Source organism: Suncus etruscus, chromosome 4 (genome assembly GCF_024139225.1).
Source record: "Suncus etruscus isolate mSunEtr1 chromosome 4, mSunEtr1.pri.cur, whole genome shotgun sequence".
Lineage (NCBI taxonomy): Eukaryota > Metazoa > Chordata > Mammalia > Eulipotyphla > Soricidae > Suncus > Suncus etruscus.
In genome coordinates, this window is record NC_064851.1 from 80,344,466 (window position 1) to 80,416,554 (window position 72,089).

The 72,089-nt window shown below is 41.1% G+C and overlaps 1 protein-coding gene and 1 pseudogene across 4 annotated transcripts; one reads left to right on the forward strand and one right to left on the reverse strand.

Annotated features, from left to right (window-relative positions):
* Nucleotides 1-14,664: 14,664 nt before the first annotated feature.
* On the reverse strand, nt 14,665-40,980 carry DDO (D-aspartate oxidase). 4 transcript variants are annotated; one of them, XM_049771211.1, is made up of 5 exons: nt 40,875-40,980; nt 36,170-36,345; nt 32,361-32,469; nt 25,553-25,729; nt 14,665-15,515 (listed from the first exon to the last, which is right to left on the reverse strand). In XM_049771211.1, exons 2-5 carry the CDS (start codon nt 36,339-36,341, stop codon nt 14,948-14,950), a joined length of 1,026 nt encoding a protein of 341 aa, XP_049627168.1. In that variant the 5' UTR covers nt 36,342-36,345; nt 40,875-40,980; the 3' UTR covers nt 14,665-14,947. The 4 variants fall into 4 exon arrangements, with proteins under 4 accessions (XP_049627168.1, XP_049627166.1, XP_049627165.1 ...); XM_049771209.1 differs by having other exon boundaries at nt 40,811-40,892; XM_049771208.1 differs by lacking the exon at nt 40,875-40,980 and adding an exon at nt 40,593-40,761.
* A 4,167-nt stretch (nt 40,981-45,147) lies between these two features.
* LOC126007982 (uncharacterized) lies at nt 45,148-45,272 on the forward strand (annotated as a pseudogene).
* The last annotated feature ends 26,817 nt before the right edge of the window (nt 45,273-72,089 follow it).

Here is a 72,089-nt window from a genome sequence, read left to right on the forward strand (position 1 = left end):
CAACCACCTTAGGTCCTGGGTCAGCTGCTTGCAAGGTAAATGCTGCTGTGCTATCTCTTTGGCCCCAAATCTTGATGAGGTATTGGTTCCTGTTTGCCAGGATTTTGTTGAGGATCATCAGGGATGATTATCAGGGATATTGGTTTGTAGTTTTCCTTTTTTGTATCATCTCTGTCTGATTTTGGTATCAGGGTGAAGTTAGCTTCCTAAAAACTATTTGGGAGTATTCCTGTTTTTTTCAGTTTCCTGAAAGAGCTTGAAAAGGATTGGTAGTACTTCCTCTTGAAAGGTTTGAAAGAATTCATTCGTGAATCCATCTGAGTCTGGGCTTTTGTTTTTGGGAAGACTTTTGATTACCATTTTCATTTCCTCAGTAGTGTTAGGTCTGTTTAGATATGCTAGATCATCCTTGTTTAACCGTGGATGATTATAAGAGTTCAAGAATTTATCCATTTCTTCCAGGTTCTCATGTTTTGTGGCATAGAGTTTCTCAAAGTAGTCTCTGATTACCCTTTGAATCTCTGCAGTATTTGTAGTGACCTTCCCCCTTTCATTTCTAATCCAGTTTATTAAATTTCTTTCTCTCCTTTTCTTTGTGAGTTTTTCTAGTAGTTTAACAATCTTGTTTATTTTTTCAGAAAACCAACTTTTGCTTTAATTGGTCTTTGGGTCGTTTCTTGGATTTCCATTTTATTGATTTCTGCTCTTAGCTTTGTTATTTACTTCTGCCTACATATTTTTGGTTCCTTTTGTTGATCATCTTCTAATTTTATAAGCTGTGTCATTAAGCTATTTATATAGAACCTGTCTTCCCTCTCTTTTTCTTCTGAACTTTCTTTCTGGCTGCCTTCTTCATCTAGGAATCTCACTTTGATTTAAACATTCTTTCTCAGAGCTGAAGAGGTAACACAGTGGGTAAGGTGTTTGCCTTGCAAGTGGCAAACGGGGCACTGACCCAGTTTCAAACGCTGATATCTCATATGGTCCTCTGAGCCTGCCAGGAGTGATTTCTGAACAAAGAACCAAGAGTAACCCCTGAGTGCTGCTGGGTGTGGTTCCAAAACAAAACACCAAAAAATTATTTTTAGAATGCAATGTGGATTGAGACAGTAACCACTTTACTTTGAGTGTGGATCATCAAATTCTTCTCTCTGAACTCAGAGCCCAATCACTCTGGTTCTATTATTTCTTTCCTCTCAAGGATTATGCTTTAACCTCCCCAGCCCTAGTGGCCTCACATTGCCAGCTCTAAGCCATACCATGGATGGGTTAGCCTCCAGCCCTCATATTATACCTCTAACCCTAAAATGCTCTCCTCACCTTCTCCCACACCCTACATAGATGAGCACTGCTAGGAACAGCACTGCAGCCCCTCCCTGTAACAGTCCTTTCTCCTCTGCAGAACTCCTTAAAGGAGATGATGTCACATAGTTCTACATATATGCTGCTACACAGTCCTGTATCCTCTCTTGATCTCTGTCTCAAATCTACTCCATCCTACTCTCCCTCTGCTCCACATCATTCAGAGGTACTGCTTTCCGCAAAGCTCCCCCTGATTTCTGCATCTGATTTATGACCCCTTATAAATCCAAGTCAATCCCCAAGTCTCACTGTTGTTTAGTTCTCAGTAAATATGAGAGATATTTATTATAAGGAATTGTCTTGAATGGTTATGGAAGATAAGAATTTCTAAGAACTATAGCAAAAGAACTGATGGTGCACTTCCAGTCGAGTCTAATTCTGAAGGTGGAAGAAGACCAATAGCTCAGCCAGAAAATGGGGAGAATGAATCTCCCTTATGTTTTGTTTGATGCAAGGTCTCCTATGGAGTGAGTATATGAGGCCCACCCTCTACTTTACTTTGTCTATCCATTTCAGATACTAATCCTATTCAGACACATCCTCACAGACACACCCAGAATAATATTTAATCAAAGAACAGGCATTTATGGTTCAGTCTTATTGATTACCTTACTAATCAGTTGATTAATTTGATTTATTAATTTTATTAATCATAAAATTAATTATCACAAGTCTCTTGGTTGTCAGTTTGGTACCAATTATATATATATATATATGTATATATATATATACTTTTTTTGTTTTGTTTTTTTGGGGTGGCCATATTCGTTTGATGCTCAGGGGTTACTCCTGGCTAAGCACTCAGAAATTGCCCCTGGCTTGGGGGGACCATATGGGACGCTGGGGGATCCAACCACGGTCTTTCCTTGGCTAGCGCTTGCAAGGCAGACTCCTTACCCTAGTGCCACCTCACCGGCCCCTATATATACATTTTTTAAGCAGCGTTTTTTAACTGGAGGTCATATGCCATCAAATGAGCCTCCAACATATTCCAAAGGGGTCATAATTAAAAGTTACATAAATGAGAAGATGACAGCACAAGAACAGGAAGCCAACAGTAGGACAGAGTAGTGAGGGGAACACAGGAAAAAGCAGGGTTGGAAGAGGGCCATGGTTAGTAAGAGCTTAGGAAATACTGTTTAAATTATGTAGAATTTCTAAATGAAAATAAAAACAAAGATAATTCTATGTAACATGATCCAATTAGAGGCTGGAGCAATAGCACAGTGGTAGGGCATTTGCCTTGATGCAGCTGACTCGGGATGGACCTGGGTTTGATCCACGGCGTCCCATATGGTCCCATGGTCCCCCAAGCCAGGAGCGATTTCTGAGCATCACCAGGTGTGGCCCAACCCCCCCCCCAATTCCAGTCAATCCCCAAGTCTCACTATCGTTTAGTTCCCAGTAATATTAGATACAGGTGACTATCAACACCCTCCTTAACATACTTTATTCATTTCAAAGGCATCATATTTTTAGATTTTCTTCGCTAATTCCTCTCTCCTCTCTCCTCTGCCACTTTTTCAAAGCTATTCTCATATTCTTAGTCCTCAGAAAGAAGGAAAAAGTTTTCTGTTAGCAACCTGCTGAGAGATCTTACTGAATTCTGTAACAGCTCACATGCACGCATCAGGGATTGAACTCAGGAACTCATAGTATAAGGAAGGCACTTTTAGCCATAGAGTCATCTCCCAGGTTCCTAATTTATCTTTTTCTTTAGGAAGTGGGGTTTTAAGCCACATCCAAGAGTTCTTAAGAGCTATTCCTAGTTTTATGCTCAGAAGTCATCTCTGAAAGTGGTCACGGGACTGCCATGGCCAGAGCCACCTTAGCCACATGCAAGGCAAGTATCCTACTGCTGTTTTATCTCTCTGGCCCCTAATTTATTTATCTTTTATAGGATAAGCTACTAAAAGAGAAATCAAGATCAAAGGAAATTAAAAAAAAAGACTATGAATTTTTTTTCTAAAAAGCCATTTATAACTTCACTTGCCATTTATAAAAACCTATTTCTCTATATTCTTGCCAAGATTGAATATCCCCCTTAATCTTTGCTGCCTTGGTAAGTAAAAAATTAAGCATCACTACAAGCTGTAATGATTTAAAGCAAACAGAACTGAATGGATTTTCATAGGTTTCTCAGCCATTTCGCCAGTTTCCTGAAATTTACATTGCAATTGCCTTTCTTTCCCCTTCTTTTTTCTTTTGATTTTAAGACACACCAAGCAATGCTCAGGGGTTACTCCTGGAAGTTCTTGGGGAACCACATGGGATACCAGGGATTAAACCCGGATCAGCCACATGTAAGGCAAATGTGCTACCCACAGTACTATTGCTCTAGTCCTTGCTTTTTTGTTTTATTTTTAGCTGTATTACCCATTTCTTTTCTTGTTGACTTGTGTGGGGTTCTCTAAATCTCGGGGATATTTATCTGTTGGTCAGTATTTTTGTTGTTGTTGTTGTTGCTTTTAGGCCACATCTGGCAGTGTTTAGGGGTTACTTCTGGCTCTGTGCTCAGAAATCACTCCTGGCAGCCTTGGGGGACTATATGGGATGCCAGGGATTGAATGTGGGTCTGTCCTGGGTCAGCCACATGCAAGGTAAAAGCCCTACTGTTGTGCTATTGCTCTGGCCTCCCTGTTTGTCAATATAGACCAAACAATTATTGAGCTACCTTCCATGCACCAGCCTTAAGCCAGACATTGCAGTGACATGGATGAGCGTGTCAGGAACAAATGGATAAGCTGACTTCTAGCTGACTTCTAGCATCAGCTGATCATCATGGCTTAGAGAGTAAATGGTACAATTTATGGAGCAATGCTCTTGCAGAATTAAAGAGCTTGTTTTATTTCTAGATCTGGAACTTAAGATGGCTTCATTCTTTAAATGACTGTTTATATAATAAGTTAGTGGCCTTCTAAGGTTGAATTCAGATTTCAATGTCCAGAGAGGTTTACAGAGAAGAGTTTGAATTCCATAGAAAAGTGGTTGGAAATGTGGTCTGACTGAAGTCGGCAAGAGCTCAGAATGAGAGTCTCTCTGAGTGTGGTAAATCTATCTGCTGAGAAAGATGTACAGTTATACCTGAATACCTACTGATTCTAAACATTACTACTAGAAATAGCAAGTGGGAGAAAACTTGAAAAGATAGACACAATCTGCAAGACAGCAGCAATGAGAAAGAGGTGCTTGAAGTTACATCAACCTAAGATTTTTCTAGAAAATGGGGAAGGTAACTCTATACTATCAATATGCACAAATAATATTTTAAATATCTACTACACAATGGGAAGGGGAAGGAAAGAGAAAGGAAGGGAAAGAAAAGAGCCAAGACAACATTCTAACTAGTAGAAATGAAATGCAAGAACACTTGATCAATTTGAGAAGATAGGAATAGTAGAGGAAGTAAAAACAAACCACCCCATAGCACCACAGCCAGGGAACTCTGGGTGAAGCACAGTATGGGAGCACAATAATCCAACTGTGCCCTCTACTAAACTGACTTTTTAGGCCAGCATAACTGGTGAGCTGCATGACAAAGGGAAGCCTGATCTACGGTCTTTTCAGTGAGTTGAGGAGAAGTAAGGCTAGAAGAGAGAGGTCTATAGGATGAACAATATAAAAAGATGTTACTTAAATAACACAAGGTTTAGTTTAACCTAACGATGCATTGTAACACTAATAAAGGACATGGGAATATAAAGATTCAGAAATATGTCCCTCCTGGTGATTGAAGGAGATTGTGAAGCAAAAACTAGAAGGTTTTTTTTTTTGTATTAATCATATTTATTGACAAACATTTATTTTTATAATGGAAGCAAAACCCAATGTCAAAGCCGATTCTCAAAAGTGCAGTTACTGGGGCCAGAGAGATAGCACAGTGGTAGGGCATTTGAATTGCATGCACCCTATTCAGGATGGACAGTGGTTTGAATCCCAGCATCCCATATGGTCTCCCGAGCCAAGCCTGCCAGGAGCAACCCCTGAGCACAGTGGGGTGTGACCCCCCCAAAAAAGTGCCCTCCAATACCATTTGTCCAAACACTTTTAATGCAGCAAACCATCAAACTATCGCATACATTTAAGAAAGGGTTTGTTTAAAACAGCAACAACAACAATAAAACCTCTTTTCCATTATTTTCAGGTTCTTATAGTATTAAAATTAGTATTTTCTCTGGTTTCTTTGTTAATAGTAATAAATCCATCAATGGGGAGTATGAATTTTTGATTATCATCAATATGGCATTTAAGTAAATGAATTCTTGTCAAGCACAGGATGAGTTGGGCTTTGTCTTGGCATGTCACTTGGCAAATGAAGATCCCATCTTCGGGATGCTCTGTGTCATCCATCCCATACATGTATGATGATGATGCTATTGTGAGCATCATTCCATCATTACTGAAGGCCAGTGAGGCGATGCTGTGGGGTACCAGTAAAACTGACACAGCCACTTTTTTTTTTTAAAAGGATAACAGATAATCACAAAGCCATCAGAACCACCAATGGCAAATGTACTGTATTGTGAAAGGAAATAGCATTGACTGGGTAAATCTGGTGCATTTGCTTTTTGATATTTAGATTTTTCTCTGATTGCTATAAAAATCATTTTTTGTTGTTTGGGGGCCATGCCTAGTGATGTCCAGAAATTACTCAGGGATCTCTCCTTGCAGACTTAGGGGATGCCAGGAATTGAACCTCGGTTGATTGCATGCAAGGCAATTTCCTTACTCACAATACTATTGCTTATGGTTTTTATAGTTTTTGTCCTTTCTGTCTTTTGTTCTTTTGCAGGGATGTTGGGACTATACCCAGCTCAGAGGACCATATGGGGTGCCAGGTATTGAACCTGGACCAACTGTGTGCTCTCTCTGGCCAGCATTCTTGTTATTGAAATTATCACAAGTAAAATGTGACTTATTTGGGGATAATCTCCAGCTCCCATCTCTTTCTTTCTTACTTTATAATGTTTATATTTCAAGTGACTTCTAGAAAGTGGGGAGGAAAGAAGTGGCAGCCTCAGGAGAGGAGTGCACTCCTTTCTTCTCTCCCTATCTCACTTATCCCAGAAATTACTTGGGAGGTCTACAACTGATGAGTGTCTGCCAGGGGTTCTTGTACAGGAATAGACCTTCTGACTGACTAGGTGCATATAGTAGTTGTCAAAATCTGCCTGAGTCCCACTTGATTTCCATGGTGTGAAAACCATGCATCCTTGCCCTATGCCAGGATTCTTACAAAACCATCACTTTCCCTCAGAGAAAAGACATTCAGATGAATTGTGAAGTAAAATAATTTTACGTAGAGACTGAGGAAGGAAAGAAAGAGAATAACACATTTAGGATAGAACAGAGGAGCTAGGAGTAACCCCTGAGCATCGCTGATTGTGGCCTACTGAGTAGGTGGGAAGGAGAGAGAGACAGAGACAGAGAGACAGAGAGAGACAGACAGAGACAGACAGTGGGGGGCAATGGCTCTTTCAGAGGGAGAGAGCTGAGGAGGTTGCAATCCTCTGGTAGAGATGCAAGGTCAAGCCTGCTTCCAGAATAGGGAAACAACCCACTTGCCTTTACAAAATTGATTTTATTGGCTTTCTCCCAATTTTTTCCACATGAGTGATCATAAAGAAGAAGCTGCTGCTTGACCATTATCAAGGGAAAAAGCTTGACATTCTCCAGATCTACCTTCCTGTTCTTATTCACAGCTTTTTGTTTCTGCTGGAATCTCTCTCAGGAGGGGGCTCAGCCTTCCTTGGGACAGAGCTGGTACCAATCAGCATTTATGGATCTCAGTTCTAAAACTTGTGTTTACAAAGCCTTTTAGGAGGTTTCTATAGGCGTATGATTGATAGATTAACTTCTTTGAGTCACATCTTGGTTTTATTATTTCCTGAGGACTTGTTCCGCCTTCCCCACTTCAATGCATTCACTTTATTTATTTATTTTTTTTTTGGGCCACACCCGGCGGTGCTCAGGGGTCACTCCTGGCTGTCTGCTCAGAAATAGCTCCTGGCAGGCACGGGGGACCATATGGGACACCGGGATTTGAACCAACCACCTTTGGTCCTGGATCGGCTGCTTGCAAGGCAAACGCCGCTGTGCTATCTCTCCGGGCCCATTCACTTTATTTTTAAAGCTGGATTTGTTTGTTTATTTGTTTGTTTAAATTAGGCCATCCTCAAAGATACTGTGTAGTGCTAGAGATGGAACTCAGACTTATGAACTAAGCAGGTACTCTATCATTGGAGCAATCACTCTGACCCTATAAAGAAGTAATATTTTAAATAGTTTTAATTATTTTTTTGGTGTTTTGGGGCCACACCTGGCTCTGCGCTCAGAAATCGCGCTTGGCAGGCACGGGGGACTATATGGGATGCTGGGATTCAGACCACTATCAATCCAACCGCTGTGCTATCTCTCTGGCCCCTTAAATGCTTTTGTTTGTTTGTTTTTTTTTTGTTTGTTTGTTTGTTTGTTTTTGGGTCACACCCGGCGGTGCTCAGGGGTTACTCCTGGCTGTCTGCACAAAAATAGCTCCTGGCAGGCACGGGGGACCATATGGGACACCGGGGATTCGAACCAACCACCTTTGGTCCTGGATCGGCTGCTTGCAAGGCAAACGCCGCTGTGCTATCTCTCCGGGCCCTGTTTGTTTGTTTTAAGGCCACACCTGGTGATATTCAGGGGTTACTTCTGGCTCTGTGTTCAGGAATTATTCCTGGTGGTGTTTAGGGAACCATATGGGGTGCTTGGAGATCAAACCTGGGTTGGCAGTGTGCAAGGCAAATGCCCTCCTTGCTGTACTATCTCTTTGGCCTCTATTAAATTCTTTTCAAGTGAGGTTTCTGGGGTTGGGGTGATGGCTCATAGAACTAGAGTATACTTGTTACATACAAAAGCTCTCTGAGTCCCAGCTCTGGTACCACATAGTCCCAGGGTAGCACAAGAATGGCCCCTGAACATTGCACCACTGCCAAGCAGCCCCTGCTACGATGAGGTTTCTAAGACATGACTGAGCAGTCAGACTTCATCAGCAGAGGAACAGGATCAGGACTTAAATCATTCCCAGAGAAGCCCCAGAAGCCCCTGGTGTCTGGACTTCCTTCTCTGCATGTTTCATTCTCCTCTCTTACGAGACTTCCTCTGTGTAAATCGGAACCACCTGGATGGTTAGCCAGGCCCACGTCAGTTTTCAGAGTCTGCCATTCATTACCATAAGACAGTTTTAGCTTCCCAAAGTACAAATTCTTAGGAATGTGTCTGACTTAACACAATGAATACTTTGATACTTTTAGTGGGGCCAGCTCAAATTTGCACCTTTACGTTTCCCTCAAGCCAAAAATATCTGTCTGTGTCCCCCCTCCACACACACACACACACACATGCACCACCATAAGTAAGCTTGAGGCTAAATTCTGTGCAACATTGTAAGAGCAAAAACCGTGTGTGCATATGTGCGTAATTTGGGATGTTTCCTCCAAGGAGAATGTTATGACAGGATGGCTGCAACTGTAGCTGCAATCCCAGAACCTGAGAACAAGTAATTGCCTCTAACCCAAGTCTCAGGCATGCTAGGATATTACCTCTGGGCCATTTCCTGATTTATCATGCCTTGTTTAAGTAACTATTGGGAGATTTGTTACTTGTAACAGATCTTAAACCTACCCTATTGTTTCTTCTAGGCTAGTAGTTTATGGCCAATAATCAGGGCAGAAGGTCAGTGTTCTTGTGGTGAAGCTCACGGACTAAGCAGAATTCCCAGGCAAGCCCCCACCCCTACCCAGCTCCCATGACTGAGCATACATGCAAGGCACCTGAACTAATCTCTGCAATGGCAGAGCACTATTGCCAGGGTCCTACCAGGATGCATGAAGAATTTGGGAGGGGCCTGATAGTCTATAAATACCAAGGTCAAGATCAAAATTCTAGAGAAATAGGTTCTGATCTAACCATGGATAAATTACGAGGCTCAGACCTGGTCAATTGAGTATCTTCAATAGAAAAGACTTGATTTTTCTGCTCAAGCTGAAGAAATTGCTGGTTACACTTCCTTTTCACAGACCTGGTTAACTCATTTCCTTTGGCTACTTAGTGATTTATAGGTGGCAAAGTCACTTACCATAATAAAGCACACCCTCCTAGCCCCCAGGGCCTGGTAGCAAACTGCTGAGATTTTTCAAGAAGGGAACCACTTAAACATCTCAATAGTGAGTGATCCCTTGGGAAAAGGGTTTCCAAAGAGTCTCCATCATTCACACCCTGGAGAAGAAAGATGAAAGGTAGCAAGAGGAATGAACTGTGAATGCCACACACTTTATCTCTCTGACAAGGTGTGGAGTCCTGGAGCTAATTTCTCAAAATTCTGACTTTCTGGAGACACATGTTCCCCTCACCCTTCCTTTCCTCTGAAAGCTCTTAATGGGTAGAGAATAATTGGTTCAAATTCCAACTGGTTTGAATGCATCTGGGCAACAAAAGGAAGAATATTATATAGGTCACTTTTAAAATAGCCTTTCTTTTCTACACAAAGGTGGCCTACTGGGTTATACAGCCTTTCTGTTTCACTTTTTTCCCCAGGCGAATAAAATACCCCAGATCTGTGTAATGAAGATGCTATGGTCTGCCATTCCAGACCCCACACAGCCACAGCGGCTGTGCCCTCAAGGTTACAGGTATATCAGGCCCCAATTCAGCCTCAAATGTCAGACACCTGAAAGCAGAGATTTCAGAGAAAAAAAATATCAGCATTTCTCCAGGTTCAGAAGCAAGATTTTTGCTTTTGTTTTATGGAGGTTGAGAAGGAGAAATTGGAGCCATACCTAGTGCCACTAGGGGCTTAAGCCTGCTCTGTGCTCAGGGGTCACCTTCCACCATATATGGTTCTGGAGATTGAATCAGGGTCAGTCACATACAGAACAAGTGCCCATTCCCAGTACTTTTGCTGGTTTTGAAAAGCGTTTGTTTGTTTGTTTGTTTATTGTGAGACACATCCAGTGGAGTTCAGGGGCTACTTCTGGCTCTGCACTCAAGAGTCACTCCTGGCAGGCTTTGAAAGTACCATATGAGATTCTGGGGATCAAACCCAAGTTGGCTACATGCAAGTCCCACCCCAAAACAATTTTTAAATGACCTATAGTAGATACAACAAAGAAAAAGGCCTATCTTGGACTTTTTTTTTTTAAATCTTGTACTTTTAAATGGATCCCCAAAGAAGTCCTTGACATATAGGAACAGAAAATCTTAGAAACAAAGACCAGACAAGTAAGAAGGGAAACTCCATTTCTTACTCCTAGCTTGCTACAGCTGTGGTAGCAACTGAAGTAGGAAAAGTGAGAGCACTCTGTAGGGAGCAAACAACTTTGGGTATGGAGACTGTTGGCCACAGAGAAATTGGAAACAGGTCAGAGAGAGTGGTGATATCAGAGTGAGGGGTGCATGTTTGGCTTTTTCTCATCTGAAGATAGAAATGGGACAAAAATTAAAGGAAATGTCAGCTATCAATCAAACTGTGGCCATTTGGGGTCAACCTTCACAGAAAGAATCACTGTACTTTCTGAACATTTCTAGAAATAGACTCATTGCATGTTTGGCCTACAGCTGGTTGTCTCCTGAGCAGGTTGCTGCAAGTTCCAGGTCATAGTTCTATTTTTATATATGGTCCAGCCATTGTCTGCTTGTAGAGGCAGTATCTCATCTTTCAGACAAAGACAGCTGAGTGGGCAGCTGACCCGCTCCCAGCATTTCTAGAGTGCCCTTTAGGAGGCAGTAGATTCATTTTGGACCACCTGATGTGGAAGGACATACATTGTCATGGATATATTTCTTCTGTTCTGTGCTCCAAAGCCGAGGAAGGAAGGGTAGGCCAGAGACTATAGCTGGAGAGAGTATGGCCCTAACAGAGGGGAAAACAATTCTCAGGAGTACTCAACTCCAGTTTCTCTTCAGAAGCCTGTGAGTTCCATGGAACAAATACTAATACTACCTTTGAAAAAGAATTCTAATTTCAGAGACCAAGATAGAACCTCAGTTTTATTTGGCTGGTTGGTCCAGCCTGGGGCACATGCTCAGTGATGCCTTGGGATACTTCCAGCTCAGTGTAATTGGGACTAAGTGGTGCTGAGGATTGAACATGGAGCTCCCAGATGGAAAGCAAGTACTAGACTGCTCTCTTCTGGACCCTTTGCTTTAGCATTTTTCTCAGAACTTTCCAAATCAAAGTATAGAGCAATAGTACAGTGGGTAGGGTGTTTACCTTTCAAGTGGCCAACCTGGGTTGAATTTCTCAGTACCACATATGGTTCCCTGAGCCTTGCCAGCAGTTATCTCTGAGCACAGAGCTGGGATTACAGCCTTAGCACTGCTCAATGTGGTCCCCAAACCAAATCAAACACTTTCGAAATTATTCTTATGAGCAACCAGTCTGGCAACTGCTAATCAAATGAGTAAGACTTTGAGAGATAAAGGGAGCAAATCAACCAACAAGGATGAACAAAAGGCATGTGGTCATGACCGTGTTCTCAGATAGTGCCCCCATCTTTCAGGCTCACCACATTATACATCAGAGACAAAAGGTATGTTCAAAGAGATGCCAAGTTGCCGAATCATCCCAGGAAGATCAGTCTTTTAGGCTGAGAACTCTGAGACCTTCCAGCAAAAGGGGTGTGCAGATTCTCCTCCCTCCTGGAATGCCCAGCAACTCCCACCCACATCTAACATCCTCTGGAATATAAATAAGTGGGCTAGATCTACAACTGAACCACATCAAGCCACTATGCCACCAAATCACAGCTCCACAGTTCCTGGAGCACGTAGCTATGTCCCACAGTATTTAATGCCCAGTAGGAACACAATAAATGTGATGGGAAAGTTAAGCAGAAGCCCACCAATTCCACTAGGCAGAAGAAGAAGAAGAAGAAGAAGAAGAAGAAGAAGAAGAAGAAGAAGAAGAAGAAGAAGAAGAAGAAGAAGAAGAAGAAGAAGAAGAAGAAGAAGAAGAAGGAGAAAAAGAAGAAGAAGAGAAGGAGGAGAAGACGAAGAAGAGAAGGAGGAGAAGGAGAAGGAGGAGGAAGAGGAAGAGGAAGAAAAGGAGAAGGAGAAGAAGAAGAAAGAGAAGGAGGAGAAGGAGAAGAAATAAGGCTCAACTATAATATATATAACTATATATAGTTTTAGCCTTCAACACAAGGCTCAACTAGCACCAATCACCTCAGTAAAACCTTAGATGACTTTAATAACATTGTGAGATATAACAATGATCACAAATTGACTTTTATTGACAGTTTCATTTGCTATTTTTCATAACAAGTAATATAAATCAGATTTGTACCTGACAAGGGGGCAATTTTGGTGGAGGAGAGTTGGTGGGAAACTGGGGACATTGGTGGAGGGAAGGCCATATTGGTGGTGGGATTGGTATGGAAACATTCAGTGCATAAAGCAGTTGCATTATGAACAGTTTTGTAAATCATTGTTTGAATGCTTTTTATTCATGAAAGGAGATATGAAGTGCAGAATGAAACGAGGAGCAAAGGGACCATGATCACAGAATGTGGGCCAAAGCTACATAGGAATTAACTGCTGAATCTCTAAGGGAGCAAAAGGAACAATGAAGACAGTTAAAGCTATTCTACAGATAACACCAGAACAATTGGGAAGTAGCATTCTTCATTTTCATGTTGAACCACTGAACAAATGTATTCCTCCTCTTTTTTTTTTTTTTTGTATTCCTCCTCTTTAAAATGCCATTTCCTCACAGATTGTGAAAGGCCTCTATGTGTGTTTTTCATCTCTCCGCACTTGTCCATGTCTCAAAGACTTTTAAACAGAATTCAGAACAACTGCATTTAGGCTATGTAAGCTCCCAATCCCTCCCATAAATCCCACACACCTGGTAGCCATTTTTTCACTTCAAGTCCTTTCCAATTTTTCAAAAGGACTGATTCATCTGATTTTGATACAATATCACCCCCTGGTGGAAAAGTAGCAGAGAATTCACACTTAAGTCCACACTGATACTGTAAAGATCATCTAATACTCTTTTTCTCTTGTCTCACTACCCGCACCCCTCTCAAGAAGAATGTTTGCTTTAAGAAAAATTATATGCCAACCTTTAATGAACAAGATGGTAAAAATGAACTATGCTGAGAGCTTTTTCTTTCTCACATCTTCATTGCCACCCTACACCCCCAAGGATGTCCAAAATAAACCTTAACACTAACATTTAAACTTCCCAGAAGTTTAAACTTAAATACATTTATTTCTGCAAATCTTCTGTACCCTCAATGAGTAAATAACCCCTCAAATAGCACAAACCAAAATTCCTCCAGTTACTGGGAAGATTACTCAAAGGGCAAGTGTGTACACTTTTCATGTGAGATAGCCTAGTTTGCAGCCTGAGTTCAATCCCTGACACAGCAATTCCTGTACACTGGCAGAAATTACCCAAGTCACATTCAATGTGGTCTCAAGCCAAGATAAAATTTCCTATACATTTACACAACACATCAATCAATCAGAGGTTCTGAAAAAGCCAATGTCAAGAAACCAACCTGGATTAAAGCCAGTGGTCTCCAAACTCTTTTATTTTATCTTGAGACACCTACCCTCCTCCGTCCCTACTCTCTCACAACTTGCAAAAATCACTTTGGTGATATTTCATTCAGAATGATGGCTCCATCTTAATTAGCAAATTAAATTTTTGGCTGCATATATTCATTCAATCTTCAAAAAGCGCTGAGGCAAAGTCAATTAGCCAACAGACCAGCCTTCCATCTTCAGCGGTAAAGGGAAGTATAAACCTTAGGACATGGACCCAGGCAGCAGCTGAGTTGATACCACATTTATAAGCAGTTTGGTCCCAGGCTTCCACCATTATTAGCAGCAGAGGCAATAAAGTTACCAAAGTACAAGCTTAAAAATCAGGCTTTGTCTTTCATCGAACATAGTAAGGCTGTACTGCATGAACACTGTGATTTTCTTTAGAGAGATTGTAATAAATACTTCATTGTAGTCGACAGCATCTGAGATCTCTCTGTGACTGACAGCAAGCTGTTTCCAGACAGTCTCCTCTAGTGCATTTATGAGCCCTAAGGGTTAGAATTCAGCTTCTAGCATCTATGTATATTAGCATAGTACCTTGGGCAAAAGGTCAAAAAAAGAAATCATACAATAAGTCTGTTTAACAAAAATAGTTTATGCTCAGTAAAAATGATTAGAGATTTTGAGTCTGGTATTAGATTAGATTAGCATAGTCTTCATTTTGCCATTAAATATAGCATCCTTTTTTAATTTTATTTATTTGGGCGGGGGGGGCACATCCAGCATTGCGTATAAACTACTCCTGGCTCTGTGCTCAGGAGTGACCCCTGGTGGTACTTGGTGGGGCGTCATGTGTTGTGTCGAGGATTGTAACTGAGGTCAGTCACATGCAAAGTAAGCGTCCTCTACACTTCCTTTGTGTACTCTAATTTTAAAAATTAGGAACTTTCTACACTTTCTGGCAATGGCAAAGTTACTTGCATCTGTGCAAGTATTTTCACTATACTTTGATCAGTTGGTACAGGGGCCATCTTCTATCATTTTATATCACCTACAACTTGGATTGGGGAACAGGTAACCTCAGAGCCTCTACACACTCACTCACCAGCCTGGCAGTCTCTAAAGCACAGCCCCAATGCACTGAGATGCCCCCACTGCCGTGGCCATAGTTGTGGACCACAAACAACCTCTGATCACCTTGGACTAAAAGCTCCTTCCGGAGTCGCACTCCTGGTCTGCAGGGTCTCAAGCCTACCTTCTCCCTGATATCACGTGCTGCATGGAGGGAGGGTTCTAAAGCACAGCACCGGGAGAGAATAGCTTTGCTTGTTTCTGCATCTGGGTACAGATTCCAGTCTCCCTTCTGTCTGGTTCCGCCCAGGGTGATGGTGGACACACCAGGGTAAATATAGGTGAGCCCACTTCCATCTCGAACAAAGTGCTTCACCCATGGGGCCTGCACTTGGAGCACCTGGCCCCTTACAGGGAACACCTGCCAGTCCCCAACCAGCTGTCTGCTGCCTAGGCCCGCACAGTTGACCACGATGTCGAAGGCTGGATGCAGCTCCCAGAGGTCTTCTATTTGTTGGATGAGTACCAGGCCCCCACTTTCTCTTATCCTGGAAAAAATGAAAGGAATTGAACCCAAATCAGTTTCTTTTCAAGCCTCTTAAGGAAGTGAGGACATAACACAAGGTTAAAGGGCTCAGGGAGATGAAATTCCAGTCTATGCCTCTCAATCTAAGAAAGGGTAATTCCTAAAGTTGAACCTAAATTAAAACACATTTCAAAAATATGGACTCTTCTCAAAGTACTAAGAATGAAGATGGTATATGATCAGAAGTTCTGAGCATCTACTCCAAAGACCAAAACCTCTATTCAGAAAAGACATTCTGTATTTTTTTGTGTGTGTGATATCATTCACAATAACTGATATCTGGAAACAACCAAAGTGTCCAAAATAAGATGACTGGATAAAGAAACTATGATATATATGTATATATGCATATCCACATAGATACACATTATGTATATACACATGTATGTGTATATATGCATATATATGCATATACACAATGGAATATTTCTTAGCTATAAAATAAAATTGTCCAATTTGCTGCTACATGGATGGATCTGAAGAGTATCATGATGAGTGAAGTTAGGAAATGGGCAGATTTCTCCCATATGTGGAATCTAGAGACATAGTAGGAAAATAACAAGTTACCAAAGACAATAGCAATTGAGAACTTCTCTATAGAATTGAGTTTATCATGGTGGGGGGGGGAGAGCTGGTGCAGTGGGGGGGGGACACTTTTGTAGAGTATGTGGTATTAGAACATTGTATACCTGAAACACTATTATTAATAGTATTGGAAAACACTGTGCCTAGTTTTTTTTTTAATAATCTTATTTAGAAAAATATTTGGGGCCAGAGCAATAGTAAGAGGATAGAGCCTTGCACATAGTTGACTTAGGTTAGATATTGGGGACCATATGGCCCCAAATCTGCCAGAAGTGATTCCTGAGCATCAAGCTAGGTGTAAGACATGAGCACTACCAAGTGCGACCCAAAGCAAAACAAAAAACTTTATATACTTTAAGGCAAAAAAAAAAATGTATAAATCTAGCACTTCTCATGTTTTGTAGAATTCTTGTATTGTTCCAGCAGCTGAACAAACAAGGTAATCCAGAGTTAATCTAGAATTTGAAAACCTAGCAATTCTAATTTCCTATGATGGCTCAGTTCAGTGTCCGATACACATCAGGGATGATGTAAGTATTGACCAATCCTGAAGAGATTATTCAATCTTAGCCTACTTGTATGACAAAATGTAATACGTTGACTTCACCAAGACATGTAGTATCAGGATATTTGACCAAAGATTATTTTGTGTTTTTATGAGAGGAGTTTGAGATAACAGTAACAAATAGGGGAGGAATATAAAGTGCTGAGAGCTGCAACCACTCAGAAGTAAATTTAACAACCCCCTCCTCCTCCTATCACATTGCTGGGGTACTGAACATCAGCTTTCTTCTATGTTCAGACTCAAACTTAAACATTGGTTCTTCCTGGCTCTAAGTCAATTGGTCACAGTGCTTCCAGTACTCCAGCTTGTGAGTTCACTCTGTCGATCTTGAAACTTATTGGGGTCCACAAGTCCTATAATAAATCTCTAGGTGTATTGGTAATATCTTATTATCTATGTTATAGAAATACATTCTGTTGGATCTGTTTTTCTAAAGAACCCCAACAAAGAGAAAGGCAGCCTCCCTTGCCGATGACAGCAACTAAAGAGGCTGACCCCAGAAACACATAATGTGATGTGTAGACTGCAAGGCAGAATGGCTAAGTTTCCCTACCCTAAGAGAAGAGGAAGCCTGTGCCAGCAGTTGAATCTCTGGCCTGGTTGGCCCAAGAATCACAAGAGAGACTGGGGGCCTCCTGAGCACTGCTTGAAAGATACTCCTAAATAATATTATTCAGTGTCTCCAATTTGTAGCTAAGAATATTGACTTCATGGGCTCATTTTGAAAAAGCAAAGAGACATTTGGAAAACATTTTTGCATAACACATTCTAGAACTATAGAAGGTGGACAGCTTAGGGTTGTTTTTTAGTAAATAAATTATTTAATTGAATCACTATGAAATATACAGTTCCAAAGTTGTTTGGATTTTTGTCATACAATATACAAGATCTTTCACCAGTGCACATTTCCCACCACCAATGACCCCAGTTTCTCTCCTGCCCTTCCCCCCTGCCTGCCTCCCCTGCCTGCCTCTGTGGAGATATCTCCCTTCCACTTCCTATTAGATACTGTGCTTTGCAATATTGTTACTGAAGGGAACATGCATATCACCTTATCTCCTTTCAGCACCCAGTTTTGTCTAAAGTGACCATTTCCAATGATCATTGTCATAATGGTCTCTTCTCTGCCCTAACTGCACTCCCCCGCTCTTTGTGGTAAGCTTCCCTTCATATACTGGTTCTCTTGACCCTAATATCTAGTGTCTCTGGATATTTATATCAACTTTGGGGTTTCTATGCTACTGTCAAGTGAGGGATAGAGTGTCTCGTGCAAGAGGTACCTGCCCTCCAGCCCTCCATATACCTGACCTTCGATTATATTTTATAACTTCCAAGGGCAACAGCTGCATGTTTAGAGAATGTTTTAAATGGACATTATTTGAGTAATATTTTGGTTTTGCTTTTAAGAGCTTGTGAATTCTGTACATTAATAATTAAAATATTGTGTTCTGTGTCTCAACTCTCCTAATTAGAAATTAGAATTATTCTGCTAATTTGGAGAACTAAGTGAATTTACCAATCTTGAGATGTGAGTAAAATAAATTCAACTCATAAAACTTGCTTTCTCAATTATAATCTAGGGATTAGAGTGCCAAGTTCACAGGTCTTAATGATAGTTATGTAGAATTCAATAAGTGCAAATGTCCTCATTTCCATTTCAGTGGGACTGTTAGTAGAGTTTTCCTTTAACGTGAAGACTTCATCAGTTATCAGAGTGGATGACTATTGCAAGGGGAAAGAAACCCTGAATGTGCCCAGGAACCTCACACTGCACCAGCAGAATCACTGTGTGGTGATGCCCAGTCACTACTGGGCATCCCATGAACACCTGGTGCAGGAGAAGAGCTCGAACTGGGTGATCATGGCTGAATGGTTGATCCAATGGTAGAGCACATGCACATCTTGTTTGTGTTTTTATCTTTGCATCACTCCCTGCAGTACTGAGGAGTAACTCTTGGCTCAGAATTCAGGAATCATTCCTGGTGGTGCTTGGGGCATCATCTGGAATGCCTGGGATTAAGCCTGAGTTAGCCACATGCAAGGCAATTGCCTTACCTGCTGTACTGCCTCTCTGGCTTCAGGATTTGTGAACATTTTTAAGATATTATATTTAATGGCACATAACATGCAATAGCACTTGCTTTTTTTTTTTTGTGGCTTTTTTGGGTCACATCCGGCAGTGCTCAGGGGTTACTTCTGGCTCCATGCTCAGAAATTGCTCCTGGCAGGCACAGGGGACCATATGGGACACCGGGATTTGAACCGATGACCTTCTGCATGAAAGGCAAACGCCCTACCTCCATGCTATCTCTCCGGCCCCAGCACTTGCTTTTTAAACCTAAGAACATTACATTTTTTTTTTTTTGGTTTTTGGCCATACCCCAAGGTGCTAGGGACTCTTCCTCATGGTATTTAAGGGACCCATGAGGTTCTGGGAATCAAAGCCAAAGAATATGTTCAGCCTATTAAGCTATCTCTATGGCACTTTACCATGTATTTCCTGCAGGAAGCCCAAGTTTGATATCCTTACCTGCTTGGTCCCCAAGTGGTCTACCACAAGCAACCCCTGAGCACTACTAGATATATCCCTACCTCTCCAAAACAGACAAGATTTTAGACATTTTCCATGATAAAAGCAATCTTTTTTTCCCCTAAGATCTATTCATTTGGTTCCAATTACATAGAGGTATAGCTCAGCAGGAGAGCACTTGCCTTGCATGAGTGTGGTCCTAGGTTTGGGGGCAGGAAGGAGCAGGAAGGTGTGTTGAGGCCACACTCCACAGTTACGGGGCTATTTCTATTCTTTGCTCAGGAGTGATTCTGGCAGTGTTCAGTAGTCACACCTACAGGAATGAATGAGGGTTGGCCCAATGCAAGGGAAGCACCTTTCCTTCCATACTCTCTCTCCAGTCCCTGTCCAGACTTTTTAGAAAAAGCTTCTGTGAAAGAGATGGATAGACACTTCACAGACATGCCCCCTAAATTTTATTATTAGGACTCAGAATAGTTTGAGCATGCTAAAAAATTATTCTACTTTAATTAATGGTGAAGAGGCTGGAGTTATGGTACAGCAGGTAAAGCATGCATCTGGCCTGGGTTTGATCCCTGTTTTACATATAATTCCCTGAGCCCCACAGAAGTGATCCCTAAAGCCTTGAGTAAGCTCTGAGCACTGCCCCTCACTAAAAATTCTACCAGATCATATTAAATAGGTATTTTGTACTGATTCTACTTTCAAATTTTTGTGCCTGCCTTCAATTGAGCCACCTGAAAAACCAGGCATTGGCCCTCCTCAGCTGTATGATGAAGAGGTCATGTGGTCTAGTATTTCACTAGTGGCCTCTCTCACTTCCAGTCCATGAGCAGGGGGCCCAAGATTACCATATTCACACTGTATTCTAGGCTTATATGCTCTCCTCTGAAGGGTAGACCTTATCATGATATGTATTTTTAAGAACAAGTAAATATACCCTAGGAACACAAAAACACAATACAAAAAAAATGCCTGCTGCACACCTATATTCACTGCAGCTGTATTTATAATAGTCAGTATCTGGAAACAACCTAGATGCTTAACAACAGATGAGTAGCTAAAGAAACTGTTGTGCATATACATCATGGACTACTATGCAGCCATCAGGAAAAAATGAAGTCATGAAATTTTTCTATACATGAATGAACATAAAAACTATTATGCTGAATGAAATAAGTCAGATGGAGAGAGATAGACACAGAATAGTCTCATTCATTTGTGGGATTTAAGAAAAATAAAAGATAGTATGGTAATAATACCCAAAGATGAGGGCTGGAAGGACAAGCCCATGATATGAAACATACCACAAAGAGTGGTGAGTGCAGTTAGAGAAATAACTACACTGAGAACTATTGTGACAATGGTAAGGAGAGAGAAATAAAATACCTGTCTCAAATACAGGTAGGGAGTGAGGAAGGAAGAAAAATGGGGGGCATTGGTGGTGGAAAGGTTGCACTGGTGAAGGGATATTATTTTTTTTACAACTAAAACCCAACTACAAAATGTATGTAATTATGGTACTTAAATACAGATACTATATATAAAAATAAAGGGGCCGGAGCAGTGGCGCAAGGGGTAAGGCATCTGCTTTGCATGTGCTAACCTAGGACTGACCATGGTTCAATCCCCTGGCGAGCCACATAGTCCCCCAACCCAGGGGTGATTCTGAGCACATAGCCAGGAGTAACTCCGAGCGTTACCAGCTGTGGCCCAAAATAAAATAAAATAAAATAAAAAGAAAGAAAAAGGGAAGACCAAGAATAAGACAGCCATTGGAATTAGGGGCAGGTAACAGATGAATGAAGCTTAATAGGATGGATCAAGACACCTTGTGGTTTTGCACCAAGGGCCTGAGGCCTTTCCTTTTATGTGTAGAACTCTGTGCTGAAGAGACTATACAGCAGGTAGAACATTGCCTTCCATATAGCTGATATGACTTTGATCCCTGGCATCCCTCAATCCCACCAGGAGTGAGTCCTGAGTGCAGAGACAGGAGTTAATCCCTCAGCAGCCCCAGGTTTGGCCCAAAAGCCAAAAGTAAATACATAAACAGATGTAGGACACTGGGAATTCAAGAATTCTAAACAGAAACCTGATTTTCACAGAGTTATATGACATACTTGCTTAAGGATCTTATTTAACAGTTTGCTAATTTGATTTGGAACTTCTAAATATTTACCACACACAAGTGGGTTTGATTTTGTATTCCTGTATCACGCTGGATAGATAAAAGAGAGTCTGAGTCACAACACAGGGAAATCCTATTTGTTTTGCCAAACTTAGCAGAGAAAGAACCAAGAAAGAGGAAAGACTATTGATTTCTTCTCTAAATTTTTTCAATGACCTTGCATTATTAAGAAAAAGATGGATTGGGCCCGGAGAGATAGCACAACGGCGTTTGCCTTGCAAGCAGCTGATCCAGAACCAAAGGTGGTTGGTTCGAATCCCGGTGTCCCATATGGTCCCCCATGCCTGCCAGGAGCTATTTCTGAGCAGGCAGCCAGGAGTAACCACTGAGCATCGCCGGGTGTGGCCTCCCCACCCCCCCCCCCCCAAAAAAAAGAAAAAGATGGAGGACCAGGAATGAAGTATTGGAATTAAAGTTCTTTCTTTGCATGCAGCCAATTCTGGTTTAAATCCTAAGCACTGTATATAGTCTCCCAAGAATTTCTAGAAAAACTTTGGGGTCTAATAATGAAACCTAAGCCAGATTTAAAAAATGACAAAAATTCGAAAACCTTCTAAATATTCCTCAATTTTAATACACATTTTTGTACAATCTCCTCCACTTTGACTTTCATCATTAAATTTTACTCACCATATTTACAATTAAGCTCCACCACTCTTGACATGTCTGATCATTTCCTCTAGCTCAGTTTCATTAAAATAGAGAATATGGGGGTCATGGAGATAATACAGTAAGTAGGGCATCTACCTTGCAAACAATTAATCCCTGGAATCCAATATGGTCTTCCAAGCACCACCAGGAGTGATCCTTGAGCACAGATCAAGGAGTTACCCCTGTGCCAGATGTGCCCCCCACATATAAATAGAGACAATAAGGGGTTGGTATACAGGGGTTAATGTGTTTTCTTTGCATGAGAGTAACCCCAGTTTAATCGCTGGCACCAAATATAACACCTAAACCACTTTATTCCTGAGCATAGAACTAGATATAAGCACTGATTCTCTCTGTGGCCCCAAAAGAAACAAAACAAAAAGGAATGATATCTTAACTTCCTATCACTAACACTGGTACTTCTAGTTTTCTCTCATCACTTATATACTATAAAACAAAAACACAACTCAGCACAGAACTTGAACTTTAATCAACCCCATAATGATTCAAATGGTCCTGAGTTAATCCATGTACACATTTCACAAACAGCCTGTGGTTTATGGGTCAGTGAACCAGGAACCAAAGAATAGGAGTCTTGAAACTGGAACTTACACAAGAAAAACAAAGTGCCAAGAGATAAAAAAAACAGCACTTAGAAAGTTACAAAAATACTTCCTGGTGATGGGAGATGTAAATCAAAACAACAATGAGCTATCATCTCACACCACAGACTGGCACACATCCAAAAAAAAAAAAAAAAAAAGAACAATCAGTGCTGTCATGGATGCAGGAAGAAAGGGAATCTCATTAACTGCTGGTGAATTCACTGCTGGTACAGTCTTTTTGGAAAACGATATGGGCATTCCTCAAAAAACTAAAACTTGAGCTCCTATATGACCCAGCAATACAGCTCCTGAGAATATACTCTATGGAACTCAAAAACACAATGCAGAAAAGGCATCTGTTCCTATATTCACTGTAGCACTATTCACAATATATAGAATCTGGAAAAAACTAAAGATATTAAAAAAAAAAAAAGAAACTATAGTACAGGCCAGAGAGATAGCACAGTGGTAGGGCATTTCCTTACACACAGCAGACTCAGGATGGATCTGAGTTCGATTCCCAGCATCTTATATGGTCCCCCAAGCCTGCCAGGAGTGATTTCTGAGTGCTGAGCCAGGAGTAACCCCTGAGTGCTGCCAGGTGTGCCCCAAAAACAAACCAAAAAGAAACTATAGTATGTCTACACAATGAAATATTATGCAGTCATTGAAAAAAATTAAGTCACAAAATTTGCTTGGATGGATATGAAGATTATTATGCTGAGTGAAATTGATTGGAGTGAGGGGATAGGCCTAGAATGATCACACTCATTTGTGGGATAAACAAAAAGACAGGATGGTAATCATACTCAAACATTAGAGATGCGAGATAGGAAGACTGATCCATGGCAGGAAGCTTGCCACAAAGAGCAGGGGAGTAGGGTCGGGGCAGAGAAGGGACCATCATGATGATGATAATAATTGGAAATGATTATTCTGGACAAGAACTGGGTACTAAAAAGAGATAAAGTGATAATACATGATACCCCTTCAGTAACAATATTGTAAATCACAGTCAAAAGGAAAAGAGTGAATGAGAGAGACAGAGACAGAGAGACTGAGAGGCTGCCCCAGAGGCAGATACGGGGGAAGACAGGAAAGAAACTGGGAACATGGAGGAAAATGTGCACTGGGGGAGGGTTTTGTACATTGCACACTAAAATTCAATCATGCACATCTTTGTAACTGTGGGTGAAAAAGTACAAGTGTATTAAGAACAACTTTAAAACCATGGTGTTTAAAGTAATTAAAATAAAATTAAAATAACTAGGTGCTGAAAGGAGGTAAAATGATACACATGATACCCCTTCAGTAACAACGTGAAAAGGAAAAGGGAGAAAGAAGAAATGTTTGCTATCGAGGCAGGTGGAGTGAGATAGGGAGAGCAGGAAGGAAACTGGGGACACTGTTGGCAGGAACTGTGAAGGGATGGGTATTGCATATTGTATGGCCAAAACTCTTATCATGAACAACTTTGTAACTGTATATCTCATGGTTATTCAACTAAAAAAAATGGAAACAAAATATTTCCTGGTGCTCCTGATAGCCTGAAAGACCTTCTCTAGGCTGTCAATCCACCTTGCCTACAGTTTAAGAGTTTGTGTGATGGTGACTGTTAAAATATAGAAACACAAATATACACACACTCACACACACCATCCTCAATTGATTATGATTTTCCTAAGGAAAGTGATGCTATTGTATTGTCTGTTTTATGGATAGCTTCTAGCACAGAGCCAGATGTACACTGGTCTCCTCCAATAAAGCATTGTGGGATTAATGAATAATATGACTTGATCATCATCTCTCCTGCATTAGACCAGATCAGTGTTGCTGTTGCTTACCTCAAGCCACTGTTTCCACAGTGATATAAACTGTTCCTGTTCATCTACTAAATACACAGGTTTAGAAATTGAATAGCCAATGTTCTATATAACCTGCAACAAGCTCACAATTAAAGAGAGATAGAATGGTATGTCACAAATACAGTTTCTTGCAACAATTTCCTAACTCACTGAAAACCAAACCAAAATGTTGGGGGGCTGACCTTGATCAGAATTTTAGATAAATCCTGAATTTTAGAGTTCTTGTCTATAATGAAGAAATGATAAAGCAATTTTCTTTCTCTGAAGAGAAAATATCCAAATTAGTTTAAGGAGACTTTTCTCATTCAAAGAATAAGAGTAAATGATAGGGGCCAGAAAGATAGAACACCGGTAGAGCCTTTGCCTTGCAAGTGATGATGGTTCAAATCCCAGCATCCCATACAGTCCCCCAGCCTGGTAGGAGTGATTTCTTAGCACAGAGCCAGGGGTTATCCCTGAGTGCCACCGAATCTGGCCCAAACCCTTCCCCTCAAAAAAAAAAAAAAAAAAAAAAAAGAGTAAATGATATAATTTTATACCTAGAAGTATGGTATTCCGACTTCTCCATTTCATTGATGTGTAAGTAAGATACTTTTCCAATGAGTGGGTCTTAGTGGGAGAAATCAGGCTTCATAAAGCACAGGCTAGAAAAATCTGACACACTCAGTGCTTGGTGGTGGTTGACTTTTTGTTTGTTTGCTTGTTTGTTTTGAGGCCACACCTGGCAGCGCTCAGGTGTTACTCTTGGCTCTGTGCTCAGAAATCACTCCTGGAAGGCTTGGGGGACCATATGGGATGCTGGGGATCAAACTTGGGTTTGTTCCAGGTCGGCAGCGTGCAAGGCAAATGCCCTTCTGCTGTGCTATCACTATGTCTGAGCAGCAAGACACAGTGCCAAGGAATTCTAAGGGCCCATGGGGAATCTTCAACAATATTTGATGAATGGATAGGAGGTTATTTATGACTCTGAGAGACAGAGGAAAAAGCAATGAGTCCTTTCAACCTACCTCTTCTCCAACCATGGCAGGTAAGCAGGGCCCTCACATTTCAGAGTTGTGAAAGCCTGACCAAAAACGTGTTGGGGGAATTTCTTCAACTCAGACTCACTCATCTTCCGGAATCCCAAAACCACATCTGCCCAGAACGGCACTTCTTCAGCAGGAACGTTCCGAAATATCTGCCAACTCAAAGACATTAGATGAAAAAAATTTCTGAAATTTCATAAGACAGCAAGTTCTAGTAATTTCCATGCAAAAATCTGGAAAGCATGTTTAGGTTGGGAGTGAGTTGCTACGCAGAACTCAGGAGGCCAAGAGGCCAGTCCTGGCACTATTCAGCCTACCATATCAGTAACTCAGTGATTCAGGGGCCAACAGGGATATACTTGATGATACAGTGGGGCCATGTAGGGCACTGGTTTAAACTCTGGTCTCTGTGCATGCAAAGCATCTATCCCTGTCCACTGAGTCGTCTCCTAGCTTCCAGAAAGCATGTTTGGAATAACTTTCCCATAGACAGAAAGACCTATTTTTCTATTCTCTTAGGATCAGTTACTTAGTAGCTAAATTTCCAATGATCATGAAACAAGACACTTAAAAAGTAGTATGTCTTTTTTATTTGGGCATTCACATCCAGAGGTTGGGTCATACCCAGTGGCACTCAGGGGTTACTCCTGGCTCTGCACTCAGAAATTATTTCGATAGGAGCTTGGGGGACCATACAGGATGCCAGTGATCGAACTCAGGTCAGCTGTATGCAAGGCAAATGTCCTACCTGCTATGCTATAGCTCCAGCCCCCAAAGTAGTATAATTTTAAGTAAATTTAATTTTTTATAAAATAATTACTTCCAGATTTCATTTACATTATGACAGTGAAAGTTTTTTATTGTTTATTTGTGGGGGGCACACCCAGCTCTGGTCAGAGTTTACTCTTGGATCTGTGCTCCAGAATCACTCCTGATGGGACTCAAGGTGCTGGGGATTAAATATAGGTTGGCTACATGCAAGGTAAGTGCCTTAATTCCTGTTCTCTCTTTGCCCCCACCCTGACTATAAAAAAAATTTTTTTTTTGTTTGGCCCACACCAAGGGACTCTCAAGATTTATTCCTGGCTCTGCCTTCAGGTATCCCTTGGGAACCATATGGAATGCCAGAGATCAAACCCAGGTTGGTTGTATGCAAGTGCCTTACCTACTACACTATCTCTCCTGCCCCACTATGAAATTTTTTAATTTTTAAATTGATTGAAGTTCTTTGTTTATAATACTGTTAATAATGGTTGTATGTGTACATAATCCCATTTCCATACCCATCAAGTGTACTCACTTCCATTGATTGAAATTTTTGAGAAAATATTGTTCTATTTTGCCAAATGCTTTAGATAAATTAGAATCAATCCGTCTTATGTAAATGGTAGCCTCATTTCTGAACAAATATCTACATAAGAGTAAGCCATGGCAGGTGTGCAAGTAAAATGGATATAAATCGCAAATTAAGGTAAAGGTCACTCAGTTTCACTCTCTGAGGGAGGTGAGAAGTTGGCAAGAGTACTCCTGCTTTTAATGGATAAATCACTGGCATGGTTGAAAGTAGTCAAAGCTACAGTGATAACAGCCATTAAGTAACAAGAATCCTGTGATAGAACAATAAAATATATAAGTGTTATATTGTCCTTATCAACAGGAAAAATATTATAAATAATGACTGCTTTAAGTAAGCGATGAAAATCATTTGAGTATATATAATCGCCAATGACACTGTCATTATGTGACAAGTATATATTTGAATAATCCACTCTACCACTTCATAAAAGGAATTAGTGTTTTATACTGCCAAACCCTCCCATTCTGTGCACTCTCCTTGGATGAGATTGCTCTCTCCCATAGCCTTGCCATCCTCTGTCGATCACCCAGAAGGCCTCATGTCCAGTGCTTCTTCATGCTCCTGAGCATCAAAACCAGATCTAGAAATATGATTCCTAGTTTTCATAGGTATGTATCCCTTCCTGGTTTATACACAAACTCTCCTACTTCTCTGCAACCTTTCCACTAACCTTATCCAACTCTAAAAATGGTCCCTTCTCCACCCAGTGGTAACACCTAAAATCTCAAAATCTTTTTGACTCTCCTTCCATACTAAGCCATTGACTATCAAATCTCTTAGGCATTTCTCAAGTCCATCTGCTCTCTCACCCCACAATCAACATTAACCTGTTCCATTCTCATGACTCCCCACAAATATGTCCACACATTTTTATGAAATATACATGTTATTAGTTTATTTTCTGATTTTAAAAAAATAAGAGGGTATGTAGGTTTCTGAAGTTCCCTCTTTCCTAGAAAAAGAAAAGAAAGGAAAAGAAAAGAAAAAAGAAAAGAAAAGAACCTGAAGTTTAAAGGGCTGGAGCTAACCTTTGTATGCTGTACTCCCAGGTTTGATCTCAGCACTACATGGTCATATGGTCCCTGATCACTTGCTATGGGGCATGCCCCTGAATACTGTTAGATGGGGCATAACCCCAAAACAAAAAGATAATTGTAGAATAGTTATCAAGGCTCAGGGTCTGGCCAATGATTTAAAAGACTGCACTGCTATATATATATATATATATATATATATATATATATATATCAGAACTATTCACTAATTTCCATAATCTGGAAACAATTCAAGTGTCCCAGAACAGGTAAATGGTTAAAGAAACTATGGTATATCTACATCATGGACTATTGTACAGCTGTTAAGAACAACAAAGTCATAAAATTTCCTTATACATGGATTTATATGAAGAGTTTATGCTGAGCAAAATGAGTCAGAGGAAGAAGGATAGACATAGAGTTATTTTACTCATTTATGGAGTATTAAAAAATAATAATATGGAATTAACATCCAAAGATAATAAAGATGAGGGCCAAGGGGACCAGTCCATGAGAAGCTTGCCACAAAGAGCAGGGAGTGCAATTAGGGCAGAGAAGGAACCACTATGACAATGATGGTTAGAAATGATCATTCCAGAGAAGAACTTGGTACTGAAAGGAGGTAAAGTGATATGCATGATTCCCCCTTCAGTAACAATATTGCAAACCACAGTGTCTAGAAGGAAAAAAAGGAATAGAGAGGTGGGGGAAAATGTCTGCCATAAAAGCATGCAAGGGAGGAGGGCAAGGGGAAGGGAGGGAGGGAAACTGGGGACATTGGTGGTGGGAAATGTGCACTGATGAAGGGTGTTGTACAATATATGACTGAAAATCAATCATGAACAACTTTGTAATTGTGTATCTCACAGTGACTCAGTTAAAGAATCTGGGGCCAGAGAGATAGCACAGTGGCATTTGCCTTGCAAGCAACTGACCTAGGACCTAAGGTGGTTGGTTTGAATCCCGGTGTCCCATATGGTCCTCTGTGCCTGCCAGGGGCTATTTCTGAGCAGACAGCCAGGAGTAACCCCTGAGCACCGCCGGGTGTGGCCCAAAAACCAAAAACCAAAAAAAAAAAAAAGAATTTAGTTATTAAAAATAATAAAAGATAGCTTTAAAGAATTTAATTAAAATCAATAGAAATTCTCTATGGGACAGATATATTTTCCTGTTCACATATAGCACCTGCTTAAAATTAACCCCTGCTACTACCACCACAAAGAGACCTAAAAAAAAAGGCAAAAACTCTTCTTCTGTATATATTAGACATCATCAAGTCAAATCACCCACTATTTGAAAAGCTTCTTTCAAACACATTTCTTCTTTTAAACCCCAGTCCTGGGGGCCGGGCGGTGGCGCTGGAGGTAAGGTGCCTGCCTTGCCTGCGCTAGCCTAGGACGGACCGCGGTTCGATCCCCCGGCGTCCCATATGGTCCCCCAAGAAGCCAGGAGCAACTTCTGAGCGCATAGCCAGGAGTAACCCCTGAGCGTCACAGGGTGTGGCCCAAAAACCAAAAACAAAACAAAACAAAACAAAACAAAAAACCCAGTCCTAAGTCCATCAGAATCTTGATCTCTTAAGCAGAGTTGTGATCTCGGCTTTCTTAAAAATTCACTCAACAGGCCTAGAGATGTGGCTCAATCACAAGATTTGCTCTCCAGGTCTCAAGTTTGGTTCTGGCACTTCCCCCATCCACAAAGTGTGTCATCCTGGTGGTGCACAGTCCCTGCTTATAACAGCAGTGTCAAAGGGGAAAAACCACTCTATCATTATTTATAGTGCATCTGCTGCATTCTAGTTAGTATGGATTAAAATTGCTCATTTCTAGATCATTAACACTCAGGGAAGTACCTGATAGTAGTGAATACTAACCACATTGTCTTGGAAGAGTGAATCAATGAATAAGACTCTTGTGTACTTCTACCAAAGACACAATATTTTCATGCACTTGTATTTGCTTGACAGAATCAAGTTCTCCTTGGAAGCAGGGGGGACAAAAATCATTTAAATGAGGCAAACATAATTCCCTTTTAGAGTAGTTTAAAATTAATTATCTTTCTTAGATCCTCAATGATGACAAACCCTTACTCATGTAGGCATATTTGAATTTTGGACACAGCTGTTTCCAATGTTTTTCAGAACCAAAGATTATGAATTAGAGTGAGTTATGTTGGATTTCAACAAAACTCAAGTATGACCATAGGTCAATAAGAACCAGTTTTCTATGCAAATAATCAGCTGGTGCTAGAGAAAAGTCTTGAAGCTGCTGCCTTGAGGAAGACCCTTGGAGACGAGTGGCATCAACATAACATTGGTGTTAGTGATAGTGAATTAATATGAGAGGACCAGAGTAGAAATCTGTCAGATGCAGGTACCACCTACACCAAGAGAAATATGCAAGCAGACAGCCTACTCTCAAGAGAGAAAGCACTTAGAGGAGAAGGGAAAGGGGTGTTGGACCAGTTCATGTAGTAGAGCACATGCCTATGTATTGTTTGTGAGGCCCTGTGTTTGACCACTCTACCCCAAACCTTCGTCCTTTCTTAAGCATTACTAGGAATAGCCTTGATGGCCTCTAACTACAAGAAAGTGTGGCCCTTATAAAAAATTGAGGGTTTTTTTTTTTTTTTTTTTTTTTTTTTGGTTTTTGGGCCACACCTGGCAGTGCTCAGGGGTTACACCTGGCTGTCTGCTCAGAAATAGCTCCTGGCAGGCACAGGGGACCATATGGGACACCACCTTTGAACCAACCACCTTTGGTCCTGGATCGGCTGTTTGAAAGGCAAACGCCACTGTGCTATCTCTCTGGGCTGAATTGTTTTTAAGAATAATAAAGAGGGATGAAAAGGGATCCCAGTGGAGTGGAGTGCATGCTTTGCATGTAAGAGCTTGGGTTTGATTCCTGATCCCAACGATTCCCCAAGCACTGCCAGGAGTAGTTCCTGAGTGCCACTGGGTGAGGCCCCAAAACTCAAAAAAAGGAAAAAGAATTTTTTTATCATTAGCAAAAAGAGCAGTGGCTTTGAGAATTTAAAAAGGACAAACATCTCTCTACTCTTTAAAGGACTGTTAGGAATGATTGTGCTATCAAACCGATAATACTATCAACATGTGTTGTGTCAAATGATAACATCTAATGATAAAGGCATAAGTTAAAAGATGGTTAGTAATCCCTGCTTAAAAAGATAAAGATTGTCATAGTTTATATGCTATTTTGTGTTAAAAATGTCATACAAGATTTATTTTCAACTGACAGAATCAGATACTACACTTGATCTTAGCCAAAAAACCAAGATACTGATACCATTTATTACAAATTCTTTAGCTTAGCTTACTGATACATTTCTTCTGAAATAAAATAGAACAGTAAACATCAAATAGATGTGCGTACGATTTTTATGTGTTTTATTGTGGTTTTGTTTTGAGAGTCTCCAAAGAGTGATCAGGAGGCCCTTCTGCCCCTTCCATCAACTGGGCTAGAGGTATCAGAGTTGGCTTCATGCAAGGCAACTGCCTTAACCCCTGAACTATCTCTCCTGCCCTTATACTCTGCTTTTAAGAAATACTTTTCAAAGGACATTTCAAAAGATACTTTTAGTGATAACTAAATAAGTAACCTCTAGATATAGGAACTCTACAACTGTTCCCATATCAGGCCAAAGACATTTGTTTTCTGGGGAAAAGGAACTTCACAAGTAATGCTCAGGGGACCAGGTCAGTGGCACTCCTAGCAATCTTCAGCCAACCAAGTAAACAATTCAATATGATATCCTGAGGATGGGATGGTACTTGGGCCCGTGTTGCAAGGACTACCAGTACCACCCTGATAGTGCTCAGGGACTTCCAGGCTTCCCCTGACAATGTTCAAGGTACAATGTGTTGCCAAGGATTGGCCAAGTAGACCACATAGAAGGCAGGCACCTAAACTCCTATACTATCTCTTGGGTCTTGATTTTAGGGTTTTTAGCCATATTTGCAAATCACCACATAACCTCCAAGAAGATTCAGAATAGCACTTTTAATGAAAAATATAATGTTTATGTAAAAGGTGAATGTTTATAGGCCATAATATGGCTCAGTGAGACAGAACATGGAAGCCATTGTCTTTGTCCTGAGTTCAATCCCTGAGGATTCTTTAGTTCCTGGATGTGTGGTGCTGGAGACCCTGAGACTGTTCAATCTGAGCACTGAACTGTTAGGTCAAGCATCATCATCAGTGGCCCAATCACTGATTGGTATGGATCAGTCATGGATGTGTGTGATACATTAAAATAAAAAAGTAATATAGTCCCAAAGTCAAATGCATATTATAACTTGTCATATTGAGTTATTTAGGGATACTTCTAAAGTCTGTGATAAGAGTTCTAAATTCTCAAATAACAGAGTTTTCACTCTTACCCAGACACAAGATGAACACCAGCATCTCCAGCTTCTGCAGAATTGGCAATTCCAAACAAGTGGTCAAAGGTCTCTCTGTACCACTGCTTCTGCTTGGGAATGGGGATGTCTATAATCATGGAGAAAAGCAAAGTGGGACAGAAAAGAAATCAATAATAGTGACTGTGGTTCTAATCAGTTCCTTCCTGAGAACCAGAGTATCAAAAAGACACTGGGAGAAACCATATCTATTCTTTCCTTGTATGTTTCTGAAGATGCATTTTCTTAATAATTATAATTATTGGTATTTATTGCAATATATATAGGTAGCTACACATCACCCCTTTTATTTTGAATCTGTTTAGTAGGAAATTCTAGTAGAAAAGTTTTGCTTGGAATACAAGCTCATGTCAAAACCAGGGCATAGAGACTGTCTGGCTTGTTATTTTTAACCCAAAATGCACCAATAATATCATATGGTTGTTCCTTCTTTCATAGGCATACTAAAATGGGGTAAATCTTATATATAGAAAGAAGTTCTTATCTAATAGGGTCAAGAATCCATAAATTTTATAGTGCAATGGCATCTTTCACCCCGAACATTTGCCATAGGGACTTGAGATAGGCCTCAATTGATCAGACATTGACCGTCCAACCCCGAATCCCAGATCCCAACTTTAGAACTGGCACAATTTCCTGCACCAGAACCAAGAATAAAACTCCTCCAGAGGATGCCCTAATGCCACTCTGGCACCCCTTGCTCCAGGGTAAGTTCATATGCCACCCTGATGAAGAGGAAACAGCAACAAGGTTTCCCTACCTTGCCATCTAATGGTGAGATGAAATCAGAAGATGCTTCATGAGAAAAGAGAAAAGAGCTGGAAGTTCCAGCTCACCTCAGGAAGCTCACCACAGAGAGTGATGAGTTTAGTTAGAGAAATAACTACATTTTGAACTGTCCTAATAATGAGAATGTATGAGGGAAATGGAGAGCCTGTTTAGAGTACAGGCGGGGGTCGGGTGGGGAGGAGGGAGACTTGGGACATTGGTGATGGGAATGTTGCACTGGTGATGGGTGGTGTTCCTTACATGACTGAAACCCAAACAAAATCATGTATGTAATCAAGGTGTTTAAATAAAAAAATTAAAAAAAAAAAAAGGCTGGGTGATGGGATAGGATGCACTCTGGGTCCTGTAATGGACATAAGTTGACACTGGTGGTGGGAAGAGCCCTGACTCATTGTATATCTGAAATTCAACTATGAAGGACTCTGTTGATCACAATTCTTTCAAAAAGAAAAGTTTGAGATAAAAAAAAATGGAGACATAGGGCCAAAGTGGTAGCACAGTGATAAGCCATTTGCCTAGCACATGGCTGACCCAGGAAAGATGAGGGTTTGATCCCTGGCATCCAATATGGTCCCCCAAGCCAGGAGCGATTTCTGAGCACAGAGCCAGAAGTAACTCCTGAGCACTGCAGGATGTGCCTCCCCCCAAAAGTTAGACATCTCTCAGAAAGTAAAACAAAGACAGACAGACAGGCAGGCAGGCAGGCAGGCAGGCAGGCAGACAAAAATAATGATAGGCAAGATTGGAAAAGGCTAAGGGATTTGGTGGAAGAATTTCAAGTATGAGACTAATTAATAGCAACTCCAGAAAGAACTGCTTTCTTTCAGAGACATGAAAGGGAGCCATATAACCATGAGAAACTCAGAGGCTACTTAAGGGAAAGAATGAGGGGTATGGATTAAAAGTCCAGACAGTTCCTACAGGACTATCAGATTGCTGAGATTTATAATAAATCTTGTAGCCATTTGACTTTTAAGTGTATATACTGCTTTAGTAAAACAGAAAAAAATAAAATTAATAAATAGAAATGAGAATGTAAATGAAATGAAGATAAGGATAAACTTTATTAGTTGCAAAATGGTTTGGGTTTCTAGTCATTCTCCCATTTCATATGACTATGGAATAGAAAGTATGCATAGCCATATTTAAAAAAAAATTTATTTCCAACTGCCATTGTCATAGTGGTCCCTTCTTTGCCCTAACTGCACTCTTTCACTCTTTGTGGCAAGATTTCTATCATGGATCAGTCCTCCTGGCCCAGTACCCCTGGCCCTCATTTTTATTGTCTTTGTGTATAATAATAGTTGGAAATGATCACTGTGGACAAGAACCAGGTGCTGAGATAAAGAAATAATGCATGATACCCATTCAGTAACAATATTGCAAACCACAGTACTTAAAATGAAAAAAAAAGAAAGAGAGGAGTAATAGGAGGGAAAGAGGAGGGGAGAGGTAGGGGAGAGAGAGAAACAGATAGATAAACAGAGAGAGAGAGAGGAAAATGTTGCCTACATGGGGAAGGGCTGGGACATTGGTGGTTGGAAATGTGCACTAGTGAAGGAATGGGTGTATGATTGAAACTCAGTAATGAACAATTTTCTAACTGTATCTCATGGCAATTCAGTTTTAAAATTATTTATTTTTTATTTATTAAAAATAAATTTCTTGTTTGTGGGCCACACTCAGCAATATTCAGGGGTTGCTCCTGGCTTTGCACTCAGGAATCACTCCTGGATGTGCATGGAGGACTATATGGGATGCTGGGAATTGAATTCTGGTAAGATGCAGGCAAGGCAAGTTCCTTATCCACTGTACTATCTCTCCAGCTCTGGACCCTGAATTTAACTTTTTTTTTTAATTATAAATAATCAGAATGGCCTGGGTGAAAAAGTTCAAAGGGCTTGCTTACCTAGCAGAAGTATTTGCTTGCCTAGCAGGAGGACTCAGTCTAATCCCTGAAAATGCATGGTTCCCTGTGCACAAAGCCAGGAGTAGCCCTGAGTACAGTGGATATCTTATTATTAAATATAAATTTAATCATTTATAAAATATTATTTGTTAATTATACTTGTTAGCAAATTATATTTAATAAAATTTACTTTATTTTTATGTAAATTAATAATATAACATAATAATGTTATTACCCCTATAATTACAATAAAACCACCAAATGCATCTTCAGGCCTAACGACATCTATACTGGTTTAGAATTAATTTTAGTCCAATTACAAATGATTTATTGCCTAATTCTATCCTTACTAATAGTCATGGAAAGACTTAGATTACCAATTTTGTAGCTTTTTGCACAGTTTTACCAAATTCTCCAAACTGTCAACTTGTCTTAAAGAATTTGTCTTTTTTTTTTTTTTTTTTTTGGTTTTTGGGCCATACCAGGTGACTCATGGGATGGGATACATGTGACCAGCTCTGGCCAATGAGCTGTGGCCTTGGTTTCACTAAAGCTCCTCCAGGCTCCCCTTTTCCCAGGCATGGTTACTGACATTACAGTAACCTGTAATGTAACTAGCAGAACACTCAATGATGCTTCATCTATAATGTGTGCAAGAAACAAAGCTTTTTTTTGATTATTATTATTATTAAGATTTTGTGGGGCCGGCAAGGTGGCGCTAGAGGTAAGGTGTCTGCCTTGCAAGCGCTAACCAAGGAAAGGACCACAGTTCGATCCCCGGTGTCCCATATGGTCCGCCCAAGCCAGGGGCAATTTCTGAGCGCGTAGCCAGAAGTAACCCCTGAGCATCAAAAGGGTGTGGCCCGAAAAACAAAACAAAACAAAACAAAAAAGATTTTGAGGTTGTTTTGTTGTCCCCTGGCATAATCGACTCTTTCTTAGGAGGTACACTAATGAGATGTGAAGTCTGCACCCCACGATGATCACCCACCCAGCTGTCCGGCATGGAGCACCAACATAATTGTGTCCAACATCCGTCCTGGCTGACAGCTAGTTTTAATCCCTCTCTCACCTGGGTAAGTGTGAGGAATAAGCATCCCAGCTGCCACGTCGCTCGTAGTATGGGGAGTAAACTTGTCTGAAATGATCGTGATGGAGCATCCAGGAACTAACTTGGAAATACACAACGCCGTGGAGAGCCCCATCACGCCTGCACCCACCACTGAAACCCGAACTGTCTCCATGCACCTGTGAAGAGGCAAAGGGCAGACAGTGAGCCTAGTGTGTACGATTGATTGGTCTAGGTAGGATGGGGCTAGCCCCTGGCATTTTTTCCTAAAGTTCCCCAGCCTGTCAAAATAAGACCTTTCCTCTGTGAGAGAGAGATAGTACAGTGTTTAGGGCATTTGCCTTGCATGCCACAGACCAAGATTCAATCCCCCAAACCCTGCCAGGAGTGAACCTTGAGTCAGAACCTTGAGTGAACCTTGAGTCAGGAATAAGCTATGAGCACCTATGACTGCTCCCCCACCCAGCAAATCCCCCTTAAGTCCCTCCAAAAAAGCACAAACAAGATTTCGCCAACATTTTCTGATTGTTGGAATTAGAGTAGTTAATTGGGATATGGGTCATAAGCGCGAGTTTTAGACAGCGGAGAAAAACTGGCCTGGAATTGCTTTTATTTATTTTATTATCAACTTGGTTGTTTGGGGACCACATTTTAATGAGGACCAACGATCACTTATGACTGAACAAAGGAACTATGTGTTTCCAGTGATCTAATCCGGGTAGACTGTGTACAAGAAAAGTTCCTTACTCACTGTATTACCTCTCTGGCCCCTGGATTTACTTTATAGAACACACAACACATGGGAAGTGTTGTTTGGCGGGAGATGATTTTTACTCTCTCCCTTTGCTAAGCCATTTTAGCTGAGGCATAATTTAGGGAACACTTGTGAGTAGAATAAGGGAGTTGGATCTTGGCTCTCAGAAACCATTGTGAAGCAGACCTTGAGAAACCCCTATAGGCAATTGAGAGCCTACTCCTTCTGTTACAGAGAGGTGTTTGTGTTTGTGTTTGGGGATCAAATCTGACAGTGTTCAGGGATTACTCCTGGCTCTGCACTCAGAGATCACTCCTAACCAGGTTCTAGGGACTGAAAGGTTGAACTAGGGTCCTCTCAGTGCAAGTCAAGCCCTTTACCTGATGTAAACTTGGCCCTATCAAGTAGTTTTTAATAACAATGTGACTAAAGCACATAAATTGGAAAAAAAATAAAACTAACCCCTAAGCTCAATGAAAACTATAGCAGTGTTCTAAGGAAGAGAGTAAAATGGTGATCAATGGATTGTAGGTTTTTTTAATATAATTTTTATTTTGATCATAGTGGCTTACATATTGTTGACAATAATATTTTAGGTACATATTTACATAAAATCAGGGGGGATTCCCATCACCAAATTGGATAGTGGGGTTTTTTAGTGGGGAATGGCACTGGAACTCTGATGGTTGGTGCAGTGAATCCTATTTATACTCAATAATATTAAATAACCCACTAAACTTCTGTAGACTAATATAAAACTTTTACTTAAAAAATTGTTTTCCGGGCCCAGAGAGATAGCACAGCGGTGTTTGCCTTGCAAGCAGCTGATCCAGGACCTAAGGTGGTTGGTTCGAATCCCGGTGTCCCATATGGTCCCCCGTGCCTGCCAGGAGCTATTTCTGAGCAGACAGCCAGGAGTAACCCCTGAGCACCGCCGGGTGTGACCCCCCCCCCCCAAAAAAATTGTTTTCCCACGTTCAAACCCATCCAGTTCAATAGATCACTCTTTTCTCTAATGAAATGTAAACCAAGCTATGAAATATCATGAGTTCATTGTAACCACACAGAGAAAACTGCCCTTCTTGGGAGGAGAGGGTAGGCTCTGCTGAAGCCACACCTGTTGCCTCCATTGCCCAGAATCATGATGGCCCTGCCACATCATCCCTCTAGATTCCTTTTGGGGTCACTAAGCTGACCAAACTTCAGGTACACAGATTTTTGAGCTGCTAACACCAGAACTTTTTGGAATGAGTGAGGCACCTTCCCGCATATCTTCCTTCTTCCAGGATGCCTGGCAGCTGAGTACACGCACCTAAAAGTTGTAATATCATGGGGCTGGAGTGATAGCACAGCAGTAGGGCATTTGCCTTGCACGTGGCCTACCCGGGACGGACTTAGGTTGAACCCCTGGCAATCCAGAGGGCCTCTCTAGCCTGCCAGGAACGATTTCTGAGAGCAGAGCCAGGACCCTGACCACTGCTGGTTGTGGCCTCCCAAAAATGTTGTAGTATCAGTAATAGTGCTTTGAATTTCTGGACTACTTCATTTGCTTGATGCTGACATCCTTAAAGGAACATATCAATTTAGCAGCCTACTATTTAAGAGCCTACTAGCTCTTCTGCCATTGTATCGACTTTATTGGAGATACAATAATTTCACAAATGTACTTTCTACTGCCTTCTTTTTTTATTTTTAACTTTCTTCTCTTCTTTTCTCTTTTTTAATTTTTCTTTTTTCTCCAATAACTTTGCTTTCACTTTACTAACAAGTATATTATGGTCAACTATGTCAATTATATGTTGCATTTTTCTTTAAATAAAGTAAAAAAACAGGGCTGGCGAGATGGCGTTAGAGGTAAGGTGTCTGCCTTGCAAGCACTAGCTAAGGAAGGACCTCGGTTCCATCCCTCAGTGTCCCATATGGTCCCCCCAAGCCAGGGGCAATTTCCGAGTGCTTAGCCTGAGCACACCCTGAGCATCAAACGGGTGTGGCCCGAGAAACCAAAAAATAAAAATTTTACAAAAAAAATAAAGTAAAAAACATTTTCCTATTATTGAGTCTCATTTTGTCAATATTTAGGAGTTATTCCTAGCTCCATACTTGGGTATCACTCCTAGTAGTGTTCAAGGAGCCACCGTACAATGTCAGAGACCAAGTTGGGTCCTCTGCAAACAAAGCATGTGCTCAGCCCACCAAGCTATCTATCCAGTTCATATGTAAACATATGATATAATTTTTTGTGATCAATCTTTTAAGAAACAGTAAATGGCAGCAAGATTGAAACATTGAATTTAGTCTTTCTCACTCTAATTAGAAACAAGCTTTCCACCCATAGTTGTAGTAGTCTCTCCCAGCACCACACCTCCTAATCATATGCCTGAAATTGCCTCAATCCCAGAGTAGGCTATGGAGAAAAGAGCCTAGATTCCTTTGTGTCCCCATTAGGTGCTGATTCTGTAACCTAGAGAATGGTCCAATTTCTACAAGTCTCACTCAACTCCCTCAATGGCAGGCCAATTTTGATGGAGAGATTTATTGAAGCCGTTTCCTAAAGGAGGCTCTTGACAAGAGTTCTGTGAAATTGCTGGTAGCAGACACCCCTTAGGCTGAGTATCCTGACACTGGGTCCTAGGACAGGAATGATGGCTGTTGAGCTGCAGGAGTCCTCCACGGTCAGTGTCCTTGTTCATAGTGGCACCCTTGCTGTATGTCCTCTTTCCTTTCTCTCTATCTCTGTCTCTTTCTCTCTCTCTGTCCCTTTCTCCCTCTCACCCCTCCTACTCTCCTCCTTCTCTCCTTCTTTTCTTCCTTCCCTCTCACTCTCACTCTCCAGCTCTAGGTTAATACTTCAGAGAAAGAGAAATGCTGCAATTAGCTCAGTGGTCATGATATGATATACCTAAGACACAATGTTCTTACCCCAAGTTAGCCTCTTCGACTCAGCTAGCCCATCAATCTGTGCTTGGCATATTGTCACTTCCTGGATGATAAGCCTGAGTGCAGGGTCATGTGGCACAAATCACAGTCACCCACACATCCCTTTGTAAGAATCTGGGTGTCGAGCTAGAGTGATAGTCTAGCAGGTAGAACATTCACTTTGCATGGGAGTCACCAAGGTTAGATCCCTGACACTCTAGAGTGGTCCCTTAAGCCCATCAAGAGTGATCTCTGAACCAGGAGTCAGGAGAAAGCTCTGAGAACCACAAGCTCTGGCCTAAAAATAGAAAAGAATCTGGAAGTCTGTGGGCTTTACAGAATTTCTGTTTTTTGAGCAGCAATAAAAAAAGAAAGAAAGAAAAAAAGAACTAGAGCTGCAGAAAAGCTATTTCTTTAGTTCCTTTGCTTGCTCTGCAGCTTTGGCTAGCTGGATAGACTGGGGGAGGGGGATTGGTGAGGGCAGAGGGGAGGAATACACCAGCCCGAGGAGGCAAGTCTGAGGGCCTCCTGTCCCCTTGCTAATCTCCCATCAGCCTCCCCTGACCTACTGCTTTTTCAGACTCACCAAAAGAGATGGAAAATAAGTGGTAGTTAAGAATAACCAGCTCCAAAAGTGAGTCCACCCAGTGGGCACAGTCTGGTCCCCGAACCTGTGAGCCACTGTCACCTGCTTTGAAAACACCCCCTAAACTCCCAGAGGAGGACTCCTAAGTCACAAGCCAAGGGTTTGAATACCTGTCTCTGAAAGAGCAGCTGTGGAAGCCTCACCAGGCGCTGGCACCGACACTTGTTTTCCCAGAAACTGACTTGTTGGTGCAGTGCCCTGAGAGACAGAGAAAGCAAAGCTGCTTCCTATTGGGGAATTCATGGAGGCCTTGCCCTCTAAGCTTTTTCTCCATTGGCCTGCAAGTCTATGTCTATTACTCAGTTCCCTGGAGAAATGAGACACTGACCTTGTTGCAAAGGGCAGCTCCTCGCCAGCTTCCGGAGCTGCTCTCGTCTTTCTAATTGACAAACCTTATTCTCCAATGCCCAGGCTTTCTTCAGCTGATTTGTTGATGTGCCAAATCACTGGCAAATCTGTCTGATTTCCAGCAAGTTCCAGAAACAAATATCTGTTTCCTATTTTCAATGCCCAGCATTAAAAGCTGCCTCCCATTGGTGCCTGGCTTTGTTGGGTCCACTGGTGAGGCTCAGGACAACAGAGGAAAGAGTAATGAGGGGAGAATAACGTCATTGGTCTCTCAAATGTCCTAACTACAGTTGGAAGAAAGAAAAAGATTGAGGCTAAAACTCTGGTGGCCAGAATAATATGGAAGGGAACTTGTCTTGTAAAAGACCAAACTGGGTTTGATCTCCCACACCCTATAAGTTCTTTCAAACCCTACAGGAGTTATCTCTACGTGCTAAGCCCTTAGCACCAATGGGTGTCGCCCAAAAACAAACACCCCCACAACAATTTAGTGGGGATATAGCTCAGTAGTAGAGCACTTGCCTGCCATGTATGGGACTCTGGGTTTGATTCACAACATCCCTGGTCTCTTGAGCACTGACACAGTATCCCCTTGACACTGAGCCAGGAGCAGTCCCCACCACAATGCATGATACGCCTCTGCTCCATCCCAACAAGTAATGTTGAGAGAACAAATGCTTGGCTTCCTGCATGTGATCATAAAGTCCAATTTTTCTCTCTAACGTATTTCTCATTTTTGTTTCTTTTTTTTTCTTCAGTAAAACAAGTTTATTTTGTAAGTAAAGGGAAGGAGAGAGAGACAAAGAGAGACAGAGAGAAAGACAGAGAGAGAGACAAAGAGAGAAATACATGCTCCAGAGTGGGGAAATGTACCCTAAACTAAGAAAGTCTATGTCTCAGGAAGAATCAACTTTCTTCTGCCAAGTTAAGTTTATATACAGTTTTCCAAATACCCCATTTAAAGAATGGTTGCCAAGGGGGCAAGCTTCTTCTTGTTGATGTCTTCTCCAGTGGCCCAGATGTCTTTTGACATTCATAAGCCTTTGTACATTTAATCTTTTCATTTAGTTTTGCTTTGTTTGTTTTTGAGGGCACACCCGGTGTGTGCTCAGGGGTTACTCCTGGCTTTGTGCTCAGAAATCGCTCCTGGCAGAGATGAGGTCATGAAATTTTTCTATACGTGGATGTACATGGAATCTATTACGCTGAGTGAAATAAATCAGAGAGAGAGAGAGAGAGAGAGACAGAGAGACAGAGAGAGACAGAGAGAGAGACAGAGAGAGACAGAGAGAAAGAGACAGAGAGAGAAAGAGAAAGAGAGAGAGAGACAGAGAGAGAGACAGAATAGTCTCACTCATCTATGGGTTTTAAGAAAAATTAAAGACATTATTGTAATAAGGCCCAGAGACAATAGAGTTAAGGACTGGAAGGGCCGGAAGGACCGGCTCACAACTTGAAGCTCACCACAGAGTGGTGAACGCTGTTAAGAAAATAATTACACTAACAACTAGAATGACAATGTTAAAGAATGAGAGAAGTAGAATGCTTGTCTCGAATACAGGCAGGGGAGGGGGGGAGGGCGATCAGGGGCTTCGGTGGTGGGAATGTTGCACTGATGAAGGGGGTATTCTGTTTATGACTGAAAACCAACTACAATCATGCTTGTAATCTTGGTGCTTAAATATTTTATATATATTTTTAAAAAAATCGCTCCTGGCTTGGGGGACCATATGGGATGCCAGGGATCTAACTGTGGTCCGACCTAGGTCTGCGTCACTGCTCCGGCCCCTGTACATTTAATCTTAAGGGTGCTATAAAGTAAGATCTTTTTTGCAGCTATAAAGTAAGATCTTTTTTGCAGCTCTAGTTTTCAATGATTACATTATAAAAACTAATTCTTTTAATAGACTATTTCCAAATGAAACTAGAATTGAGAGTGTTGATTCTCTTTTTTTTTTTTTTTTTTTTTGGTTTTTGGGCCACACCCTGTGACGCTCAGGGGTTACTCCTGGCTATGCGCTCAGAGGTTGCTCCTGGCTTCTTGGGGGACCATATGGGACTCCGGGGGATCGAACCGCGGTCCGTCCTAGGCTAGCGCAGGCAAGGCAGGCACCTTACCGCCAGCGCCAGCGCCACCGCCTGGCCCCTAGAGTGTTGATTCTCTTAAGAGAGGAAAGAGTAGGAAGTTCTGCCAGCATGGCATTTGGCAGCCCACCATGCCAAGGCCTCTTTAACCAGGCCTAGGAAGGGGTGCGGGACATGGGTCACCACAGCACCCCTCTACCTCCTTCCTCTGGAACTCCAGGGGCTTTTCCTGGCCACATGGCTGGGCAAGTCAGCGAGGTGGGAATAGCAGCACAATAGGTTCTGGCTTTATGACTTACCAGGGAAGTTTCCATATCAAACCTGTCCATTGGGAAACCCCCGCGCGGTACACTATAACAAATATTTGGATATCATTGTGTTTCATCTGCCTGTCATAATCTGAAAGGCGTCCATGAGCTCGTTTTATTCCTTTACTCCCTCACTCCCATCTCTTGTTACTCCACATTTAACCATTTTTCTGTACTAATGATTTTTGTTTTGGCCAAGGTGGATTACATATCTTTCACAGTATTTTTTTGGGTAGAGTCTGAAGCTTCAGCAGGCAACACGTCACTGCAAGGTTCCATGTTGTAGGCTTTTTGGCCAAGATAAGGTGAAGTTGCAGCCTCGGCTGCCTTCCACAGCCTTCTCTCTCCTTCCTTCCCGTCCCCAGGGTTATTCCTGGACACCTGCTCAGAGTTAGAGCAAGTGGGTTCCAGCCAGGTGCAATTTAAAAGAGACCCCAGGCTTCCTTGTTCCTGAAAGGGGCTGGGAGGGGACTCATGAACTTTCAACTTCCAGCAATTAGGAAGCAAACGCCTCTTGGGGAGTCGGAAGCTTCAGCAGGCAACAAGGGAAGGACATGCTCCATTTGCTCTTCGCTTGTCCCAATCACAGACCAAAGTGGTGTCTTGGAAACACCCCCCTCCCTTTTGACTATTTTTAAAACATAAAAGGGACACGTGTATCTCCTTTGTATATCTCAGATGTATTCCCTTAACATCTACAACTCCTTTTGAACATCTTCATATAGTGAAAATTTTGCCCACTGGACTTGTTATTTGATTGTTTGATTTTTCCCTCTTTGAGATCTGTTTTATAAGCAGTACTGATAGAAGAGTATCTCTATAGATTTCAAGTTTGAACCAAGTTACGGGGAATGTTGGACTTTATTCATCGGCCCCCAGATGCACCAACAATATCTTGTGGCATTGCCTCTCTTTTGCATAGGCACATTAAAATGGGAAAATAATACATATGCAAATAAGTTCTTATCTAATAGAAATGGGAACACAAATTTGGTAATGTAACTAGGCCTTTTACCCTGAACATTGGCATAATGTTGGCATAACATTGGCTTAGGCCTCAGAAGAATGGGCATTGCCCACACACACCTGAACAATGGATACCATCTATGGAAACAACCACAATTGTCTTTAACATTACCAGGATCCAAGCCTCTACCAGGGAAGACCTACCACTGCTTTGGCATTGACTTACTCCAAAGAGTGCTCCCAACACCCAGATGAGTCAGCAACAGTCTGCATGCAGGGCAGATCGCTCCACATTTAATGGTATGCTGAAACTAGAGGATGCTCCACATCAGCCTGACATCAATGAAAGAAATGCACAGAATCCAGACTCTTTAAATATAAGAATCTGATACCAACAATAGCTAAAGTGTGAAAAAGTTTCACCGAGACCACGGAGAATGACTCGGGTTTGATGGACTGGTATGCCTGGAACCCAGAGTCTGTCTTATGCCAATAAACTTCTGGGGTGAGGTCTTTTTGTAATCAGGCCAAGGATTTTTTTCCATTTTCTCCATTTTCTGGACCAATGCAAACAATAGCGATTGCCACTGTCACATCTTTACTATATATTTTTTTACTCTTATCCTTTAAGAAAAAAAAATACAACTTACTGAACTTAAAAACAAATAATTGTAGTAGAATGCCTGTCTCGAATACAGGCAGGGGGTAGGAAGGGGGGAGGGGGTAATGTTACACTGGTGAAGGGGGGGTGTTCTGGTTATGACTGTAACCCAACTATGATCATGTTACTTAAATAAAAAATATATTAAAAAAAGAGAGAAGAAAGAGTATCAGAAGCAAAATCCTGGAAGGACTCTGTCAAAAGAAATAAGTCATCTTGTGGTAAGCATTAGGAGGCCTTATATTTTCTTTTTTATTTTGATTTATATATATAAATAAAACCCTTTATATATATAAAAAGCACACCACAGGCTGTATTCTTTACACTGACTGTATAGAAAGAGGAGGTACAGTAAATGCACTCCATATACACCTCAACCCAGGCCCTTTGCCTGGTCTGTATTGTGAATAGGGAGGACAAAAAAAAAAAAAAAAAGAAAGAAAGAAAAAAAGAAGTCATCTTTTTTTTTTTTTTTTGGTTTTTGGGCCACACCTGGCAGTGCTCAGGGGTTACTCCTGGCTGTCTGCTCAGAAATAGCTCCTGGCAGGCACGGGGGACCATATGGGACACCAGGATTCAAACCAACCACCTTTGGTCCTGGATCAGCTGCTTGTAAGGCAAACGCCGCTGTGCTATCTCTCCGGGCCCAGAAGTCATTTCTTACCACCTCTTCTCAACAAATATTTACTTGGGAATGATCATATAGATAGCGGACCTTGACAGTATGTGGTGGTCCCTTAAGCCTTCATGATAGCAGGTAATAGCTAAGAATCACTGGCATAATAGCAAAAATAAACCATTTCTCAGCAATATATTAAATAAAAATTTTTTCATCTCATTTTTATTGCATTTACTTTGACAAAGCAGTTGCTTCAGAGCTCTCTTTCAAAAAAGCTACAAAAAGCACATAAATAGAACATGCAGTAGTTGAGAATAATACAAAGGCATTAAAATAAACAATATCTGAAGTGCCAGACAACACATTTATTAATAAATCTTAGAAGTCTTAATTGGTCATCGGTCATCTCCTTTTTCCAACTCAGTAGTATTGCTTGTGAGAAATAAATTTTGTGAGCTACTTTTGTTTCCTTTATACAACATGGAAGTCTCCGAGGTGTTTGTCAGAGAGATTTTGAGGATTTCTGGAAGCTCTAGTGATAGCACACCACTCAGTAAGGTCAAGATCATCACTAAAAACTAGAAGGAAGATTAAAACAGTAATTACATATCTAAGGAAAAATGTGTCCAGTGAAAGATATTTAATACTGCTGATTTTAACCTGCTTATTTATTTATGTATTTATTTATTTATGGTTTTTGAGCCACACCTGATTATACTCTAGGGCTCTCTTTGTGTTTTGTTTTTGTTTGATGTTGTTTTGGGGCCACACCCGGTGATGTTCAGGGGTTACTCCTGGCTATGCACTCAGAAATCACTCCTGGCTTGGGGGATCATATAGGACACCAGGGATTGAACCATGATCCATCCTAGGTTAGTGCTTGCAAGGCAAACATCCTACCACTTGTGCCACTGCGTGGGCCCTATCTAGGGCTATCTTGACTCACTGATCAGGCATTGCTCCCACTAAGCACTACTGGGGATCAAACCCAGGCCTCCTACAGGCAAAGCATGAGCTTAATTCACTGATTCACCTAGCTGGCCCCAAATGATGTTATTTTCGTTCACAGTGAGACTTTTGGATGGAAGTTCTTAAGTTCATAGCCAAGATTTAATCTGATCACTCATTAATTCTGTCATGAACTGCTGCTGAGAGCCTTCTACATAAATCCCAGTGACTGCCTCCAGACCCTAATGACTTCAGAGCTACTGAGCTACCAAGCGCACAAAGATCTTCCTAGATTGGGAGTCTGGAGGAACCCAGTTACCAGCAATTCTTGGACAGAAACATGCTATTCAAATTGTCCAATTCAATACTGCTCTAGTCCTCGCTTTGCCCTCAAAAGATCATGGAGCAAACAGCAGCCATGCTTGACTAAACCCAAAGCAACAAAATTTAGGGGAAAACAAACAAAAGCAATGGAAACTAATTTCTGCTTTGGAAAATGGAGGCTCATCTGTTTGCTGATTGCCTATAAAAAAAAAAAGTCAGTATTTCTTTACTCTTTATATTGTGACACAATAATGTGAGCTTTTCAGTAACCACACAAATGCAAATCATATTAAAAATGGAATTCTTTTTAAATATAATTTTTATTTTAATCATAGTGGCTTACATATCATTGACAATAATATTTTAGGTACATATTAACATAAAATCAGGGGAATTCCCATCACTAAATTGTCCTCCCTCCACTTCTGTTCCTGTCTTTCTTCCCATATCCTCTTCCCTTACCCCCAGGGCTGCTAGAATAAGTGGTCTCCTCTGTGCCTCACTTACTACTTAGTGGTCTTACACCTCTTTGGTCTTGGTACCTCCCTTATTTCCCCCTTTAATTGGGAGGCGGAACTAGATAGTTCAAGTTATGTGGTTTTGTTTGAAGAAGAGAAAAGTAATAAACTGGGGGAAAAAATCAAATACTCCGAAAATGGGCGGAGTATTCTAGAGGCTCTCATCCTAGGTTTGAGAGACGAAGGGGAAAAAGAAGGTGAAACACCACAACAGTACAAAAAGAAGTGTCAAATAAAATAACCAGTGAGCATTCCAAAAAAAAAAGAAAGAAAAAAAGAAAAAAAAGATAAGCACCACTTAAAAGCCATGGTGTTGAGATAAAAAAATGTAGCAGAGCATATAAAGGAAGAAAAGAAAAGAAGAAAATAAATAAATAAATATAAATGGAGACAACAACTTCAATAGCCAAACCAAAACAAAGACATCAACAAAAAAACTAGATAAATAAATAAATAATTTGTTTTGTGATATCTTGACAATAAGGAAAATGAGAACAACTTGACCTAAGAGCAAGTTATCCTACCTCACCATCTAACGATAAGACAAAATCAGAAGACTTGTCACCCTTTGGTCTGTCCAATGCCAAGATCGCGATTTACAGATGACTGGCTGACAGAACCATGACTGGACTGAATGTATCCTGGGACCAATAAAAAAGCCCTAGTCTAGGGTTTGAGCTACGACCTGCACAACAACCATGATCTCTAGTTCCAGAGGTCTGTCTGAGACAATTGCAATGGAATGGGTCTTCTGGAAACATAATGAAAGACGCTATCCCAGGCCCCATCCTAGGATCAGCGCAAAGACCAGGACCACCAACCACAGAAGACGGATTAAAACAACACCAAGGGAACAGAACTTCTAGAACCACAAAGAAAGACTTCATCATCGGTTCCACCCCTTGACCTGTGCAGAGACCAAGGTCTCTAGATACAGAGGTCTGATTTTATCATTCAGGACGGAGCAGAAGATTTCCATGCACCACAAAAGCACCAAGGGAAGAGTAAATGAACCTGAAAGGAATCTATAGTTAATCCCATGACAATATACTTCAAGGGTGGAGAATCCCTGTATCTCTTAGGCCAAGGGAATTTCTTTTCGAATGACCCCAATATTTACTGTGCATGTGCAGGAGGGAAGAAAAAAAGAAAAAAAAAAAGGCAAAAAGCTTAAAAATGAAATTTTAAGCAACTCTTTAGAATCACTAGGTGGATTTTTAGACCTATATCTTAGACATTATACAATGTCTAAGAATGTGCTCTCTTCACATAATTTGACGTCCCTCCACAAAATAATAATAATAATAATAATAATAATAATAATAATAATAATAATAATAATAATAAACACAAAACAACAACCCATTGCTTGGGAAAAGCACCTAGAAATCAATGAAGGTATGGTTCCTCAATCGTCTAGAGACTTAGTATTTTGTTTCTGGTGGAGCTCAGGGGTCACTCCTGGCTCTGCACTCAGGAATCACTCCTGGCAATGCTGGTGGGGGAGGGGGAGGACATTATATGGGATACTGGGGATCAAATCTAGGCAAGCCCTACCTACTGAACTACTGTCAGGGCCACAGAGACTTAGTATATTTAAGCTTCTGAGAATGAGCATCATAAAATCAACCCAGAGAAAGTGGAAGGGAAGGTGTGGCCACACTAAAATCATGACAGGAAGACAGGCTTTTCCTTTTGCTTTGCAGATTATCAAGAACATAATTCATAAAACTTTATTGGCAGGCTTAGAAGCAAATGTTGGGGCCAGAGAGATAGCATGGAGGTAAGGCATTTGCCTTTCATGCAGAAGGATGGTGGTTCAAATCCCGGCATCCCATATGGTCCCCTGTGCCTGCCAAGGGCGATTTCCGAGCATAGTAACCCCTGAGCACTGCCAGGTGTGACCCAAAACCCCCCCAAAAAAAGTAAATGTCAAATTTCAAGTGACATTCCCAAGGATTCAGAGAGGCATTTCAGGCACCTGAAGATAGCAAATCTCTCCACTGATATGAAAATCCCATAAGAGTCTCATGGTAGGATCTGACTCAGTCTCAAAATGAAGAAGAATTAAAAATAAATAAATAAATAAATAAATAAATAAATAAATAAATAAAAGATGGAGGAGAATTGAATGAAAAGCCTGTATTTATTTTCATTTGGTAGGTAGTCCAGAAGGCCCATGTAGTAGAAGATAAACTATGACCTTTCTCTCTCCCTTCTCGCTGGAGTCCCAGTACCTGGGACAGCTGTCTCTCAACTCCTACTAGGAGGAGACTCATCCTCTCCAGTTTCTACTCATAAAACTTCCTCCTGCTCCTTCATTGGACCCTCCCCCTTCCTGCCTGATCACTATGTTCCTTCAGCAGAAAGAAACCTGATGGAGTTTCTCTACTTTACCCTGGAACTAGCCCTGACTCCTTGTGTGGCCTGACTGTCCTTTCTCTGTCTTGGAGGAAACACTAATAGTGCCTCTCTCTGGAGTACAAGGCACTGACCAGTATGCTGAAGGGCACAGATATGGGACATGGTCAGCAGTCTGCTGTTCTTTCATTCATTTATTTATTTGGGGGCAATATCAAGATGGAACCCAGGGTTCCACACATGTACAACGCATATGCATGCTCAGTCCCTTAAGAGCTTTGATAGAGGCATAAAAGGGTCCAATGCATGTTGTCTCTGATCCAGTTGTCATGAATCACTTCCCTCCCACTCCCCTGTTTTGCTTCATTTATACTCTGGCAACCACTGCAACTGCTTTGTTATTTTCCAAACCACAGATTCTTCTGTCAAACCCGAATGACTCCTCTCACCCTAGCAGCTATTCCTTCTTTCATCTTAACTTAAATGTGGCTGTTTCCAGGATTCCATCCTTCAGCCTCCCTCACACTTCCCTTTTTTCCAAACCTGTATCTCCACTGTATTCTTTTTCCTGGCCCAGGTCCTTAAAGTCATCTATATCCTCGATGCTTTCCCCATACTTCTTTCTAGCCCCTTCTTCTCTCATTCTTTCAGGCCATCCTATGTATACCTCATTCTTCCTGCACAATTTCAAGAACTTTCTTTCTTCATCATCATCCTATGCCCCACCTCATTTGGTCCTTTTCAGCCCTATATCAATGACAGGAACATGGAAACCCTTTCCCATTATTCTTGCCCAATAGTTTTGTGGTCCATTGTAAAGGCCCAAGGATGAATGCTGCTCAGGTCTTGTGGTGTTGGGTATTGGAGATTCCTGTCCAATAGTGACAGACCAGTGATGCCTGACAAATCATGTGGCGCTGGGGATCAAATTGGGACTGGTCACAGGCAAGGCTTGGATTAATCTGTAGAATCCCTCACTGCAAGTAATACAGTATGATGCAAGTCTGCCTGCTGCTCAGCTGCTGCAAGGCTGCAAGTACCCAAGCCTGCCAGGGTTACAGGGCTGCATGCTGGTGCTGCAAGGCTCACAGGGGCCCATGGGGCCCAGTTGTCAGGAGCCCATCCAGAGCCAATCTGTAGTAACTTCTTGCCCAGGACTGAGAGAGAGAGAGAGAGAGAGAGAGAGAGAGAGAGAGAGAGAGAGAGAGAGAGAGAGAGAGAGAGAGAGAGAGAGAGAGAGAGAAAGAGAGAGAGAGAACAATAGGCAGAGCACAAGCTGTGCATGCAAGAGACCCATGTTTGGTACTGACACTGCATGGACCTCTGGCACCACCAGGAGTGACCCCACTCCAACACCAATCTAGAACAAAAAACCGTAACACTTCCACCTATGGTCCTAAAACACCAAATAGAAAGGGAAAAAAAAAAAAAACCAGTAATACTTCCGACACAAGAGGGCGCAGTGTGACTGTGAGACTGCAAAACCACCCCAGTCCTAAAGCCAATCTTGCTGTGCTCCTGTGATTTTTTTTCACTTGAAGTGTTTTCTACATATTTGAATTAATTTTTGTTTGTTTATTTGGGGGGTTGGGTCACACCCGGCAGCCCACAGGGGTTACTCCTGGCTCTATGCTCAGCAATCGCCTGGTAGGCTCAGGGAACCATATGGGACGCAGGGATATGAACCACCGTCCTTCTGCATGCAATGCAAACGCCCTACCTCTATGCTATCTCTCCGGCCCCAAACTAATTTTATTCTTTAAAGAAAAAAATCAATGAAAGTAGAAAACTTATACTATTTTCCTCTGTAATTATTTTTTTTTGTTTTTGTTTGTTTTTTGTTTGGTGACCTACCCAGCAATGCGCAGGGGTTATTTCTAGCTCTGTACTAAGATATTACTCCTGGTGATGCATGGGGGGCCATAGGATGCTAGGAGTTGAACCTGGGTCAGCTGCATGCAGAACAAGTGCCTTACCCACTGTACTATATCTCCAGCAAAATAGAATTCATTTTTATCAGGTATTTACTATGTCAGGTACAAACTTTACATCATTCCTCTTGTGTTTAAAGTACTGATTTATGGACCAGAGTGATATCACAGTGTGTAGGGCGTTTGCTTTGCATGTGGCTGATCCCCACCATCCCATAGAGTCCCCCAAATCTGCCAGGAGTGATTTATGAGCACAGAGCCAGGAGTAACCCCTGAGCACTTTCAGGTGTGGCCAAAAATAAATAAAGTAAAATACTGATTTATGCCTGAGAGATGTATAGGAATTAGGTTCTAACTTTGCCTTTGAAGATACCTGGTTCAATCTCAGACACAATTTATGTTCCCAAGAACAACTAGGCATGAACTCAGCACCACTGAGTGTGCACTCCTCAAGAAAACCTGATTTAGGAGACAGAGAGATAAATATAGGTACTAAGGCATTTGCCTTGCATGTGACTGCACCCCACTGTCATCCTGAACTTCATGGTCCCCAAGAACCACGGGAAATTCCCCCTTGCACAGAGCTGGGAATAGTTCCCAAAGCAATGGCAATGTAGCCCTAAAACCCCAAAATAAAGAAATTAAATTCTGATTCATCTCTTTTCTGTAAATCATTTCTGATAGGGTCTTAAGAGCTTTTTTGGCTTCAATTGACAGTTGATTCCCAGTTCTTGTTATGTTTCTTGCAGGCCATCAAGTTCATAGGTTTTATTATAGCCTTGCAAACTAGCAGAAAAAAATTTACTAGCCCATAAACATTTTATCTGCCTCATCTTACTCCTGGGGGCAGATTGGTAAGGAAATAGCTAAAAGAGCCATTATACATAGCTTACTTGGCTATGAAACTATGATTGCTATGCAACCCGCTCCTAGCCTTATGTTTTCTTTCTGTAAAGACACTGCCTGTACAGTGGGTGTGGGCACGAAGGCAATCAAATAAACTCGTTGGCCCCAAACCACATGCAATTTGCAGCATGCACAGCAAGGGTGAGACATGCAGGCCGAGTTTATTGACAAGTGAAAACCAAATTCTTGGAAAAGTTCCCCTGACCCCGGTTCAAGAAGATTACTGTCAGAACATGCCTGCTCCCCACCCCACCACCTAGAACACTCCTTGTTCTATATCTGGATACCCTGTGGAAAAAACCTTGTCTTACAAAGCTTTCTTCTCACAAACTGAGGAACAGACACTTTGCAGTCAGGTAACTGGTCTCTATGTGGCTCACGCTATTTACTTTTCACCCAGGCAAAGTCACAGGTACTTGTCTGTGGTTGTTACCTCTATTTCAACACAGATGTCATGTTGTCAGGACCATTTCCCCTCCAGTGGTTCCGTGGTTTACTGAGTGGTTAAGAGCTGTAAAAATAGAGTTCAACTTAGTTTCTTTGCTACAGGGGACCTCTGAAAGGCTCTATTTGTATTTTCCAAAGGTAGACATTATATTAAACATAATATGTTCAAGAAAGCAAAATCTGTTCCTGGAATAAAGTCATACAGACTTAGTGTACTAAGTTCCATGCATAATAATTGTATTTCTAATCATCTCATTTGAGTCAATTATAAAAGAACCACAAAAGGCAGCTGTAGTGTTTCTTATAAAATAAGAACAAAAGTTACTAAAATTGTGTGTTACAGAAAAGGTAAGTTTTTGTACCTCTAGGAACTTCAACATGCTTCAAGGGGACTTTAGCACCAGAACCAGTACCTAAGCTTTCAGGTATGGGATCAAAGACAATCTTTTATCCAAGTGTATCTTTATTTTCAGTACCACTCAGATATAACCTTATGTAAATTCCCAAGTTCTAGAAACTGCTTTAGAGCAATGATTTTCAACCCTTGGTCCATAGACTTAGTGCCGGTTCACAGGCATAGAAAGGTTGGGAACTATGGCTCTACCTCCTTGTTCTACTTGCTGGCCCATGGATTGCTAGACAGGACAAGTGTAAAAAGTTTGAAGAATGCTAGTTTAGAGGTAGCCTGCCCACTGGTGTGCTGAAATAATAAATGAAGTAGCTCAGTGCTCAGTAGGAAGATTGAATGTCTGATATCTCAAAACACAGACTCACCAGCTGTGTTTTCTTGGACAGATGTGCAACACTTCCATATCTAGAAGATTGGTCACCCACATATAAACTAATACAAGTCGATGACCTGAAAGTTAAATTGATTCAAAAGACTTCTTGACAAATAAGGCCATAGGAAAGCCTGAACTAATCTGTAACTTGGTATTGTTATCACTTAATTGTGTGATATGAATTGCTAGTGAATGAACAAGACTATAAGGAATAATTTGGCTAGCTCTTGTACAGTGTATTTTTGAGATGTATTTTCACCTGCCTCCTAGATGTCCCTGCTGATCTTTTTGCTCTGGATGCTGAGAGAACATGAAGAGTGACTTTACAGTAGATGTGAGGTGTGAATTATCTTCTAGATTCCAAACAGAAGAAACCCTCCCTATTTAGTACCCCAAAATAGATGACAACAACTAATATTATATCTAATTCTGTTTTCATGTGCTCAGCATCTTTCATGCTTGGACACTTCTTTTGGTGAATCTTGTGGTGTGATACCTATTTTTTTTCTTTCTTTTTTCTTTTTTTCCTTTTTTGGTTTTTGGGTCACACCGGCAGCATTCAGAGGTTACTCCTGGCTCTACACTCAGAAATCGTTCCTGGCAGGTTCGGGGGACCATATGGGATGCCGGGATTTGAACTACCATCCTTCTGCATGCAAGACAAATGCCATACCTCCATGCTATCTCTCCGGCCCCGTGATGCCTATTTCAAGTTGGCCCAAAACATTAATGCATAACTGACCTCATAGCTAACTCAGTCATCTGTTCTGAGAAACCCAAACAAATGAAACTTAACTAAACAAAACAAACAAATAAAAATATCAAATAAACCCATAATCATGAGAAAGAGATTTAAAAATATATTTATCTCCTCCAGAAGCCTAGGAATACCAAGGAAGTACATAGCAATGCTTGTCAACACACAGAAGACTCACAGGGCCCTAGAAAAAAAATGTGTCCTTCTAAATGGAGAAGAAAACTACTATTGTGGTGATTCTTGAGCAGAGAGCCATTTTTTAAATACTGCATAAACAGCTAACAGCTGTTTTTCAGCCTGTGTATTTTTTACCTCAATGTGGTAAGAGAAAAAAATAATTAAAGAAAAATAAAATTCATATTATTTCAAATGTGGCTTTCGTTCAGTGCTCCTATTTTTTGCAAAGAATTTCCAGCCCAGACATAGGTTCAGTTTGTGATGGGATTGTTTTGAAGACTAGCAAGAATGACATTTGGATGAATCTACAATCTGGACAGGAGGGAGCCAGACACCACAGTAAGGGGAGAGAGGAATGGGCATCTGTACATCATACAAGGCTTTAGCATTAAAGAACAAAACCATGTAAAATCCATTTTCAACAAGTATATGTGAATAGGGGAAAAATATTTTCAAGCACTAATGGGAAACAAGGTGTGTCTCTCTGATACTGGGTTCTGAGGTCAGCATTATTAACTACAAGGTCATCAAGAAGAGTAAATTCACTCATTTTCCACGTATAAAAGTCACTTGATGAAAGTAGGTGGATTCTAATGAGCACTCATCTTGTAAATAAGGAAATTACAGGGTACTTGCCAAAGTAATATTTGTATGAAAAATGACTACCTGCAATGCTATAATTATAAAATCATAGGGAGAAATTAACGAAGAGACAAGGTTGGTTAGAATCTCCGAGATAAGCCTTTACTTAATCCCTGCCTCTGTTAATGCCATGCACGCACCCTGAATAACAGCTTGAGCCCCTTAAGATTCCCTGCTGATGGGGCCTGAGAGATAGCATGGAGGTAAGGCTCTTGCCTTGCATGCAGAAGAATGGCGGTTAGAATCCCGACATATAATATGGTGCCCCGAGCCTGCCAGGGGCAATTTCTGAGCGTAGAACCAGGAGTAACCCCTGAGTACTGCTGGGTGTGACCCCCCCAAAAAAAAGATTCTCTGCTGATATCATATATTAGCTCTTCACCCATCTCTAATATTTTAAACAGATACAAATGTACATGGGCTGAAGAGATAGTATGGGAGTAAGGCACTTGTCTTGTAAGCAGTTGACCCTGGTTTGATCCCTGGCCCTACATAGAGTCCCTTTGAGCACTACTAGTGGTGATTCCTGAGCAGAGTCCGAAATAATAGCACCTGAGTACCATAGATTGTAGCCCAAATCCCCTCTCTCAAAAAACAACCACCACCACCACAAACACACACACACACACAATGGCAGAAAGAATTTACCATTTTTCTAATTGCTTTTATACCATTGTTTCCTTATTCTTAAAATTTGGAAATACAAGCTACGTCTCCCTCTGCATACATCTGTCTCACTGCTGTGTCCATATGCTCAGAAAGAACATTAAGAGCCCAGACATCAATTCCTGGCATGACATCAGAGCTCTGCCTCTGAAGGACCTCCTGCCATGAGTCTACAAGATCTAAAGACAACATGGTTTTTAATGAACTCTTGGATTTTCAGATAGCAAAGGAACCTACAAAGACATAAGCAGTGAGCTAAAATCCAAGCCCAAGGGAGTTAGTGCAGAACACAATCAAACTCTGTGTCTGCTGCACAAATACAAACCCAAGTCTCTTGCTTTCAATCCTGACCTTTGAAGGAGGCCAAATCAGTCCTCTGAATCCAGAAAGCAGCCCCTCATAAGCACCTTTCTGAAGTAAATAACTTCAACCTAAGGATCCACACATCAAGCAAATGACCTAATTGCAAGAAAACCAACCACCACGTGTAAGAGAAAGCATAAACAGAAAATTATATATTTATGAGCACATGACATCACCAGTACAATCACCAAATGCAAAATTTAAAATATTACATATGAAATATTTACATTAATCCAAGTATAAATTGTATGTACAAATACCAAGTGACTAGAAAATATGGTTAGGTAGATTTGAATAAGAGCCAAGGAAAACATTCGCATATGAAACATATTATTGTCGAAATTAAGAAATTTGTGGCTTGGGACCTGAGAGATAGCATGGAGGGAAGGTGTTTGCCTTTCATGCAGAAGATTGGAGGTTCAAATCCCAGCATCCCGTATAGTTGGTCCCCTGAACCTGCCAGGATTGACTTCTGAGCATGGAGCCAGGAGTAACCCCTGAGTGCTGCGGGTGTAACCCCCTCAAAAAAAATTGTGGCTAAACAGTAAAGAGACACAGTTGTACAGAACTATTGAACTAGTGTTTTTTGAAGAAAAAAAAAAAGCCCAGAATATAACACAGAAAGGTGGAGAGATTAGAAGATGTGAAGAATATGACTGTAACCCAAATATGATCATGTTACTTAAATAAAAATATATTTAAAAAAAAGAAGATGTGAAGGAGGAACTAAGGCGTGGAGGAGTGAGAAAATTGATTCGCTGATAATAGGAGTCCCAAGAAAGATTAGAAAGAATAGCTAACATGGCAATATTCAAAGAGACAATAACTCACAATGTTCAGAATTAATGAGCACAGAAAGCATACATAAAAAAACACAGACTACATTTTTTAAAATAGCATTCCCAGACCCCAAGCCAAATCTACTAAATAATACCAAATAAGAATGTCCGACTTTCGAGTAGTGGGGGGAAACCTGTAAGCCTTATCCAGGAACAACAACAAAAGAATAGTATGATGCTTAAGCTTCTTTCTTGGCATTATACCAGAAACCCTTTAATGGTGTGTGTGAAAAAAAGATTTAAGTATGAGTATGAGCTAGTTGTTTACTTAGCTGAGTGACAAAGAAGGTTTTTCGTGTTCCCTGACTCTCTGGGAATTCAGGAAACAATTGAGTTATTGGGAGTTTAAAATGTCAAAGAGCAATAATCACAATGTGCTTCCCACTCTCAATTACTTCAAGCATTGTCTGACTTGGAGACTATTCTTGAGAATGAAAATGTTTTTCTAGTATATATTGTGAAGTTTCCACGTGCCCTGTATGACTAATGCATTAGTCACTGGTTACAGTATAAGAAACTCAAGAAAACAGTCTTGGTCTCTGGACTGACTTTCTTCCCAATACCTAGTTCTCTCTCAACTAAACAATTATTACTCCCTGCCTCCAACAATGAATCTGTCCTGGCCAGGAAGCACTTGCTAAATAAACTTCCTCTTCTCTGCCTCCTCCACCTCCTCCTTCTCCCCTCAGTCTCTTTTGAGGTGGTGGTGGAGTGTGGGAAGTTTGGGCCATACCTAGCAGTGGGAGCAAAGATAAACAAAGGGGACTACATTAAACTCAGAAACTTCTGCTATCTCAAAGAAAATGGTGACTAAGGTAGACTACCTATGAAATGGGAGACATCATTCACCTGAAATCAATCTGATAAGTAGTTAATATCTAAGTTATATAAGGCACTAGTAGAGCTTAACATAAAAAAAAATCCAAAAATGGGAAGTAAAAATAAAAAGAAACTTTCTCAAAGAAGAAATACAAATTGTCAAAAGTCACATGGGAAAAAATGCTCCATATCATTAATCATCAAGGAAATGCAAATCAAAACAATGAGACGTCATCTCACACCACGAAGACTGGTGCACATTAAAAAGATTAAAACCAACCAGCGTTGACACAGATGTGAAAGGGACTCCTCATTAAACTGCTGGTGGGAATAGTGATCAATCCAGTCTTTTTGGAAAGCAGTATGAATTTCTTCAAAAAAAAAATTAAAAGTTGAGCTTCCATATGATCCAGCAATATTACTCCTAGGAATATACCCTCAGCACTCAAAACTAAAAAAAGCCCTCTGCACTACTACGTTCACCTGCGGCATTATTCACAATAACCAGAATCTTGAAAGAACCCAAGTGCCCAAGAACAGATAAGTGGCTAAAAACACAGTTTGCACCATTTATACAATGGAATACTATGTAGCTCTTAAGAGCAATGAAGTTATGAAATTTACTTATACATGGATGGATATAGAGAGTATTATGTCAAGTGAAATGAGTTAAATAGGCATAGAATGATCACACCTGTTTGTGGAATATAAAAAGCAAAACAAACAAAAATTATCTGGTCATAATTTCCAAGGACAATAGAGATGAGGATCAGGAGGATCAGTTTATGGTAGGGAGCCTGCCACAATGGCAGTTAGGGCAGAGAAAGGTCCAACATCACAATTTTAGTTGGAACTGATTACTCTGGACAAGAACTGGGTGCTGAAAGAGATAAAGCTATATTTATGATATCCTTCAGTAACAATAGTGCAAACTACAGTGTCTAAAAAGGGGGAAAAAAGGAAAAGAAAAAGAGAAGAAAAATGTGTGTCACAGAGGTAAGTAGGGGGAAGGGAAAGAGGGAAATTGAGGACATTAGTGGTAGAAAATTTTCACTGGTGTAAGATGTGCATTGTGTGACTAAAACTCAATAATGGACAGTATTGGAATTGTATCTCACAGTGATTCAAAGAATTTATTATAAAAATAAAAGAAGGGGTTGGAGAGATACCATGGAGGCAGGGCATTTGTATTGCATGCAGAAGGATGGTGGTTCGAATCCCGGAATCCCATATGGTCCCTCGAGCCTGCCAGGAGCAACCTGTGAGCAATGCCGGGTGTGAGCCAAAACCCTAAATAAATAAATAAATAAATAAATAAATAAATAAATAAATAAATAAATAAATAAAATAACGTGGGGCTGGAGCGATAGCACAGTGGGTAGGGTGTTTGCCTTGTACACAGCCAACCTGACTTCCATCCCTAGTATCCCATATAGGTCCCCTGAGCCTGCCAGGTGTGATTCCTGAGTAAGAGCCAGGAGTAACCCCTGAGCACCACCAGGTGTGGCCCAAAAGAAAAGAAAATAAATAAAATAACGTACATAGGGATGACATGTGAATTATGGGAAATCAAACTAAGTAAACTATATCAAACAGTCAGTGGGAGCCAGGACTTTATTATACACAAAGAATGGTTCTGTACAAGTCAGTGCTGTATAGAACTAGCATTGGGAAGAGAACATAGAATATTCACTTATTGGGCAAAACCATTACTCATAAACTTATGGCAAAAGTGTTTTTATTTTACTTTTCTTACTTCCAAGGGATTCTTAGAGTCCAAATAGGGACACAAAAGTTACACAAGGAATGCTAACTAGAATGAACTATCAGCAGAGGTTGGATAAGAAGACTGAATAAGAAGCTAAAAGAGTTCTAAATAAAACTAAAATAGCAATTTCAAACTGGAGGGCAAGTTGTCATGCCCAACTCTGAGACCAAAACATTCAGGAAGAGGCTGCTTCACCCAAGGGCTAAGAACCCATTGACGATGATATAGCATGGTTCTCTGGATAATGGTGAAAGGTTTTAAATAGGCAAGACTTCCCAGAAACTCACCCTCTGAAATACTAAGGAAACCATCTGATGAGTGGGGTACCATGCCCCAGAATTTACTGCAGCACTACCCCAAAAGGTTGCCAGGGAAGCCAGGCATGGTGAGGAACACACTGTTGGTAATTTGCTATGGCATTGCTTATGGAGGTTCCAACAGAAGTCATACACAAGTAGAGGTCAGGGATACTGCCATAAAAATGTCAGATTCCAGGGAAATAGGCACCGACTGTCCAGCCTTGACTCCTGAATCCCAGAAATGACAGAGTTCTCCACAACAGCTCCAGGAACCAAGTCCCCTCCAGGGCATTCATAATACTGCTCTGACGCCAACTCACGCCAGTTCTAAATTGATAACCTGACAACGAGGAAATGGGAACAACTAGATCTAAGAGCAAGTTATTCTTCCTCACCAGCCAACGATAAGACAAAATCAGAAGACATGTCACCCTTTGACCTGTGAAAAAACCAAGATTGCTATATACAGACGACTGGTTGTTACAACCAGGACTAGACAGTACGCATCCCGGGACCAACAACAACAACAACAAAAAGCTCTAATCTAGCTTTGGTCTACAATCTGTTCAACAAACAAAATCTCCAATTCCAGAGGTCTGACTGAGACAACCTCAAGTCAACGGGTCTTCCAGAAATTAATAACGAAAGACTCTGTCCCAGACTCCTATCCTAGGAGCAGCATAATGACCAAGAACACCAACTATAGAAGATGAATTAAAATGACACTGAAGAAACAGAACTGCTAGAACCACAAAGAAAGACTTCATCATAAGCTCCGTTACTTGAGCTGCACAGTCACCAAGATCTCTAGATACAGAGGACTGATTTTACCATCCATGATGAAGCAGAAGTCTTCCATACACACGAAAGCACGAGAGGAGAGTAAATGATCATGCAAGGAGTCTATAGTTAATCCATGACAGTATACTTCAGGGATGGGGAAACCCTGTATCTCCTAGGCCAAGGGAATTCCCCTCTATAATATCCCCAATAATTACTGTGCCTATGCAGGGGGGAAAAAAAAGGGTGGGGGGGAAAAAAGCACAAAATAATCATTTTTCCACATATATATTTATTGATTGATTGGGGTTTTTTTGACGTCTTTATTTTGTATAGATATTGAAAGGTTGATGTCTCTTTTTATTTTATATTATTTTATCTTATCTTTCTCTTTCTTTTTGCACTCCAGCATGATTTGAATTCAGAACCGAGACTATTGTGTGGTGCTTCTCTTTATTGCTGTAGGGCTCACTGGATATTTAATTTGACATTTATTTTTGTATTGTTATGGTGTTTCAATTACCTTTTTTTTCATGTCCTCTCTCAAACTGAGGCTGATAGCCACTAGAAGGACTCCGCCCATTTTCAGCATATTTTAATTAATTAATTAATTTATTTTTTGCTTAATCTTTACCCCATTCTATTGCCTTTCTTTCCCTCAAACAAAACCGGATACCTCGATTTATCTAGGTTAGCCTCTCAAATAGAGGGAGAAGCAAGGGAGGGCACCAGGACCAAACAGATGTATGATCACTGATAGTAAGCTAGACAAAGAGGGGACCACCTACTCTAGCAGCCCGGGGGGTGATGGTGGGGGATATGGGTTGCAGAAAGGGAACGGGGAAGGGGGAGGACAAATTTGGTGGTGGGTATTCCCCTGATTCAATGTTAATATGTACCTAAAATACAAATGTGAAAGATATGTAAGCCACTATGATAAAAAAAAAAAAAAAAGATGTCAGAATTGCTGGTACATATCACTGCAGAAAATACTGTGCTCATCAGGATGGTGAACTAAGCTTGTTGAGCTAGAAGGGAAGCTCCTTCCTCTCCCAGAATCACTCCAGTATCCTCTGCTGACAAAATTTAGACCACTGCAGGAGCCCATTTCATAAAGGAAGTAAGGAGGATGAATTGAGAGTTGAGAGGCAACAAATCGATCATCACCATGATGAATTGAGCTGATTGAGTATATTCTTTGACTACACAGAGACCAAGAGCACAGGATTTTATGCAATTTACTGGATGGAACAAAATATTTGCAAAGCATACGTTTAAATAAGGGGTCAATATCTAACATATATGAAGAACTCACCCTACTCAATAGCAAAAAGAAAGAAAAACCCAATTAAAGAAATGGGCAGATATATAAAAATAAATAAATAAACATAAAAAACCAAGAGCTTACTAAACCTTATGCCATTGTATTAATGACTTCACTGGAGATACAATAATTTTCACAAATGTACTTGTTACTGTACTTTTTCTTTCTTCTCTTCCATTTTTTCTTTCTATTTTTTTCTTTTTTCTTTCTTTTTTTTTGGTTTTTGGGAAAAATAAGAAATGGGCAGAATATCTGATTAGACTCTTAGAAAGAAGACATACAGAGTATCAAAGACCCTAAAAATTATGAAAATATACATTAAATACTTTCCCTAATGTACCATAAGAAATCACTTTATACCCTCAAAAATGGCCAGTATAAAAATTATTTTTTTATTAATGATTCAGAAAGTTACTACAGGGATGAAGGTATTTGCCTTTTATGCAGCCAACCACAGAACCATATATCTGATTACCACTAGGAGTGACCTTTGAGTACAAAGCCAGGTCTAATCTCTGAATACATTCAGGTGTGATCCCAGAACTCTCTCCCCCAACCAAAAAAAAAAAAAAATAGAATAAGTTTTGGAAATGTAAAAAAATATCCTTTAAAATTAAAAATAGAACTACCATAAGATTCAGTAATTCTACTTCTGCGTTTTAACCAAAAAAATAAAATAAAATAAAAGCGGGCCTGGAGAGATAGCACAGCGGTGTTTGCCCTGCAAGCAGCCAATCCAGAACCTAAGGTGGTTGGTTCGAATCCCGGTGTCCCATATGGTCCCCCGTGCCTGCCAGGAGCTATTTCTGAGCAAACAGCTAGGAGTAACCCCTGAGCACCGCTGGGTGTGGCCCAAAAAAAAACAAAAATAAATAAATAAATAAATAAATAAAAGCAATTCAAAAATGTCTATACCACTGTACATTTATTGCAGTATTACTTTTAATAATCGAGGGCAACCTAAGTATTCATAGATGAAGGATAAAGAAAATGTTATTGATAGCATACATTCTCAAATATTGTTCATCAAGAGAGTTTGCCATTTTCAACATAGATGGAACTTGAGAGCATAAGGAAAATAAATGATACATAAAAAGACAAATACCAGCTGATCTCACTTTAATGTAGGAGTCTTATTTAAATAAAAAACAATAGCAAATTGAGATCATAGATACAGAGAACAGAGTGGTAATTTTCAGATGTGGAGGAAAGGGGCACAGAAATGAAGGGAGTTAAAAACTTCCCATTCTGGGGCTGGAGCAATAGCATAATGGGAGGGTGTTTGTCTTGCATGCGACTGACCCAGGACAGACTTGGGTTCAATCCTGGCGTCCCATATGGTCCCCCAAGCCAAGAGCGATTTCTGAGGGCATAGCAGGAGTAACCCCTGAGCATCACCGGATGTGGCCCAAAAATCAAACAAACAAACAAACAACTTCCCATTCTAAAATAAATACATGACAGAAAGGCAATATATAACATCATGATTATAGTTAATAATTTATTGTGGAGAAGGAGAGAGAGTACAGACTTTTGCTTTACAAATAGCTGTCTCAGGTTCAATCCCTGACATTACATGAGGTCTCATTATCTCATTATACATTTAAAAGTTCTCAAAAAAAAAAAAACCCTGCAAACTTTTCATCACAAAACTCTGTTTGCATAAGACCCCTTCACACTATCTACACATATTACATCATTATCCTGTCTACCTGAAGCTAGTCTGTAACATGTTGCTAAAGAAAAATTTTACTGAACTAAACAGAAGCAGAGTATGGTCCCTATATTGCTTATTATCTATGTTAGCTTGGGTAAGTACATGCCTCAAATTACATGCTTAAATTTCTCCATCTGCAAGGTTCTCCACTTGCCCTCTCTTCTCAAAACTCTGTTTCAAATGATTTAGTAACTGAGTATGTTAAGCACTTAGGACAAGAAAACACAAAGGAAGCCCTCTGTGTTTAGTAATATTTGAGAACGGGAATGCCCAAGCCCAAAAAAAAGCTGGGAACCTCTCAAGCTCACTACAGCCCCTTCCATGTCCCTACCTCCATGGGGTTAACCTTCCCTCCAAACATGGCTTCTCTAGACCTTGTGGACACAATGTGACCACAGCAGGGCACTCAGCTTTTTCTCCCAGCCCCAGGGCTACACTCAAGAGCCTGAAGCCAAAAACAAGTAAGTTGGCCCCTACAGAATGGATTCAAACAACTCAGGATCTGGCAGTGCCAGGGAGAGAGCTTGAAAAAGAAAAACAACCAAAACAAATGGACAGGCTTGTCTTTGTCATGGCTAACCCCGCTTGCAGCCAGGCACGGAAACTGAGTGAGTTGATGAGAAAATGCCTTTCTGTCCACAAGGTAATTAAATCCAGTTGTGGACGGAGGTTGTGCATTGGTGGGGTTCATGAAAGGTTTACTTCTGAGATACATCTACTCCCACTGAACTTTTTTGTATTCCTGCTGGGTTCTAGCTGAGCTAGGCGCAAAGCATGCTCAGACAATGTGAGTGTCCGGAAGCTGATCTCACACTCACCCACCAGCGATGCTGGAAATTCTTTAGATGTTTCAAAAGCGAAAATCTCTTGGGACCAGAGTAATAGCACAGGAAGTAGGGTGCTTGCCTTGCACATGGAAGACCTGGATTCAATCCCCAGCACAAGATACAGGATTTCTCAATACAGAGTCAGGAGTTTCTGACTATGGGATGTGGTCCTAAAACATGACATACAAAAAACGGAAAACCTTTTGTCCAAGATAGCACCTCTAAACAGTGGGTTCTGTTTAGACGAACACTACCTGGGATCGTTTTAAAATGAATCATTTTCAGAACACTTTGAAATAGAATCACCTTAATACTTTTCAAGATTTCCAGGTCAGATTCAGTTATATATCTTGTTGCATGACTGTGACTGGCTGCTAACAGCATGCTTTGCTGTGTTCATGAAAGGAAACAGTCCCCGTTTTAGTAACCACCACCCACGTCATGACTGCCAGTCTCACATCAGCAAGCTGGAGTCCTGCTCTGGAGAATTCCAGGGTGCAGGTCCAAAGGTCTGAGACAGAAGCTCTTCAGCAAAGCATACATTTGAGGAAAAAGTATTTTAACTACTTTGTTAATCTTACAATGCTGAAATGGGTCCTGTGGGAACTAGAATTGGAAGTGGGTTTACTTAAACAGAGATTAGTTTCTGAAGACAAGAGAGAAAAAGAGTACAGGGATAAATAGACACGTAATTTCGCGTACAGCTAGCCCTTGTTCAAGTTCTGGCCACTGTTTATGATTCTCCCAAGCACCACCAGGAATCACTCCTGAGCACTGAGCTAGGAATAGGTTCTGAGCACTGCCAAGTGTTTTCTTAATGTTGTTGTTTTCCTTTATTTCTTTTGGCTATACCCAGTGTAGGGGATACTCCAGGCTCTACATTCAAAAATCACTCCTGGCACACTTGGGGGACCATATGGGATGCTGGGAATGAAACATCTCAGATTGGCCTTGTGCAAGGCAAAGCCCTACTGCTATGCTATTGCTTCAGCCCCTTGTTTTTCTTTTATCTTTTTTTTTTCTTTTTGATCCACACCCAGCAATGCTCAGTGTTTTCTCTTTGCTCTCTACTCTGATATCACTCTGGGGGAGATCAAGGGAACATATGGGATATTGGAGATTGAACTTATTCAATCACATGTAAGGCAAGCCCTACCTGCTGTGCTATCAGTCTGACCCTGCCTTTTATTTTATTTTGGCTTTTGGGCCGCACTCAGCAACATTCAGGGGTTACTCCTGGCTCTGAACTCAGAGATTGCTCCTGGCAGGCTCGGGAGACCATATGGGATGCCAGAAATTAAACCTGGGTCTGTCCGGCATTGGCTGAGTGCAAGACAACTGCCCTACCACTGTGCTATCTCTCCAGTCCTTGACCCTGTTTTTTAAAATAAAAAGATTAAAGTTTCTTATATACACATAAAAGCAAGAAATGGACTGAAGCTCCAGAAAGTGGTACAGTCTTTCTTGTTCGAGCATGCAGTGATCTTCTACCTTCCTGCCTCTCCCCAGCAAAGTCTCTTCCTCCTGCAGCAGGTGGAGGTGGAGGGGATCAAAGGACACTTACAAAAGAGACCACCTGAAAAGGGGCAAGGAGGTGAGGCCTTGGGAATGCACCATGTACCCACTACCAAAAAATAGAAATTGTTCTCCCTTAAAACCTAATTTTGCTCCTCTTCATCACACACTGTCAGAGGCTCCCATTGTTGGAGAAGAAGGTCTCTGCCTCAGTGGGGCCTTACAGACTTCCCTAAAAGACATTGTCCTCTGACCTCTTCCTGATCTCCCTATACTCTGGGTGTTCATCAAGCAGGAATTCTCAGTGCTCTGTGCCTATTCTCAGCTTCCTACAGCATGGTTCAAATCAGGGGCTTCAGGGGCTTCTAAAAGGATCTCGTTTCTTTTCTGTTAAAATAGGAACAACAAAATAGCTATTAACTAAAAAGGAGGTGACCAAATTCTACAAAGTAGAATCACTCACTTCTGATTCCTGGTATTAAACAGAAAGCATACACTCCCCACCCTCTTATCTGCCACAGTTACAAACTGAGCTTTGTTCACTCATGGAATTGACCAGCTTGGCCTGGAACCTTTTGTGAAATGAAACCTTTCCTTGGTGACTCACCTGGAGGGCAAAGAATCGACTTACTTACTCTGAATTTCTCTAACAGCAAAAAGGACTCCACTAAATACTAAAATAAATAGCTAAAATACCAAACATTTCCCTTCAGACCCAAAATCTCATGTGTGAGCATTCCTGAAAGCTATAATACAGCAACAAGAATGCTATGCAGTGAATGAAAACGTCAGTCACAGAAAGAACTGGAGGTGGGAAGAGCAGAGACTTCCTGTGCAGTTCCATTCCCAAACCCTTGACCTCACCAGATGGCTTCAGGATACTGTCAGAAATCTGAGCATCCAGCAAAAGCCCGGCCACATAGCAGTGAAGAGATCTTTGGGAAAACCTAGGCGCACCGTCCTTTGATCCATTTGAAAAGAACCACGAGATTACCTCTCCATTTGATCCCTTTTGGCAACTTCACATTCATCTTTTGGATACCTTCTCTATAGATCTCTATCTAGTGTGATTTGTTCCAGCAGCCACTGAAACATTCAAAAGCAATTGAAGTGCAACTTCTGAAGGTACAAAAGCTCTGAGCACTAAGTCCTAGGAAATTTAATCAATACTCTGAGAGAGTGGAGGATATTTTATGTTTCTCTAGTAGAGAACAGTATTTTGGCATAGGAACCTGAATTTGAATAATTTGGTGGGACCTACCCATCATGTCACAATGAATTGTCACAATGAATTGCCAGCCTTCATTTACATGACTGTGCAATGGAAATTGCTATAAAGATGAAAATGAGAATATGGGACGAGGGAGAAAGTGCAGCAGGTAGGGTTCTTGCCAGGCATGCCGACAACTCTGGTTTAATCCCGAGCTCTGGCAGAAGTGATCCCTGATCACAGAGCCCAAAGTAAACACTGAGCACAGATGGGTGTGGCCCCCCAAACAACAACAGAAAAACAAGACCAAAAAAAAGAAATAGTATAAAGAACTCCTCACACAATCTGTCCCTGAAAAAGGGCCATTAACAGTGAAAACTGGCAGGCTGGCCAGAGGGCAGGACAATTACCTTGCACAGAGCCGACCCAGGTTTGATTCCATGTTCTCTCCACCATTGCCAGGAGTGATACCTGAGTGCAAAGCCAGAAGCAAACTGAACACAGCAGATGGGGAGTGGGGGGACAACAAAGGAGAGAATTAGAGAAAATAAAGCTACCAAGCAGGGGCCAGAGAAATAGCATGGAGGTAGGGCATTTGCCTTGCATGCAGAAGGAGGGTGGTTCTAATCCCGGCATCTCATATGATCCCCTGAGCCTGCCAGGAGCTATTTCTGAGTGTAGAGCCAGGAGTAACCCCTGAGTGCTGCTGGGTGTGACCCAAAAACAACAACAACAACAACAAAATAAAATATAATAAGAAGATACCAAGAAGAACTAAAAAAGCTACCACAGAATCACTGTGGTTCAATATTTGATAGAGGGTGTGGTGTTTAGTTCCTGTGATGCCCATACCAGGACTACCAAAACCACTTTAGAAGTGCTCAGTAGGGGGGCCGGGCGGTGGCGCTGGAGGTAAGGTGCCTGCCTGCCTTGCCTGTGCTAGCCTAGGACGGACCGCGGTTCGATCCCCCGGCGTCCCATATGGTCCCCCAAGAAGCCAGGAGCAACTTCTGAGCGCATAGCCAGGAGTAACCCCTGAGCGTCACAGGGTGTGGCCCAAAAACCAAAAAAAAAAGAAGTGCTCAGTAGAATAAGATAATTTTTACATGAAACATGAGTAAATAAGATGACTATATTGTCCTTCATTTGTATTTCTCTCTGTGCAGGATGCATGAGATATTTTTCTTTTAAATGAGTGCAGACCCTTCAGGTTTATGTCCATTAACTATTCTTTTTTATGCATTATTCCCTTGGTCCCTCCTGGGGCATGACTTTGAGACCTTTTGCTTTTAAAAAACAAAATCTTCTATTTTTGCATTATCTATTTTGTTATTTGTTAGGAACATTTCACACTTTTCCCAGGATCAACCCATTATTCCCAGAACTGAGCTCATTTTACTGCCCCCACCCCAATACAAAAAGCAATTACAATTCAACTCCACATTGATGCTTTGTGCCAAGTTATGAGAACTAAGCGAGTATGTAAAACATGAAAATAAAAGATAATTCTGAGTCGATGAGAGAGTATTGGGATTATTAATGTACTCTCCTTGTATGCAACTTATGAGTTCTGAAACTTCTGAGCACCCCAAGTGAGCACCCCTTCTGAGCACACAGTCAGTGAGAGAGTAGCCCCCTCAGCACTGCTGGGTCTGCCCATGCACCAAAAGATGATTTTGTGATTTGTTTTGTGTGTTTGAAGCTCCCTTTTTATTTTTAAGAAAGGATCCAACTTCTTTAGTTCCTATAAACTGACTAGAGCTTTCCTCTCATCCCCCAGGCTCCAGAACATGGCCCAAAGGGACTGATCACAATATATGCTCCCCCAGCACACTGGTACAGAGATGAGCACCTGACCTAAGTCCACATGCAGACACCTCAGAGAATTGTGGAGTCACTGGATGGCCTTGGAAAAGGGTGGGCGCCTGTGGGAGCTAGTGCCCTACTACCAGCAATGCATCCTGTCACTTGGCACTTGGGGACAAAGTGACCAAGGCTGGCAGACTCTCACTCCTGTCTCTCCCTCTCCTCCCCTCCCTTCTTCTTGTCTTTTCTTCTTTCCTTTTCTTCCCTCCTGTCTTTTCTTTCTTTCTCTTCTTTCTTTTCTTTCTTTCTTTCTTTCTTCTTTCTTCTATTCTTCTTCTTTTCTTTCTTTCTTTCTTTCTTTTTCTCATTTCTTTCTTTCTTTCTTTCTTCTTTCTTCTCTTTTTTTTCCTCTTTCTTTCTTTCTTTCTTCTTTCTTTCTTTCTTCTTTCTTTCTTCTTTCTCTTTCTTTTTTCTTTTCTTTCTTTCTTCTTCTCTTTCTTTCTTTCTTCTTTCTTTCTTTTCTTTCTCTTTCTTTCTTTCTTCTTTCTTTCTTTCTTTCTTTCTTTCTCTTTCTCTCCCTTTTTCCCTTTCCTTCCTTTCCCATCCCAGGGGCTACTCCTGACTCAGAGAATATGTGGTGCTACCAGGTCAACCAGCCAGGTACAAGGCAAGTGCCTTACCCAATGTACTACCTCGTAGGATCTCAGAGTGGGATCTTAGACCAAAAGCCTGAGTGGAATAGGATAGGAAGGTCAGCGAACAAAGGAATGAAAGGGTGAGCCAGGAGAAAATGAAAAGGGAAGCCTGAGAGAAGAGAGAAACAGGAAAATAGTTGAACCAAAAGACTGGGAGCTCAGCTGCCAGCCTTCCACCAAGGCTCCCTTTCCCAAGATTTCCTTCCTTCCTTCCTTTCTTCCTTCCTTCCTTCCTTCCTTCCTTCCTTCCTTCCTTTCATCTTCCTCCCTCCCTACCTTTCTTTCTTTCTATCTTTCTCCCTTCTTCCTTCCTTTCTTCCTTCCTTTCTTTTTCTTTCTTTCTCTCTTTCTTTTTATCTTCCTTCCTTCTTCCTTCCTTCCTTCCTTTTTCTTTCTTTCTTTCTCTCTTCTTTCTTTCTTTCTTTTTCTTTCTTCTTCTTCTTTCTTTCTTTCTTCTTTCTTCTTTCTTTCTTTCTTTCTTTCTTCTTTCTTTCTTTCTTTCTTTCTCTCTCTCTTCTTTCTTTCTTCTTTCTTTCTTTCGTCTTTCTTTCTTCTTTCTTTCTTTCTTTTTTCTTCCTTCCTTCCTTCCTTCCTTCCTTCCTTCCTTCCTTCCTTCCTTCCTTCCTTCCTTCCTTCCTTCCTTCCTTCCTTACTTTCTTTCTTTCTTTCTTTCTTTCTTTCTTGTTTTTGTTTTGCATTTTGGGCCACACCTAGTACAGGGATTACTCCTGGCTCTGCACTCAGAATTCGCTCCTAGCAAACTCAGCGGACCATATGAGATGCTGGGAATCGAACCCAGGTCCATCCTGGGTTTGCTGCATGCAAGGCAAATGCCTAACCATTGTGTCATCTCTCAGCCCCTCAAGATTTCTTTAAAGGAAACAAAAAACATATGCACAGACAGTTCTATATTGTGCTTTTTGTTGTCTTCTAAAATAAAGTGTATATAATATTAACCCATTTTGTATGTGAATAAGCGTATAGGTATATTTAAGTAAACATCTTAGAATGTTTATATAACCTACAAACAATATATATATGTATACATGCATATATATATGTATATATATGCTATCCATGCTCATCCAATCTGAAAAGATATTCATAAAACTACAATAGTGGCTGTTTGGATGAGATTATAGTAGGTATTTACACATCCATGCACTTACATTTAGGTTCTAATTGATCATACAAAGCACATAGACTATTGTAGTGTGAGAAGGAAATGAAACATCCACTTGTCAAGGCTTCATCTGGGTTGGGCTCAGGGTTGCCAGGTTGCCAGGGGTTCATCCCAGGAGAGTGTATGGGACCCCCAAAACCCCCCCTTCCTTACATTGAGGCACCTGTGGCCCTCCTAGGGGACCCACCTGAGCTGCAACTGCCAGGATCCAGCGATGGCCCCAAAGCTGGGCTAGCATTCAGATCATTCCTCTGCTAAAAGAGACACATGACCCAGGAGGACTTTACTTGCTGGCCCCATCCTGGTTCTTGCCTGTTTCCTTTCCCGGGGTCAGACAATACCCTTAAAAGCTTGCTTGGGGGAGCAGGCACACTGGAGGTTCACAGATGGAACTTCTCAGAGCTCTCTTAGTCTCCAGAGCACCCCACTTCCAGCTGGGAGCCCAAGTGCTAAGAAGAAAAACATCTTCATAATGGGAATTGTGCCTGTGGGGAGGGGTGTGGGAGGAAGGGCAGAACAACAGGTTTGTAGGGCTGTCTTTCTTTTCCTTCAACACATAAAGCATTTTATTTTTCGTAAACAGGCATCCTAAATGTACTATTCCAACGATGCATTTCCATTATCATTACTCCCTATTTTGTTTTCATGCCCTATTTTAATATAATACGTGTAGTTATTTTTTTTAGCTTCATATAATGGTTGCGCCCACCTTTTTGCAAGGCAAACATATTGTCATAAAATCTTTGGTGAGGGGCTGGAAAGATAGTACAGGGGGAGACAGCATTTGCTTTGCATACAACCTACCCAGATTCATTCTGAGGACCACCAAAGAAAAGCCCTGGGCACATTAGCTGTGGCACATCCCACCCCACAACTCTGACAACATATTTGTAATAATGGTGTGGTGACATGTAGTACCTACTACCTTCTTAGGCAGATTCATAATTTTAGATAACAGAAAATTTAAAACTTCTGTATTCTCTTTAAAAAAAAATTAATTGCTGGGGCTGATGTGG

Bases quoted from the DNA above. Each gene is read 5' to 3' on its own strand.
- DDO (XM_049771211.1), bottom strand. From the start codon at position 36,341: ATGGAGACAGTTCGGGTTTCAGTGGTGGGTGCAGGCGTGATGGGGCTC. The intron at 32,470-36,169 runs GTGAGAGAGGGA...CCATGATTATAG, and splicing joins TATTCCTCACACTTACCCAG to ACATCCCCATTCCCAAGCAG. The intron at 15,516-25,552 runs GTAGGTTGAAAG...CATTTTTTCCAG, and splicing joins CTGCCATGGTTGGAGAAGAG to GATAAGAGAAAGTGGGGGCC.